Raw genomic sequence first — 72,089 nt, forward strand, 5'->3', positions numbered from 1 at the left:
TGATCATGATCATGCATAGGTGGGAGACCTTTTGGAGTCTCAAATACCTTGGAATGATTGTCCAGGACTTTTTGGAGATGGAGAAATAGATGATTCCAATGTGGAAACATCTAGCGAACATAATTGTGCAATTACACCTCTTTGCTCCTTTTTTAGAAGCTTTGTCATGCCATTAGAGCTGATTATCTTTCCTGGTTTCCCTGCAATACCCCTTAATTCAACTTCCTTTCCTTCCGTAGAAAATTTGATGAAAAGTTCTTGAAAATTAAAAGCTATTGTACCCAAGGATTGTAGCCATTGGACTCCTAGTACAACATCAGCACCTCCCATTGGAATGGAAAGCATTGGGCTAGTCAATACATATTCTCCCATGGATAGCTTGATATTATGGCACTTTCCAGAGCAATTTATTGTTCCTCCATTTGCAATCATCACTTGACACTCTGGTGCTGGATATAGGAAGCAATTCAATTCTTTTGCTACCCTACAATGAATAAAATTGTGGGTGCTTCCTGAATCAATCAACACTATTACCTTTTTCTTCTTGATTTGTCCTTCTATCTTGATGGTTTGAGGAGTGGTAATTCCCGCCAATGCATTACAAGATATGGTCGGATTTATTTGTTCTTCATCTAGGCTTTGTTCCTGGAGTATATCTTCTTCTTTTGACCTTTCTTGCTCCTTTTCTTCTTCCTCTTCACAATCTATGTAGAATAATTTCTTCTCAGCACACTTATGACCTTTAGTGTATTTGCTATCACAACTGTAACAAAGCCCTTTTGCTCTTTTTTCTTCCAATTGTTGTGGTGTCAACCTTATAGGTTGTGGAAGACTAGGGGCAACAACACTTCCATCTTTATAGTTGTGAGTGGTATGCTTCCTGGTTGCCATAATTTTGCTTTCCATTTTTCTTGCTAACCTGAATGCCTTCTCTAATGAATCAGGTTCCCAAAGGCGAACATCATGTTGGATATTATCCTTTAAAGACCCTATGAACACATCAATCCTATGCTCCTCTGGAATATCTTTTACCCTTATGTTCAATTTTTGGAACTCCTCAATGTGCTCCATTACTGAACCCTTTTGTTTGAGACTTATCAATTGGCTAAAAAAAGTGTTGCTTTTTGTATCTTCATAATGTGCTATCAATTCTTCCGTAAAAATTGCCCAAGTGATAATTGTTTACCAGAGCAAAGCCATTGATACCATACAAACTGATTTGGTTCCAAATACACAGTTGCCATACGTACCTTTTGTGTGTTTTGCACATTATTGAGATCGAAGAATTGCTCCATCTGTAATATCCATGTGGCGGGATCCTTGCCATCAAACTTCCTCATATCGATTTTTGGAATATGGTGATTCTTCGATCCAACATTAGCATCTATGGAATCATGATTAACATTTCTTTTGTTCTCATCATGAGTTTCCTTTACTACCTTTTCACCATTAGTGACCCTTTCTTGTAGCAACTTCTTCAATTCTTCCATGTCTGTCTTCAAATCTATCTTCAAATCTGCCATGTCTCTCTTCAAATCTGTCTTTGAATCATCCATCTTAGCTTCCATGCCCTTTATCTTAGATTCCACGCCACTTATCTTAGCTTCTGTTAGCTTTTGTGAGCGTGACATTTGTTGCACTTGTTCTTGTAATTTTGATATATCATGTAGCATTTCTTCCTCTTCTTCATGAGTCATGCTAGAGCTTTCAGGTTCCTTACTAGGTGTTTGCATTTTCTTTCCTCGGGGCATCAGTTACCAATAATAATGCTTTACTATGCCCTTTGAATTCCGTTAAACCAAGCTTACACAAAAATTTTAAAAAAAACTACACACCTTTTTTCACTTTATAGAAGCCTGATATTGAATCTGATGTATCTCTGTAATTTTGGATCATCCAGTTCTGAAATTGCTACCTGTAGTAGCCTTCTGCGTCCTCTTTCCAATGCCACAAGTCTGAGCCAAATTGGATTCTCCAAGGAAGAGTTATGTGAAATCTCCCACAGTGACTTGCTTTTAGACTGGTTCAGTAGAGTGAACTTGTACGACGTGCCACGAGTCACTGTTTCAACCTTTGAATCTGAAACACACATACAAGAAACTATAGTCTGTCCTCTTTCTGTACCTTCTTACAAAATTTCAATCCGATCCCCAGAGAGAAAGTTATGACGATTTTCCCTAGGTCACCTGTTTTGAATGTAATTCAGGAGTCTGCAAAAAGACCAACTTCCTCAGATCATATCTCCGCAAATATCACGCGAAAATCTCTGAAATTCGGACCCAAGGTTCAGCGTGATTTCTTCTCAAATGGGTTTTTTTTGCAACTTCTGAAACGTCACAGAAAAAAGTTATAGCGAAAATGCCACGATGACCTATTTGGAGCAGCGAAACCCTAGAATCCAAAGCTCTGATACCAAATGTTATGAAACCAGCTCAAGAAAAGATAGAAAAGATAGATCAACGCCTTAGAATTCAGCCTCTTCGAGGGGGAAACCTCCTTTACATTACATAAATGAACAATTCTTGGATGATACAAATGACAAAACCTCCTTTCTATATATAGGAGTCTAAGGAGTCACAATATAATCCAGCCGACCTAACAATAATGATATAAAGCCACAAAAATAACAATAGAGGGATTCTATGGGGCACAGAAATAACAATATGGGGGTAATAGGGGCACAACAATATAAATAAGGGGTATAACTACAATAGTAATCGGGTAGTCACTAGTATTATAGGGACCCAACACATGTAATCCCTTTATGTTAGGATTATAATGAATGAATTTATTAAAGTTACTAGGGGCATCACTAATCCATAAATGACTGCCCTAGTGAATATATGATTTCAATTGGCATACTTTAATTTCCACAAATGAAATTATGAGAAAATAGAGGGAATTAAAAATAAGGACATCCTTATCCTTAGTTATGGTCAACCTATATATCCAGGACCATGAAAGGAAATGCCATAAGCACTTTTCCTCTCAAATGCAAGTGTGCAAGAGACTTATCATATTATCAAGTATATAAAAGAAAAAACATATATAGATAGATATTTGCACATGGAATTACATCACCATCTTGGAAAAAAGTTTCATATGATTAGCATGCTTATTACTTGAATGGCTAGGGTATTTTATGAAGAACACCTTGATAGGAAATCAAACATATTTCTAGGGTATTCAAAAACAATGGGTGCTAGGAGAAACAAACCAACAAGGTTTTCAATAAAGCTCGTGGAAGACAACAATGTAAGGAAAGAGGTGAGGATAAGGAAATATCTAGGATTACATTACCTAGAAGCACAACAGATGAAAATGCAAATATCTTAGGTGAGAGAAGAATCATGGTCACCTTCACTCCCCTAACATAATGAAAGTTATGTTGGACACAATGAAGGACTCAATAGACCAAAAACATATGAAGAGTGATCCATATTGGATTAGGAACAAAATGAAAGAGAACAATAATGCAAAGTGAACACAAGGTATAATATTGAAAGCATAAAGTAACAATGAAACCAAATTTTAGTAATGAATTGAATGGTGAAAAAAATCGCAATAGATGTAACAATACAAAGTGGCTGGAATGATGGTAGTTTGTCTTTCAGGAGAGGTGTTATGTCTATGCTTATTCACATAAAAGTATATCATAAGATGCTAAAAATACATTTTATAATAATGTCAAAAACCTTAGTATGCAATAATCTCAACGTTAGCATGAAGTTAAAGCTAAGTGGGAATATACACTACAGAAATTTTAGTCATCCAAAAACAAAATCCTTACTAGAATCATAAAATTTTGCTTAGTGATTTGATTTGGGCCTTCTTTATCTTGGTGGAAATAAAAATAGTAGTTTGAGTTGTTTCCTTTGTTGATAGGCATAACAATCATGAAAATTGCATATAAAGGTCGCCAAAAAGGCATTAGAAAACCATGACCCAAAAACTACCACTAATGAAACTATTTCTAAGATGGCCCTAGATGGCCACTTGGATCAAAGGGTGTTGACTCTATACCTTTCTCATGTTGGAGGACATCTATGGCATGTGAAATTAGGTGCTTATTTTAGGAAAGGCTAAAACAACATACTCCATATATCATTCATGAGTATGTTGATAGGTCAGACCCAACAAAACAATCATCTAACTCACAACATCATAGATGTGTGGAAGAAGCAATGATATTAGCTAAAATTGATCATTTTTCAAAACTATGCATAAGAGAGGAATGGAAATTGAAAAGCTTAATAATGCCTTGAATAGAGATAATGGGTTGAGACCAAGCAAAACTTGGAAACCTATCATTTGGAGAATTAATCAGTTCTTTGGTAGTGAAGAAGGTAATTGAGTTGGAACATACTAGGTTTTCCTTCCTTATACCTATTCCTCTTTTATTACATGTTTGGAATTATTTTTTCATCCTTATATGAAGGCCAAGCTCAAAGACTAATTAGCGAGTCTAATTCATATTTACAAAAAGTGTATCCTATAATTTTACTCTTTTTCAAAGTGGTCCTTTGCCCATGGTGATTATTCTTCGGCCTTCTTATTTTCTCCATCAAAGGTCGGGGGTTTCACTTTCTTAAATTCCTCTAGTTATTGGCTCTCGTAACTCCTTCCATGTCGATAATGTCTTCGATTTGTCCTTCTTAATGATTGATCAAAGTTGTATACTCTTCTCTTTGGGGTGTTGCATGGAGTTTCTCCTCTCACAATATCCTTCTTAACTTAATTGTGTCGTTTTAACTTACTATCTTCAGCCCCATCAACTCTAAATCCATGCCTCTGTATTTTAATGGGGCTTCTCTTGGATTTTTGTTTCTCTAGGTAGTTGGCACCAGACTAATATTGTTCGTGTCTCTATAAATTTGATAGGCTCCGCAAAAATATTACGTTTACCTTTGTTTGTTTCTCCAGAGCCCTGGCAACCCTTTTGTTATCTTGCAACTTCTTAATTCAACCTTTAGCCTTCTAAGGGTGTCCATCCAATTAGGGGAATTTTCCTCCACCATCATCCCAATAGAATTCTCCTTGTGTTCATATAGGGCCTTGTCCATAATATATTGTGCCATCTTGTTATCCATATCTTACTTCTTGGCTAGATTGTATGTTCCTTGTCCTTTGTGTTATTGTACACATGTGACTATCAGTTAAATATGACATGACATATTAGCATACTGACAAAGTATTCACGATTAATCATGGTTGCATTTACTATAATATATTAAAATTTTATCTATCAATCCTTATTTTCAAAGCCCATTTAGTCCAAGTGTTGAACACAAACTCTTATACCACTTTGTAACATTACCCAATATACCAGTTGTATTTTTATGAGTTATGGGAGGCAATACGCTACTGTTTGGGGTGACTATTTGGCACATTTTAGGGGAGGTTGAAAGATACAACAAGTTGTTGTGCTAGGCTGCAGGCCATAACATGCAGTTGGAGGTGTTTTAAGGGTGTCAAGGGGTGCACAGAACCTTAAAAGGACAATGTAGCATGGGAGGAGCCTCTCCAAGGTAGGTCGCAGCCCTTGAGGGCTAGTTTTGTTGATAATTTGTTGGGTTAAGGGCTGCATATTGTGCCCTAACTAAAATTGCAGGAGCAACAGTGCAAATAGTGGTGACAACAATGTTTTGTGGAGGAGCTTTGGGTCAATAAATGACTAGTTTGGATCAGATTGACTTGTAGCCTGTTGGTGCCATGTGGAGGACTTTTTGTGGAGACGAAGAGTCTTCCTAGGAGCAGAATCAACAGTGAAGTATTGGGTGCCATTGATCTGATTGGAGGGCAGTGTGTTGGATACCCAAAGTAGCCCTAGAGTAGTAGACAAGAAGGACATTGTTGGTGTGTGATTGGGTGAAGTTTTTCAGCTTTATGAGTATCTCTTTGATGGATGAAAGAGGCTACTAGAAGGTAGATTGGAGCTTAGGTATTGGCCAGCCTAGAGAGAAGTTTGACCAACCTGTATACATGTAGTAGAAGTGACTTGAAACATTGTTAGGTGGCAGCCCTCTTAGAGTATCGATGTGTAGTGGCCTTGATGTACTAAGGCACTACTAGTGAGAAGTACAGGAGCAAAGGACTAGCAGGACAAGATACAACATCAAAGTTGTGCAATGAAGTTTGTCATTGTATCTTGTAAACCATAGATTGTTGTATTACTCAGTTTGTTTAATATAAGGAAGATTGGGATTGTACAATTTTGTTAAAAAACGTGTATATTTGTGTATATGTGATTTACTGCTTTATATTTCCCGTGTGCAAAGTAGTTTATGGTTGAGTTTCTTAGTTTGGTAGCATCAGTGATTTCAAGACTCTAAACCTAGACTCAAGGTCGTGGAAATTCAACATGGTATCAGAGTGTGTCTGAGCTACTTTGGAAGTAAGCAAATCAGAGTTGTGCACAGAAAAGTACACCATGAGAAGGAGTTGGTCACATTGTGAGTGAAGGGTTCACTACAATGTCGAAGTTGCAAGCAGGTCTCTAGTATGAGGACAAGTTGGAGGGGTTGTCCAACTATAGTCCTTGGAAAGAAAGGATCAAGTTGGTCTTGCAGGTCAACAGGCTTTGGGAGTTCATCAAGAAAGAGATCAAGAAGCCAACCAACACTAAGGAGCTAGAAATATATGAAGATTTGGATGTGAGGGAAAGATTGATCCTCCTAGAAGATGTGAAGGATGTCTTAATACCTCATTTGTCTTGGAAGAACAATGCACATGATATGTGGATGGCTCTTTAGAATTTGTTCTAGAATAAAAACGAGAGCCGGATACTGGTATTAAAGGATAATTTGAAGTCCACTAAGATGATAAAGGGTGAAAATGTGACCTCATATCTGATGAGATTGTCTCAGGTCAAAGATGAGCTTGTTTCCATCGGTGTGTCTACCTCAGATGGAGATATGGAAAGGATTTCCTTGAAAGGGTTCATCAAGGATTGGAAGCCATTCATCAAAGAAATTGTTCCCGGGGAGAAGCTGCCAGACTAAGATAAGTTGTGAGATGACTTCATTCAGGAAGAGTTGCGAGATGAGGATCTTCATCCGAAGAAGAAGGCTTCAAATGATGACATGGCATTTGCAGCATGAATGATGGGTTAACAATAGAAGGACTTGAGTAAAGTCAAGTGTTTTAACTATGACGATATGGGTCATTATTCATTGAGATGTTCGACGAAGAAGAAGGGAGATGATGAGAAAAGGAAAAGGAAGCAGGTCATTAGTGTTGCCACTTCAGCTGAGATAAATGATCTCTCTAGGAGATTGGAAGAGGACTTTGCTGTGATTTCTCATTTCTGGCAGGGTACTATCAATGAGGATGGATGGTACGTGGATAGTGGTGTGACGAAGTATATGACAGGGTCATAGGAGGTTTATGAGACTAGTTGAATTGGACTCAAAGTTGCACATGGTGTTGGGCGACAAGAGTCAATTGGAGATTTGAGGATCAGAAGTTGTGTCATTTACGATGGAGACAGGATGTGTGATGCGAGTCCAAGATGTGTTGTTTGTACCAGGACTCAGATATAGCATGATTTATGTCTCGATGATCGAGAGGAAGGGGTTTGAGGTCCTTTTCCAGGATGGGAAAGCAAGACTCATGCCCGAAGGCTCTAAGTCCAATGAGATTGTACTCATAGTTAAAGAGCATGGTCTCTACAGGTTGACGGGTAAGCCTATGGATCATGGAAAGAAGCAGGTGGAGCAGGAGCAAGTTCCAGAGAAGCAGGAGTAAGTGAAGATGCAGGTTTCAGAGGAGTAGGTATAGGCTCGTGAGAAGAAGGTCAAGGTTCCAGAGACTCAGAGGGAGTCGAGTTCAAGAGGGGGCTTGCATATTTACAGCGAGACTCTACAGTCCAAGAAGAGTGCGTGGTCAATGGGAAGTAAGGGTGCTCCTACAACTTCCAATAAGGAATCATGGAGAGTGTGGACGACGTTATGGGATAAGAAGAAGAAGCAAGGTGCTTCCAGTAGTGACATTGACATTTCCGAGAAGGGCATAGTTCACCGTACATGGATTACTGTGATTATGAGCGCTAGGATTTTGGCAAGTGTTGCAAGCAGTGATGATGATGACGACATACTTCCTAGTCTTAGAAGTTCCTCCCTCACTAAGAGGGAGTGTTGATTTGTGTATCTTGGGAGGTACTCTAAGCCCTAGAGTTTGGGGTTTAGACGACAAAGTGCCACAAGGGTCACTTTTAGGCTTGGAACCCATGGATGGGGTTTTCACCCAATCATGTTTGAGGCAAATCCTGATGCACATTTCTACATGTGATGGCATGAGATGATAAAGGGTAGAAAGGAGAATCCAATGCTTTGAGAATCATCAAATTCTTAGTTGTAGAAGTGGAGAAATGAATTTTTGAAGTTGACAAATTAATTATTGTTTTTCAAGTCATGTAGGCTTGATGTAAATTACTCCAATAGAAGGGTCTCTTCACTAATTCGTTGGAGCCCCTCTTTAGGCTATAAAAAGAGGGTGAGATGATTCATTTTGGAGCATCCATTTATGTAACATTACTCCAAGGAAAAGAGCTATGAATTCGGTGGAGAAAGAGAGCCCTAGACGCAACAAGAAAGGTTCAAGGACAACATGGGGATAAGTCTGAAGTAGATGCCAAGGAGCAGCATGGGAGAGGTTTGTTTGAAGGTTGAAGTTCTGGGCTTGATTGACAAATCTAAGGAGATGTTTGAGGACTCTGTTGAGGGCTGAGATGTTGGGCTACTAGTGATCCAAATTTAAACAGGAACGCAACAAATTACAGAGATAACCATAAACACAGAGATGCAGCGAAAATAATACTTCATTTCATTAATGTAAAATGCTGAAATATGCTTACAAACAGAAATGGAAATAGACTAGCTAGGGCGATGGTAGCTTATCTCTGAGAAGAGATGTGGTGGCTACATGCCTCTGAACTATGTTACAATGAGGCTCGAAGGCCTATTTATTGTTGAGAAACAATGGAAAACCCTTAACATCCCAAAACCTAACCCTAGAAGATGAAACGCCAAATTGTGGGCCCCGTTTTGGTAAGTTGGTACATCAACTTCTCAGGGTCGTAACTTTGGCACCCAATATTTGTTTAACGTGTACAATAGCTCATTAGAAAGATCTATCTGAGCACTACAACTTTGGGAAGAGAACCATTGGTCCATGGACTCGCAACATCGGTCCATTGACCCATGTTGCTCCCAGATTTCCCAAAAAACGTCGTTTAGGGCCTCAAAACGACTTTGGAAGTTCAGGACCCGAAAAACTGCTAAAAATAGTAAATTGTGCTACAATTACGAAAACTAGAAAACTGAAAGAGATAGTTGTGGGGGTCCAGGGGGATAGGTGGGTGGCCACCAACATCCACCTGGATCATTCCCCCCCCCCCCAAAGGAAACAATGGTCCCCTTTGTGTTGAGTTCCTCCATCTGCTGAGCTTGGTCCCTGGTGAGTTGTTCTACAATATTTGATGTGTCCAGTAATGGTGAGAAGCATGGTCGAGGGCGTTCCACATTGAACACTCAGTGCAAGCGAAGGAATAGACGAATGTTGTGCTCCAAAGCATTATTTCCCACAGCCTTGGTAATGCTATAAGGACCATGTCGGAGTGGACTGAGCTTCTAATGGGCTCTTGTCAGGCGTTCTTTCTACAGATGCAACCAGACTTTGTCACCCACCTGAAACTTGTGTGGTACCCCTGTGGGTGAGGAGAAGTTGTTCCTGTGTTTTTTCATGACCAATATCCCTTTGTTGTTGTTGTTGCATGGAGGAACCCTTCGCGGGGGTCATGGATGTGGCTACGATCTTCCCCTTACTTTGGGAGCGAACCAGACAGAAAATGAATTTCCTAGTCTGGGAGATGATCTCACTGCATTTCTTAGCAGATATCAAAGAGGTGGTAGTAGGTGGGGCTACCTCCAGTATCCTGTATAATGAATTACCCAAAGTAATAATAACAACATGAGACCTTGACTCATACACAGCATGTCGCCTCCACAAGTATGGTTGGCCAAATAGTACATCACAAACATCCAGAGGTGCAACATCACACAATACCTCGTATGTGAAGGGCTTGATGTTGTAGGGAAGGCGGCACTGCTAGCGAACTCGGAGATCTCGTCCTTGGTGAAGCCGCCTGATACTATACGGCTGCGGGTGTGGTGTAGTCGGTAGGCCCAACCGCTTCACGACCTCTACTGAAATGAGGTTCTTTTGGCTGCCACTGTTGACAATGAATTGCAGCGGTGAACCCTTCACCCACATATGTGAGTGGAAAAGACGCTCCCCCTCCTCTGGATATTCAGGCTCATTCTTCTAGATCTTGGTGGTGGCAACAGTGACGTTGGGCTTCACATCAATGATCTACTTCCCTTTTCCTTCCCTTTGCCATTCCCCTTATCGGGTTCTAACTCAGGGTTAGAACATGCATCTAATTCTGAAGCCTTCAACTCGGCCACCAGCGACTTCTTGGTTGGACACTCACTTGTGCTGTGAGTGGGGCTCTTATGGAACTCACACCACTTTCATGTGTCCTTCTTCAACTTCGTGGTGTTTTTCTTTTCTTGCGGCTTCAACCGGTTGTCTTGGGTCACCCGGCCTTGGCTTTGTACTTTGGCCTTTGAATTTGCAGATCCAAAGTCCCGCTTCTTCTCTTTGAACTTCTGCTCGATTTTGTCAGCGAATCGGTACGTCGTGCCAAGCGAGGAGATGTTCAGGAACTCCATCTCTTCCTGGATGTATCTGTGTAGGTAGCCACGGTATTTAAGTACCAAATGCAACTCAGAATCCTTGATACCCAACTGTATGCGAAGGGTATGAAAAATGTTTGTGAACTCCGGCACATCTTGGTCCCTTCCCTGCCGCAGCGTGGTCCACTTTATGTATTTGTCCTCATAGCTTTTGACAGGGTGGTACTGCTCCTTGATGGCATCCCGGAACGAATTCGAAGTGGGTGCGGCTGAAAATAGTGAGCCTGTGTTTTCATCCTTCTGCTCGCAATAGGTTTCCCACCAATCCTTGATGTGGGGGGTTGCTTTGAGAAGAGCGAAAACAATCTTTTCCCGACTCAAAAATTCATGAATAGAAAAATAGCCTTCTAGCATATTTGACCTTTTATCTATAGCATCTACGTCTATCTAAACCTCGAAGATCGAGATTTCAAAATTAACTTGTACCTTAAAGGGTGTGGCGTTTCTAGAGTAGTTGTTGGAAGCCGATGAGTCGCCTCTGGGTAGCCGCTGAAGGATTTGCGCAAAGTTGTCCATCATCGCATTCATTTGTTGCTCGAGGGCTTCTTCGAGCAAGATTTTGATAGGATCTCATGCCCCCTCATCTTTCTTTTCATCTTCCATGTGAGGCCATCAGGATTTTCGAGGCTGGTATTGTAAAGGTTCGACCAGTTCAAGCCCTAACTCCTTATATCCTGACCTCATTAGGAACATGCAAAGAAAAACAGGGAAAAAGAACACCGCTCTGATACCACTGATCCAAATTTAAACAGGAATGCAACAAATTATAGAGATAACCATAAACACAGAGATGCAGTGGAAATAATACTTCATTTCATTAATGTAAAATACTGAAATATTCTTACAAACAGAAATGGAAATACACCAGCTAGGGTGATGGTAGCTTATCTCTGAGAAGAGATGTGGCGGCTACATGCCTCTGAACTGTGTTACAATGAGGATCGAAGGCCTATTTATTGTTGAGAAACAATGGAAAACCCTTAACATCCCAAAACCTAACCCTAGAAGATGAAATGCCAAATTGTGGGCCCCGTTTTGGGTAAGTTGGTACATCAACTTCCCGGGGTCGTAACTTTGGCATCCGATCTTCGTTTGACGCATACAATAGTTTGTTAGAAATATCTATCCGAGCACTACAACATTTGGAAGAGAAACATCAGTCCATGGACCCATGTTGCTCCCAGCTTTCCCAAAAAACGTCGTTTAGGGCCTCAAAACGTCTCCGGAATTTTAGGACCTGAAAAACTGCAAAAGTAGTAAATTGTACTACAATTACGAAAACTGAAAAACTGAAAGAGACAGTTGTGGGGATCCAAGGGGGATAGGTGGGTGGCCACCAACATCCACCTGGATCAACTAGGCTGAGGATCTAGGAGGAAATGCATTGTTGTTTGGGGTGAGTGTTTGGCACATTTAGGAGGACGTCACAAGCTACATCAAGCTGCTGTGTTAGGCTACAGGTCATAGCAAGCAATTGGAGATGTTTTGAGGGTTTCAAAGGGTGGACAAAACCTTAAAAGGACAACGTGGAATGGGAGGAGCCTCTCCAAGGCAGGTGCAACCCTTGAGGGCTAGTTTTGTTGATTTTGTGTTGGGTTAAGGGCTGCATTTTATACCCTAACCAGAATTGCGGGAGCAACAATGCAAACAGTGGTGACAACAGTTTTTTGTGGAGGAGCGTTGGGTCAAGAAGTGACCAATTTCTATTAGATTGACTTGTAGCCTGTTGGTTCCATGTGGAGGACTTTCAGAGGAGGTGAAGAGTCTTGGTAGGAGCAGAATTGACATTAAATTATTGGGTTCCATTGATATGACTAGAGGGTAGTGTATTGGCTACCCAAAGTAGCCCGAGATCAACGACAAGAAGGATATTGTTGGTGCGTGACTGGGTGAAGTTTTGAATCCTTATAAGTATATCTTTGATGGACGAAAGAGGCCACTAAAAGGAAAATTGCAGCTCAGGTATTGGCCAACCTAGAGAGAAGTTTGATGAGCCCATGTACATGCAACAGAAGTGACTTACAACATTATTAGGTAGCAGCCCACTTGGAGCCTCGATGTGTAGTGGCCTTGATGGACTGAGGCACTACTAATGAGCACTACAGGAGTGAAGGACCAACAGGACAAGATATGACATCGAAGTTGTGCAATGAAGTTTATTATTGTACCTTGTAAACCATAGACTATTGTATTACTTAGTTTGTTTAATATAACGAAGATTGGGATTTTACAATTTTGTTAAAAACCATGTATATTTGTGCATATGTGATTTACTGCTTTATATTTCTGCTGTGCAAAGTAGTTTATGGTTGAGATTCTTGGTTTAGTAGTGTCGGTGGTTTACTTTCCTAAAACCTTCATCCATACGGCTCTAAGCACACAAAACTCAAGTTGTACACCTAAGCTCAATAAACCCTATAATTATGTGCTTGGTGTTCTTAAAAAATGTCACGCAAGTCCACCAATTGAATGCCTAAGTGCCTCATGGATTCCAATTTAAATATGAATAGTATGCCACTATTTCCCCTCATTGGGGTGTCTAACCATCATCATCTCTTATGTAGAGTGGATCTATGGTCTTTTTGCTACCCACTTTCTATTACATAGTTCCAATCATTCCTAGAAAGTTGTTAACGCACTCCAACTACTTACAAAACAATGTGTTGCAAGTCAAGTTCCCTAAACCAAGGCACTCACCACTTAAACACCTAAGATGCCTCATTCCATTGAAACATCAACTCAAACATGTCCAACACATTCATTGTGCATGGTTCACCTTAAGGTGTGCACACACGTCTCTAGGTGCATAGGATATTGTTCATTGTGCAACACTCAAGTGCCTTGCTGACTTTCCATCAATTAGTCATGTGGACCTAAGTCATCTCTGCAACCACAACCAAGTCACTCATCATGCCAACTCTAAGTTTCATTGATGCTTGGGCAATGCCTATATACATAACTATTTTATGGGAGGGAAACATATAACCACTTCATCAACTTGGTTATATATAGAAACCCCAAATCTTCTACGACTTTAGTCTCCCATATAACTCTATCACCTCCATCAAATGTGTACATGCCTCTTGTTAAGGTGTAGCATCATGCTCCATAAACTACAACCACCAAATGTGTTCATGCCACCAAAAGAATAATGCTACATCAACTCAACCAGGTCCAACACGTTCATTGTGCATGGCTCACCTTAAAGTGTGGCCACATGTCTCTAGGTGCCTAGGATATTTCTCATTGTACAACACCCAAGTACCTTTCCAACTTTCCATCAATTAGTCATGTGGATCTAAGTCATATTTGGGACCACATCCAAGTCACTCATCGTAGTCAGTGGTTTTAAGACTCTAACCTAGACCCAAGGTCATGGAAATTCAACAACGCGGGGTAAACATGAGTTGAGGTTCATTATAATAAGACTCAAGCTCCTATATTACCTTTAGGAAATGGAGTCGGAAACTTAAGACCTTACTGACTTCTCTCAGGTGCTACAAGACCTCCAAGAGAAACACAACCCCTCCAAGTGTCCATCCTTTGAGATAACTATCTTTTTCACTAACCTTGAGCCTCATCCTCTCCCTTGCTAATGCATGCAAGCGACTGTAACCCTTCAGTCGCATCGATAAGCATGCCTCCATGCGACTGTGGAATTTTCCAGTCAGTTTTATGCCAGCAACCTTGAATTCTAAGCCACTTTTTGAGGGCCAAGACTTAGGCCTCTACCTAGAACTCAATGAAACTTGTAGAGATGATAAATGACATAGAAATAAAACTTATAAACCAAAACTTGAACTAGGACTTGTTAGCTCTGCTACAATTTCAATGTTTAAGGGCCAAATTCAGGTCTGGTGGTGGGTTCATGCCGAAATAGGAGCTCGCAGCAGTCTCTTTTTCCTCCCTGCTTCAGTTTCCTCACACCCTCTTAAACTCCTCTGTCTTTGTTTCTCTCATAAACCTCTTCATCCCTCGCCTTTCCCCCCGCTTAATTCCTTTATCCCGCTGCCTTTAGTTTATCTTTATAAACTCTGCATAGCCTTTTCTTTTAGCCCCGAGCGCTAAACTTATGAGCCCGCACCCACGTGACCCATCCCTCCATAACCCTTTGCCGCCTGTTTCTCGCGCGTTAAGCCTCCTTCACTTCCCCACCGTTGATCGCGTCCATCGCGAAATCTAACGGTAGTCGCAAGCCCCGATCGCACGACTTGCCCGCGCGTTAACCCGCTGGGGTGGTGGTTTTGGTATGCCACGCGTCGTAATCTTACTAGATCATGCAGTCATATATGGATATCGTCGTTGCTCCATAGGCGGTGCGAAGAATACCACCCGCCTATGAAACCGCCTTTCCTCACCCGATATCGTTCGCGTGTCTTTCTCGTGCGATGATCGTCGGATCCACCGCGCCCTGATCCGACGGCCCACATCTCTCTCTCTCACCCATCCTCCCGATACTCCTCATCTAGCGATCTCCACCATTAATCTGCGCGATCCGACGGCTGAGATTGGTTCTTCTGTTTGGTCTGCTCCCGCCATACTGTCTGTATCACTCCTGACTGCTCTCTGCTGCCAAAGAATGAAGACAATCACCTACCTATACCCGGCACATTCAATCTGCAACCACCGCATTCAAGGAACATCCCAGCCAAGAAGGAAACAAGACAGCCTCGAGCAGTTAACGTAGTTATTAGTTATGGAGCCTTGTATCGATCAGCACTTCATCTGCCCGAGAAGGGCCACAGAATGTCAGAGAATGTCTAAATCATCCATTAAAGCAGGCAGAGTGTAGCAGAGCTCCATATCTAAGAACTAATGTGTTAGGTCCATTATGACCCCTTCTCGTGTAACACAGTAGAGTGTTTTTGTAATCAACCTCTATATATATCCAGAAGACAGAAGGTTGAAGGTGGATGAATGTTATTTTGTTGTAAGCTTCAACTTTTGGAGACTGTAACTACTGTGATACCTGCAGCGTCTGGTCTTCATTTTCAGCTAATGCAAGCTTGTTTTGTTGTTAATTGCTCACTTTCCACTTCTTCTTCTTTGTTCCAGGATGTTCCTGTTATGCATTTATTCATGTGTTGTAGATGTTTAGCATTAGAGGGGTTGTCATCCCACCTCTGTGTTTGAATCTAGCATGTATCATTGAATTTGTATGCAGGTTTCTGTTATTTTAATGCCAGAGAGCTGTCATCCTGTTTGTGTATTAGGAAACAGATTTACAGACCTCTTTACTGGTTGCAGCTCGCCATCACAGGTTCCTGTGCATCTGCTGGTGTGATCAATATTCTCCATCATTACATTTTCCTTAAAACTGTGAGTAATTGGTGGTCTAAAGCCTTGTAGTCTGGGGGTGTTCACCCATGTCTGGGGTTAAGCATAGTAGAAGTGGTTATCTGGCTTGAATATGCAGCATTTCTTTCATTCATCCACCATTTTCCAACATTTTTGTTGAGTTTGTAATTTTCTCGAGCATCTCTGATATACAACCTAGGAGATTTTCTTGGGGTGATAACAGGACTTGACCTGACTTCTCCCAACTGGGACTGGCATTTCGTCAAACACATGGTAAGCATGCAACCTACAGGTCATGAATGCATATTTGAATATAAGGATCTAAAAACTTATCTGAAGTTAAACAATAAGGGCCAATGCATTCTCACAATAGTTGTCATAACACCAATTAGGTCATGCATTCATTAACCAAACATTCATTAATAGAAATGTGTTAAGATCCATACTTAGATCTATCAATTAACCATGATTATAACCAACATATAACTAGATAAATAATAATGAGAGAACAATAATTAAATCCACATAATAACAAGTACATTTACTCATCAAAAGCAAGAGGAACTTAGCTCTTATTAACCATATGCAAAATCCAACCAAGTCAAGGACTTCCACGTACCACCCTATCATAGATTGGGTTGAACCAAACCTTTCTTTTAGCCAATCACCCCCATTCCATATTCCAAGCATGAATGTGGGATCTCATGGGACAAACCAATCTATAAACAACCAAGGTAATCCATAGGTTAAACCACCTCCACCTTCATCATACCATGATCTCACCTAAACCGGTCCCAAGATCACAAAACCAAACTGAGCTTGGATGTCGCGGCATTCCTTTACCATTCATTGATGAACTTTCCTGTCTCCACTCACCTTTTGAGGGCTTCCTGGAGAAAACCATCTCCACCCCCAACCCTTGGGATTTTCTTGAGGCTACCTTACCCAGATCCAAAACCTTTTAGCAATCAAAATCTAAACCAATAAAGAATCCCATCATACCATGGCTATCCGAAAATGGAAATGCAAGGCTAAAAACCACTATCAAAACCTGGAAAAATCCATGCCACTGACAACAATGAAACCAAATACTCACATGTATATGCCATCGATGTCGAAACCAGCTAGGAAATCATACATGCAATCTATTACCTGCAAGTATTCCCGCTAAAGCTGCGTTATCAAACCTTTCCTTGCTTGATCCTTGCTTCCTCTTTGAGTCTAACTCCAAAACTGAACTAAAAAAAGCTACCAATTTATGCTCTTATGTCTTTTTATTATTAATGCCTCTAATTTCTTCATTTCCCTCTATTTTCCTTCAATTTCCTCCTCACATGCAACCTATGACCTTTCACCTCCCTTTTCTCCTAATTTCCTTTATTTTCATAAAAAAAATATGCCAATTAATGCCTCTTTTCCTTTTGAAAGCCTTTTGCCATTGCCTTTTGCAATTTACCCTTAGCCTTAAACACAATAAGTGATGCCCATTGGGATATTTTGGCCAACATTTAGCTTGGAATTAGTGTCCCATGACTTTGGCCTTATTTTGCCTTTATTAACTTTATTACATGAACTTTTAACCCAGGGTTGTTACAGACCTCTCCCCTTTAGGGGAACACCGTCCTCGATGTTCTATGACACCTGCAACAAGCAAAACCGCTAAAAACCAAAACATATTTCCCATGGAGCTTTATAACCCAACTCGTTGTAGTATTTACAATGAACAACCTACTTAAAAGGGAAACCATCATGACAAACATGACAACCATACCGCTTATTGGAGCTTTATAACATAGCTCATTATGATATTTAAAATAACAACCATACATGAATATGTACATATATCAAAACTGCCTTGCCTCAACTCGAAAACAATGAAGGTAACATAGCCCACATCTAATCAACCATATCCCATGTAGATTCATCTGGCCCAAAGTGCTTCCACTGCACTTTAACTTACTTGATTGCTCTATTCTGGAGCATGAGTTATTTCCATTGCAATATGCATTGAGCTTATGGCTGGAATTCTCCTTCTAGATCCACCTGTAATACATACCAATCAATAACATGATCAACATCATTTACATGTCTTTTAAGAAATGAAATATGGAAAACATCATGGAATTTTATTGTCAGAGGCAGTGAAAGTTTTTAGGCCACTGGTCCAATCCTCTCAAGGATCTCAAAGGCTCGCAATACTGTGGTGCCAACTTGGCATATGATCCAATCCTCAAAGATCTCTTCTTGGGATTGATGCACAAATACACATGCTCCCAACCTAAAACTCCTTAAATGCCCTATGTTGGTCTCCATAACTCTTCTTCTTGTCATGTGTTGCGTTTAGATTCTTCTTTATAACCTGCATTTCCTGTTTCATGTCTACCAACATGTCCAGTCCAACAAGTACCATGTTCACTGGATCACTCCAGCTGATGGGAGCATTACAACTTCGCCCATACAGTGCCTCAAACGGACTCATCCTTAGTGACTCATGATAACCATTGGTGTAATAAAACTCAACCAATGGAAGGTACTCCTCCCGTCTCCTTTGTTGTTGGATGAGATACATCCTCAACATATCCACCAGTATCCTGTTGACCCTCTCCGTCTGTCCATCTGTATGTGGATGATAAGTTGTATTGAATGCCAACTCTATCTCCAAACCTGCAAACAACTCCTTCCAAAACTTGGAAGTGAACTTAGCATCCTTGTCTGACACTATCTTTTTTGGAACACCATGCAATCTCACGATCTCCCTGATGAAAACCTGTGCCACCTCACTAGCTGAAAATGTAGTCTTCACTGTAATGAAGTGAGCTACCTTGCTCAACATGTCTACCACAACCATGATAGAATCATGTTGCGTCGATGTACTCGGAATACCTGTAATGAAATCCATGGAAATGACCTCCCAATTCCATTCTGGGATTGGAATTGGCTAAAGCAATCTACTTGGAAGCTTACACTCTACTTTCACCTGCTGACATTCCAAACATCTAGACATGAACTCTACCACTTCCTTCTTCAGATTCGGCCAATAGTATAATTTATTTATTGTTTTCAACTTCTTCTAGTATCCTAGGTGACCTAAATATGGCTTGACATGAAACTCCCTCAAGATAAGCTTCTTAAGCCCACTGTCATCCGACACATAGATCTTGTCCCTGAATCTCACCAAATCATCTACTGTGAGATGATAGTCTACATCTTGATCACCTGTACCTTGTTGTAACATGTGCCTAAGCTCCTTGTACTTGTCATCCTGTTTTCCTTCCTGTAATATTTGATCCTGTAAATCTGTCTCAAATGAGCTCATTGTTTCAACATGGTTCTCTTGCTAAGAGCATTTGCAACCCTATTCTCCTTACCCTTGATGTATCTAATCTCAAATTCAAACTCACTAATTGTGGCCAACCATTTAGCTTGCCTGCAATTCAGATTCAGTTGGTCATATAGATATCTCAATCGACTGTGGTCGCTCATCAATACAAACCTCCTGCCAAGAAGATATTGTCTCCACGTCTTGAATGCATGGATAATAGCTGCCAACTCAAGATCATGAGTAACATAATTGTGTCGATGCTCATTCAATTTCCTAGACTCAAAGCATACCACATGTCCCTCCTGTATCAAGACTCCACTGAGTCCTCCCTTACAAGCATCTGTACACACCAAGAACTCTTTATCTGGATCTACAATCTTAAGAACTGGAGCATTTGTCAAGAAATGCTTCAGCTGCTCAAAACTTGCTACACATTCCTCTTTCCATTCAAATTTATTCCCTTTCCTCTGCAAGGAAGTAATGGGATATGCAATGCATGAGAATTTTAAGATGGACCTCCTGTAGTAACCTACTAACCCCTTGAATGATCTGACTTCATCCACATTCTTAGGACCTACCCACATGATGATAACCCTTAGGACCTACCCACATGATGATAACCCTTAGGACCTACCTACACGATGATAACCTCTATTTGAAAGAAACTACACTTATTAAGCTTGGAATACAATTGGTTATGTCTTAGCAATCTCAACACTTTTGCTAAATGCTCAACATGCTCTTCCTTGTTCTTAGAATATATCAAGATGTCATCAATGAATACAATAACAAACTTGTCTAGATAAGGACACAACACACTATTCATCAAGCACATAAAAGTAGTTGAAGCATTAGTCAAACTGAATGGAACTACAACAAACTCATAATGCCCATACTTGGTTCTGAAAGTAGTCTTGTAGATGTCCTCTTCCTTGATGTGTACTTGATGATATCCTGATTTGATATCAATCTTTGAGAACATTGATGCTCCCTCCAATTGATAAAACAAGTCATCAATCCTCAGCAATGGGTACCTATTCTTGATGTATCCCTCATCAAGCATTTTCTTCAGGTGCAACTTCAACTCTACTAACTCTGTTGTGCTCATCCTATAAAGTGCCTTTGATGTTGGCGTTGCTTTTGTTACCAACTAAATAGAAAAGCCCACTTCCCTGTGGGGAGGAAACTCTGGAATCTCTACTGGAAACACATCATGAAACTATTGTAATACAAGGTACCTCTCGAATATTTTTGCATCCTCAACATCCTTACCCTTGTCACTAGATATATGGACTGCAAGCATCACACAAGCTTTCCTACAAATGTGCTTAGCCTACATAGCGGTGACCATCCTCACTGATGTAGGCTTCTTCTTTTCTTGTAGAATTTTATTTTCCCCATTATCATCTAGGCACTTAATAACCTTGTCATAACAATCTACTTTGGTCATGTGAAGGTACATCCAATCCATACCCAAAAGAATACCATATGATCCCAGTGGTAGTACATTCAGATGTGTTGATATAGGCATACCATTCAGCTCAAATGCATAAGCTCTTACCCAGTGATGAACTCTCTTCTTAGTACCTGTAGCCAATCGCACCAACCAAGACTCTGCATGCACTTACTTTCTCAAGCCACACTTATCCACCGAGTCAGATTAACATAACTATAATTAGATCCAGGGTCAATCAAAATAGAAACAACTTGACCACAGAGCTTACCTTCCATCTTAATAATGGACACCTGATGATATGCTTGCTTGTTTTCCACAACTACATAAATCCTAGGAATGTTATGACTGACAACCATAACTATTTTCTCCTCCTGAGCACTATAGATATGAGGCCTACCACCCCGGTACAATGGACAATCTTTCTTGTGATAATATTGACCACATATCCAAAACTGCAATGATCCCCTACCATCACCTATGTTTTGATGCTCTCCAGACTACGACCCATGTCCATTCTCAACTGCATTGAACTTGTTGTAAGGAACCACATTTTCTTTATCACTTGCATCTTGAGGTATTCCCCACTTCAGTGGCCACTTCCCTTTAATTTTCTCATTCCCTTTCAAGTCACACTTAGGCTCAACTTTGCGCTTTGATTGCTCATAACAATGCTTTAGCTTCCTGATGGCTTCCTCCAATGATATAGGATCGTCAAACTCAATCCAGTCTTTATAAGTTGCTGGCAACCCACTAATGAATCTTTGGATCTTAGCCTTCTCATCCTTGAGTTAAGGAACATACCTCAACAACTCCAGGAACTTGCTAGTGTACTCATCATTTGTCATAGAACCCATCTGCAGCTCATAAAACTCCTTAGCTATGTCTTCACAGTACCTCTCAGACAAGTACTTATTCTTGAAGAGTCTCTTAAACTCATCCCCAATCAACTCATCTTCGTGAATGCCCTTGACATTCTTCACATCTTCCCACCAAATATTTTCTTTCCCTTTGAGATTGAAGGTGGTTATATTGGCTTTCATGTTCTCTGAATAACTTTGTAATCTAAATAATGTCTTCATCCCAAGCAACCATGCCTATGCATCTTCTAACTTCTTCATCTCTCCATCAAATGTAGGCAGCTTGACTTTCTTGAACTCTTCTTGAACTCCTCAGGTAAGTACTCACCCCTCCTATAATGATGCCCATACATACCAGTCCTCTTGTCAGGTGTATCCATTGATCTGCCACCTATATTTGTATCCTCTCTATCCAACCTGAGACTTGCTACCATAGGCTCCATTAGTTTTCTCTTCCTTCTCTTGACTTATCCTAAACTATTCTTGTCTCTGTAATTCTGAAAAGCTCTGAAGAAATGTTGCATTGACCTTTATCTACTTCTCCTGAGCCCTTGAAAGTCTTTCTTGAGCCTTAACCAACCTAGCATTGTCTGCTTTGAAACTTTTGATCAATGTCCTCAAACTCCTCAATGTATTTGCTATACCAAGAGAATTATATCCTCCTTGCTACCCAATGTATATGTAGGGAGAGTCATGGGACCTGCAGTCTACCATTTTGATCATCACATTTGCTTTTCTTCTTCTTGCAAGTAGGGCATGTCAGATAAAACAAATAGATACCAAAGTCAAAACCATACCTTATTGATGTTCAGGGGAAGCTTATCTCATCTGCAAGATCATACCACATTAGTGTGATACATATATAATCATAATCACATCAATATAACAACATCATGCATGACCATACCAATTGTACACCATGACCCCGTGCATGATAACCATAACCATCACAACATCATACTTTACCCAAAGAGAGCATAACCCACTCTGATACCACCCTATAACCACCTCCTCCCACATTTCCCCACTTTCACTGGATTTTCCAAGGTAAACATGAGCTGAGGGTCACTATGATAAGACTCAACTTCCTATATGAACTTAAGGAATAGATTCGACAACATAAGACCTTGCAGACTTCCCTCAAGTGCTATAAGACCTCCAGGAGCAACCCAACCCCTCCAAGTGTCCATCCCTTGATATAACTCTCTTTTTCACTGACCTAGAGCCTCAACAGCTCCCTTACCAAGGCATGCAAATGACTATAGCCCTCCAGTTGCACCGATAAGCTTGCCTCCATGCGACTCTAGACTTTTCCAGTCAGTTCTATGCCAACAACCCTGAATTCTAAGCCACTTTTCCATGGCCAAGACTTAGGCCTCTTCCAGAACTTAGTGAAACTTCCAGAGATGATAAATGACATAGAAACAAAGATTATAAACCAAAACATGAACTGGGACTTGACCTGACTCCTCCCAACCGAGACTAACATTCCATCAAACGCATGGTAAACATGCAACCTACAGGTCATGAATGCATATTTGAACATAAGGATCTGAAAACTTATCTACAGTTAAAGAAGAAGGGCCAATGCCTTCTCATAATAGTTGTCATAACACCAATTAGGTCATGCATTCATTAACCAGACATTCATTAATGGAAGTGTGTTAAGAGTCATACTTGGATCTGTCAATTAACCATGCTTATAACCAACATATAACCAAATAAATAACCATGAGATAACAACCATTAAAGCCACATAATAATAAGTATATTTACTCATCAAAACCAAGAGGAACTTAGCTCTTATTAACTATATGCAAAATCCAACCAAGTCAGGGACTTCCACATACCACCAGACCATAGATTGGGCTGAACCAAGCCTTTCTTTCATCCAATCATCCCTGTGCCATATTCCAAGCATGAATTTGGGATCTCATGGTATAAACCAATCCATAAACAATCAAGGGGATCCAGAGGTTAAACAACCTCCACCCTCACCATGTTGTGATCTCACCTAAACCGGTCCCAAGATCATAAAACCAAACCGAGCTTGGATACCTCAGAATTCCTTCACCATCGCTTAAGGAATTTTCCCGTCTCCACCCACATGTTAAGGGCTTCCCGGAGAAAACCATCTCAACCCCCAACCCTTTGGATTTTCCTGAGACCACCTCACCCGTATCCAAAACCTTCCGGCAATCCAAAGCTCAACTGAGAAAAAATCCCATCATACCATGGTTATCCAGAAATGGCAAGGCAAGGCTAAAAACCACTATCAAAACCCAACAAAATCCATGCCACCTACAACAATGAAACCCAATACACACATTCATATTCCATGCATGTTGAAACTAGCTAGGAAATCACACATGCAATCTTTTACCTGCAAGTATTCTTGCTGAAGCTTCTCAATCCAACCTTTCCTTGCTTGATCCTATGCCCTCATTGTCCTTCCTTGTCCTTCTTTTTCTTTCCTTGCTTTCCTTCTCCTCTTTGTGCTCTTCTCCTCTTTGAGACTAACTCCAAAAATGAACTGACAAAATCTACCAATTGATGCTCTTATGTCTTTTTATTATTGACGCCTATAATTTATTCATTTTTCCTATATTTTCCTTCAATTTCCTCCTCACATGGAACCTATGATCCTTCACCTCCCTTTTCTCCTAATTTCCTTTATTTTCATAAAAAAAAAATAAAAAATAAAAAAATAAAAAAAATAAAAAAAAAATAAAAAAAATAAAAAAAAATAAAAAAATAAAAATAAAAATTAATATATATATATATATATATATATGCCAATTAATGCCTCTTTGCCTTGTCAAAGCCTTTGCCATTACCTTTGCCAATTTCCTTTTAGCCATAAACACAACAAGTGATACCCACTAGGATATTTTACCCAGCATTCAACTTGGAAGAAGTGTCCCCATGACCTTGGTCTTATTTTTTCCTTTATTAACTTTATTACATGAACTTTTATCCTGAGGTTGTTACAGTGTACACACACACACATTACAGTTAATATCATTCGACAATGAGTTATGAGATATAGAGTCAATTCATTACATGTTTTCAATATAAAATTAGCAGTTTGGCTAGATTAATGGTTTGGATCAAACATCATGTTAGATTTACCTGTAATTGCATTATAGTCTAGTTCGTAGTGCAATAGTAAAACATTCACCTATTCATCCCAAGTCCCATTAGCCATCGTCACATAATTTATTATTGTAGCATAAGGAGATAATCAAAGATAAACACTGGCTATTCACACCGTGTAAGATGATTTGGTGTTTAAAGTGTTTTTCGCGTGCGCAATAGCCCAGCCTAAGCCTGCGCTGACCTAGATGTCATTACCCCTGCAAATCCCTCTCTTTCCAGCCTCCTGTTGTTGAGGCCAACCCGGCCATGCAACCCCATCAAGAGGGAGATCCTCACTCCTCCACACAACCACGGAATGAAGAAAATGTAGAAGCCTTCGCATCTCTGATCGCAAAGAATGGAGCTCCAAGGAACAGCCCATCAGTCAATAAATTTGTAAAGAAACTTGAAAGTATCCCAGATATTTCTCTCCCTCCATCACTTCCAAGAAGAGTAGCCATCTCTCTGGCAGAACGCAGACTTGTTGGACAATTCACAGGCTTATGGCCTTTACCCAAATCAATGCAAAAATGGGTGGAAAGAAACTGGAATGCAACCACACAGGGGAAGATAGCAATACGCTTCTGTGGAAGGGGATACTACACCTTTCTCTTTGAAACAAAGGAGGACAGAGATCTAATTTTAGAAACAGACATTACTTCATGGAATCCAGAGGTTTATACCTGAACAGGTGGACGCCAAACTTTGATCCAGAGATGGATGTCCCAAATGCAGTGCCTGTGTGGGTCAAGCTCCTGCATCTTCCTCTTCATTGCTGGGGAGACGAATCTGTAAAGGCTATAGGAAATGCAGTGGGAAAATATATTGACAGATGTGAGCCAAAAGACAACATGCACACGTGCACAAGAATATTTGTGGAAGTAGATCTCGGAAAAGGCCTGATCAAGGTCGATCAGTGGACACACATTCAGCAGTTGGACTATGAGCAAATACCATTTAAATGCAAGGTATGTCACGAGTATGGTCATTTTGCAAATAGGTCTCTCAAAAAAATAGAGCATGAAAATGTAGAAGAACAAGAACCTATATGGGAACAAATGAAAATGAGAAAACCTACCAATAAGCAGACCACATCAAATATCTATCAGTCCCAAGAAGCAAACGAAACAACCTCTCAGCCTCCAGCGAAGGTTACTCCTCCTGATCACACAACTCTGAATCCTTTTGAGCCATTAGAAGACTCTTTTGATCCACCCTCTCCCAGATCCCCACCTTCAAACCCCATCTCTTTAGCTCTCATATCCTCCCCCAACCCTATATCCTCTCCACCTTCTCCCTTAGTGGATCGCATTCTAACTAGAAATAAAGCCAAAGAAATCCCCCAAGCCTGGGATCAACAAAAAAAAGTGGGAAGGAAATCCAATAAAGAAATCAGAGATGAAGCATCACTTAAATAAATGGCACTAAGAACGCAACAACCAATGGATTCATTCTTTAGGAAACAAATAGGAAGTCACGGAAAAACTCAGCAAAGAGGAAAGGGAGGACCACACCAACACAATAGTAAATAATGATAATGGTCTCTTGGAATTGTCGCGACCTTGGCAACTCCTCTAAAGTCAATGCAGCTCGAGACATTTTAGCCAAGGAACAACCAGACATATATCTGATCCAAGAGACCAAACTAAACAAGCAAGAAAATCAAAAAATGATTCAAAAACTAAAAAATTATGAAGGAGTAGAGTTAGAAGCTACAGGAGCATCAGGAGGAATTAGCACCATTTGGGATAAAAGAAAATGGGAATTAATGACCCAAAAAATTAGTAAACACTGGATTCGAACAGAGTTGAGAAATCTCAATACAGAAGAATAGTATAGCATTATAAATGTGTACTCCCCAACACTATAGAGAGAAAGAACAATGATGGAAATCAGTTAAAGATGAAATAGCAGAGAGACAAAGTGGGAACTTAATCCTCGGAGGAGACTTAAATCCGGAATCTTCCACAACGATCCTTCAAGAGAAGCTCTTGAAGGAATAATAGCAAAAATTAATAGGCATTCCTTGGTAAGCTGGAAAATCAAGGACCCCTTCCCTTTAGATATAATTCAATTTGGGACAGCAATGAAGATTTTGGCAAACAAATAAAGGGCAGCTGGAAAAAAAGTGTCACAGGATCTCCCCAGTATGTTTGGGAAACTAAGCTAAAGAACCTAAGGATGCACTTAAAAAATTGGGCAAGAGAAAATGATCACCGGGACAAGGCTAGGAAAATCGAATTGCAAAAAAATGGATAATCTTTGCAAGGAAAAAGAGAACAAGGAAGAAAGTAAGCAAGATCATATACAAGAAAAGGAAATATATCTAGAAATATATAAGTAAAATAGGTAAGAAGGAGAGGAAAGCAGACTGAAATCAAGATGCCTCTGGCTAAAATCCGGAGACAAAAATACAACCTTCTTTCATAATACAATGAAACTAAGGAGGTCAAAAAATCATATTGAACATATTCAAGTAAATGGTCAAGAAATAAAAGGAGTTGAAGAAATAAAAAATGCAGCCCATAAACACTTTAAAGAACTCCTCTCAACAAGTGACCAGTAGGCAGCTAATGAAGAAATTTTGCAGCATATAAAAAAAAAATAAGAGACCAGCAAAACATGGAATTAGACAAAGAAATTACGGAGGAAGAAGTCAAAGAAGCTGTGTGGAATCTCCACCCTGATAAGGCACTAGGTCCAGATGGGTTTACAATGGCCTTTTACAGACAACATTGGGAAATTATCAAAAAAGATCTAATGAGAATGCTCAAAAATGCTTTCCAAAAAAAAAGATTGGAGGAAATACAAAATCCTCCTTCCTAGCCCTCATTCCCAAAGAACCCAATCCTACAACCTTTAACAGATATAGGCCAATCTCCCTTTGCAACTCGTCTTATAAGATACTCACCAAAATTCTAGCAAATAGAATGAAAAAATTACTTCTGGAAATAATTTCAGAAAACCAAGGAGGATTTGTCCCCAAGAGGCAAATCACAGACAATGTGATAATTGTTCAGGAGGCTATTCACAGCAGTATCCAAAGAAAGGAGAGAGGAATGATTGTTAAGTTAGATATGGCTAATGATTTTGATAGAGTTAACCATAACTTTCTTGCAGCAACTCTCAAAAAGTTTGGCTTTTCAATAAACTTCATAGAGATTATCCAGGCATGTATATCAAATCCATGGATAGCCCCATTAATCAATGGATGGCCCAGTAAATTTTTCCAAAGCACATGAGGGCTGAGGCAAGGTTGTCCGCTTTCTCCATTCTTGTACATCATCATGGCTGAATCGCTGAGTGCTTTGCTAGAAAATCAGAGAAAAGAGAAAAAAATAACAGGGATCCAAATATCGAGAGGAGTCAAAGATATATACCACTCTCTCTTTGCAAATGATACCCTTCTCATAGGCGGGGCATGTTGCATTATAGCAAGACGATTCAAAAAAGTCTTGGATGAATTTATCCTAGCTTCAAGAAGAATTTTAAACAACACCAAATGCAGAATTTATTGCTGGAATACCCCAACAAAAACAATGCAGCATATCTCACAAATACTGGAAATACCTTTACAAATAAATTGGAGCCACTTCCCTTATCTTGGGCTGTCCTTAGCAAAGGAAGTGGTAAAATCATAAGTCTGGAACAAGCAAGTGGAGAGAATGAGGGAAAAAATTCAGAACTCGGGAGTGATGTGGCTCAATCTGGTAGGAAGAGTGACACTGATTAAAGCACTTCTCTTGGCATTGCCTATATATCAGTATGCAATCATTATGGCTCCGGCAAGTGCCCACAAGCAAATGGAACTAATAATTAGAAGCTTTCTCTAGCAAGGAGGAAAACAAGATAATAAAAAATTCAGCCTTGTTAGATGGGAGCAAGTTACTCTTCCCTATGAAAAAGGAGTTATAACAATACACCTGCTAAGACTAATGAACATTGCTTTAGGGATAAAAATTATCTGGAGAATGATAAATGGTAACGGTCACTGGTGGGAAAAAGTTCTAACAATGAAATACTTAAATTGTCATAGAACAAATTTGCTTATTGATATTATTCCAGACAGGCCATGCACCCAAATCTGGAAATTGCTTAAAAGGATAATACCTCTTATTAGAGATCAAACATCCAAAAATGTAGGGAATGGCAAAACAATTTCTATCTGGGAGAATAGAATAATGGGGAAAAATCCCTTAAATCAGCAGCAAAATTTAAGAGGACTTCAGAGATGGATAGAAGAGCAAAGTCTTGACACTCTTTATTCTATTTCGGATTGGGATCGGAATAATTGGGTAGGATGGAAAAAGCTGGCTACACCACCAAGACTAAAAAGTAAGTGGGAAATTTTAAAAGTTCATCTGGCAGGGGTAGCGCACATCAACAAAGAAGAACAATATGACTTTGTTGGGGATTACACAGTGAAATCGGGGTACAACCTCCTCCAAAAACTTCACAATCAAAATGATTGGAGTCTTTGGAATACAAGGCCCCTCAAAATGTGTCATGTGTCAAAAGGAGGAAGAAACAATCCAACACCTCTTCTGAAATTGTATGGTGGCGAGAGAGTGCTGGAAACAGGCAACAAGTCCTTTGGAAATAAACATAAATCCAACAACTTAGTTGACAACTCTTCATAAAAACTGGGATAAAAGCTACCCATATACAAAGAAAAAAAAAGGCAACAATAAATAGGATATAAAAATGTCTCCCTTCAATCCTGTGCTGGAAAATTTGGTTAGCCCGAAAAAAAAAATGCATTTTCAAAGAACAAAAGCCAAATTTAGGCAAGATCCTAGAAAAAAGTTGGAGCCAAGTTGCAGAGATAATAAGTACAAAAGGAATCTCAAAAATGGACCAGAACAATTTACAACAAGAAGAGAAAGATTGGTACAACAAAGCAATGTTAGAAAACAAAGCAAAAGTAGAAGCTACAGCAAAAAGTAAAGAATTTCACAGAAACAAGAAATGGAAATTAAGATTGGAGGATAAATAATTTGCAGAATGGATGAAAGAACAGAAGAGACACATTCTTTTTTTTACGGAGCTGCAAAAAATAACCCAAGTAAAGCAGGGGCATACGGAGTTATACTAGATCCAAATGGAAAAATAAAAATAAAAAATAAAATAAAATAAAATAATAATAATAATAATAATAACCTATGAATGGAGCCTTGGAGAAATGACAAACAACAGGGTTGAAGCATACAGCCTTCTCCTAGGCACAAGGATTTTAAATAAAAATTCAATCAAGGATCCTATAATAATAGGGGACTCGACTATCATAATAGTCACATTGGATGCCAAAAGGGACTTCAAAAGCATAGCCATCGACAAAATCTATCAAAGGATCATAACAACTTTTGAAAGTCTGAGAAAAATAACCATTAAGCATGTCCTGAGAAACCAAAATAAGGATGTTGATAGCCATGCCAACAAAGCAATTAACAGACCAGTTGGGATTGTCAAAGAGAATAATGAAGTGTATGAAGAAAGTATACCATGACCCCCTCACCCAGTATGAGGATCGAGAAAGAAGATATAGATCCGAAGAATATCACAAGAAATATTATGGGGGGGGGGAATAAAAAAGAAGAATCAAAACATCAATTCAAGAAGGAGATTGCATGAGGAAAACAGAGATTATATGTCAGCAGAGGTTCTCAATTGTAATCAGCCTTGCTCAGAGCACATGATTCTCACAATCCCAAAAAAGCTACACTATATGATGAATCAAGATTTCAATTGTCCTCCTCTCCTGGGCGAAGACGACATTAGTCATGTCAATCATGAATGCCTGGACCGTAATGGTATTGCAAGTAACAGTCAGGTCTCCACGGACACCTGTGCAGGCTCCCAGGCAACCCGAGACAGTATGGAAACCTACAGCAGCAGGTCTCTCCTCCTCCCTGAGACCAATAAATTAGGAACAGCTCGCACTCCTCAACAGAAACCACAAAACACTGAAGAAATGACGCAAAGTCAGAGTGAGGAGACAGATGAAGAATCAACGCACAGGAACCATTGGATCTTGGAGATCAACGGACGAGGTTGAAGGAAATGAGTGGCCAAGATTAAATCGCGTAGACTAGTGTCAAGAAATGAACGACGGTGATTGAATTAAGTAGTAGCGGAAGAGGAACCTAGAGAAGTCGTCACAGCCATCGATGGTAGAAGATCTACGGTCATCGGGCGCTAACAAGCTCGAGCATTAGTCAAAGGGAAAGGCAGGTTTATAAGCAGGAATGGTATTTTGGGATGAGAATAAGTGGTAAGCGGTAACAGGAGGGAGTCACCCGATTCCACTCACCGATGGACACGTAGCAAGAGGGTGGAGTGAGAAAACTACTTTATCGGGCGGGTATTCTCCGTGCGATTTTCCCACCCGAAATCTCTGATAGCCGTTGGATCTATCACGAGATGATTGACAGTGGAGGAGTGACGTGCAAGTTGTTTGATCAGCGATCGGAGGTGTCTATCAGATCTGATGGAGGAAAATCTACGATGGAGATTGAGCCTGATAAAGGTAAGCATTGATAAACATGCCAAGGCTATGGAAAAAATGGAAAATTTGTGTTTATTCCCACTATTCGAGGATAAAGGTTTATGGGTTAAGTCTGCATTAACCAAAGTTAAGTGCGGGTATGGTTTTCACGCTAGGCTTAAGGAGATCAAGTCAATATTTGGAAAGTTATCCCATAGCTCAGAACCACGACAACAACAATAGATGGAAAAGAAGAGAACATCTAAGTCTTAGGGCCCACATCGGGATCAAGGGAATTAAAGTCATCATCTAAAAGCAGAGTATTTAAATGGCTTGCAATCCTCTAGAAAAAGCAAAAAAAAATAGCAGCTGCCCAACTTGCAAGGACAACCGTTTCATGATTGGACGCTTCAAACGTATACCACTATAGTTTTTGAAGTTTATAGAAACATGGCTGTAAAAGTAGTTGTGGGGACTGTGCTCCCATTTTGTGCACTACTTTTGAACCAGCCATCCTCTAAATGTATAAGGAACTAGCTTCCTTTCCCCCTTTTTTTTCTTTTTTTTTGCAATATATAAAAAGTAACCCACTATGTTAAAAAATAAATAAATCTGACTTGGTGTTTAATCATAAATCAATTCACTATTCAATTTAAAACAAAAAAAGTACGTCATGAATAGTGGTGGAAAAACTCCATCGAGGTAAGAAATGAGAGTGTAAGTGTGTGTGTGTAATTACAGGTTTCATGCAATCTTTGAGGTATGCAACATGTATCTAACCAAAAATAGCATCACTTAAATCAGAATAATTCACAAGCATTGTTCCACTTAACATCTCATAATATAATATTATACATTTTAGTAGATTCGTAATAAATACATACTTATAACTCAGAATCTATGAATTAGACTTGAACTAGAGATTACTTATCTCTAAGTATCAAACTTTGTTGGAAACTAGAGAAGACTTCACATTGACCTCCCAACCATAGGAAATCATGAAACTTTGTTCCATCCTTGCCACCCCTGTCAAGGGTCCAAAGTTTGTGCGCTTGAATTTCTGAGAAAATTCGCCAAATGAGTTGAGGGAGTGAAAATACTTGCAAGTGGTTTTCAGACAGGGACAAGCATGGGTGGTTTTTTAACCACAACAAATTATCGTGGTTTATCAATCCCGACAAGTATCAGTGGCTCAATATGTAGGTGGAAACAATCACGGTGGTTCACTATCCCTAATAAGCACCCATGGTTTTTCAACCCCCGACATGTGGGTTCAACATCCCTCTAGTTCACGTCTTGGGAATACCTAATGAAAACTAGGAAATAAATGGACAAAGATACTCCATAGCAATAGATACTCTCGTGGTTGTTCATTGTGCTCCCTTTATTTCAGGAATGCTCCTTCCAATACCAAATTTGAACCCCTCGATCTAATAAGCTCAGGTTTTTAAACAGTTTGGGCCTACCTCCTTGAGTGACTTATTGACAAATCTATAGGGAAATAGTTAGGATGATTTCTCTTTTCTTAATAACTACTTGTGATGCATTTTTACCTTTTCCTACTTATTAGCTTCTTCACTTATTATTATGTTTGTATATCATCAAACGACTACCAAAACAAGAAGAAAATAGCACACAAGAACACAGAGTGTAGGTTGTAAGTTAGGGCCAAAACCTCTCCACTTGAGAGGAAAACCTAAAAATATTTTCCCTCCTTATAGATTCTTCAATTGACGAATTCCAAGACCTCTAGACCAAGACTAATACCATCCAAGACTAATTCCAACCCTTCTGGATGATGTGCTTCCTTTTTCCAAGTCAAACACAGACAAATCTCTTCCAGTAGCACAACTTCGACCCCCTAGCTTCAGAATTTTCACCTCTACTATAGGTCTGAATATTTTGGCCCCCAACAAATTTTGTTGGCAACTAGAGAAGGATTTGCATTAACCTCCCAACCACAATGAATCACGAAACTTTGTTCCATGCTTTCCACCCTCGTGCTAAGTGCAAAGTTTGAGCACTTGAATTTATGAGCAAATTTTCCAAATGAGTTGAGGGAGTGAAAAATACCTGCAAGTGGTTTATCAACCAGAGAAAAGCATGGGTCATTTTTCAACCACAACAAATCCTCGTGGTTTATCAATCCCAACAAGCACCAGTGACTCGCTATGCACGTGGTTTATTAGCTGGAAACAAGCACAATGGTTTATTAGCGAAATTAGCCTTTCAAGGCCTCCCAACAACTTCGCTTGCCTTGCTTCCTTGTCTAGGGCTAGAATATGACCTATTGAGTCCTTCTTCCAACAAATTTGATCCTCTTCTAACAGATAGATAATTTCGACCTTGAAGTAGGAAACCCTAGCTTCCTTCTTCGCACGTGTGAGAGAGAATTAGCCTAGAAACAAATCTTCTCTGTCCTCTTCCTTTCTTCACTGCCTTCGTCATCTTCCTTCTTCTCTTGAATGAATAAGCAATGAATTTTTTCCAAGGAGGTCGAGTTTCCTCCTTTATATGGGCTCCTTAAGGTGGATGTGGCTCCTTAAAATAGGTCGACTTACCAGCCGCCAAGTCGACTTGGAGGGTATTTTGACACTTGTAATGACAAAAATAATTTTCTTTAGTAGTTATAATGTGTCCGATGGGGTCTTCAACTTATGACAAATACTCTTTTGAATTCTTGACCTAGGACAAACCCTATAAGCACTCAATGTGTGCTTGACCTCTAAAACAAAATACCTCGAGCATGAAACCTGGTTTCACTCACTGCAAAATCTTTTTTCAGCTGCCTAAAGTACAAAAGAGCATAAAACTTTGCAGTGATCTTCCAAGCGAAAGAAGGAATCAAAGCCTAAATCAGACCACCTCCATTGAATAGTGCTCGGAATAAGTTTTACAACAGTATGTGGAAGTCCAAAAATGGAGTTCTTGATCAAAAGATATACCCTGTTGAAGTTGAGGGTTTTGTCACCTTTGAAAGGAAGGACCAGAGCATATCATAGGTCCAGGAGATATCACAAATCACATATCGCAGGTCTCAGCACATCAGCGATCACAAATCGGAGGATCAGGCAGCATGGAAATCAATGCTTTAGGTAACAGAGGTCTGATATCACAAATCTCATATTGGAGGATCAAGTGGCATCGCACATCGACGATCGGAGGTCCATGGCACCTAGTATATCGGTGATCGGAGGTTCGGGGTGAATCGGCGATTGCAACAGTCCAAGACATATCACAAATTGGCAATCAACGATCTTACAGTGACCACTATAAAGGAATTGCAGGAAAAAATGTTGATAATGTAAACTACCAGGAGATGCCTAAAAGCATTTAACAAAAGAATTTAGTCGCAAAACCAGAAGAGGGGGGGGAGGCATTTTCTCTCTACTCTAGAGGGTTGCATGGCGGAATACCATGTTCTTGATAGAACCATGAGGCATCTGACATCATCATGATGTGGTGGTACAAAGGACACGTGGCATGAAGATATGGAATTTTCAAGGGTCCAAAGAGGGAAAAACAGGGTGACATGTTTCACCATTCACAAGGTGGGACATGGCATTGATTATGTCATAGTCAGAGGTCACTAATCGACATTTTGTAACACTAGCAAAATAAAAACCTACAATTGAAGACTTGCGATAGAGGGGCTCCAATAGTGGGGTTCTCCCCCAGTCACAAAGGGCACAAGGGACCAAGGTCGGAGCTGGAGTCCGAGTACCAAAGGCTTATCGCAATCTGAGATTGCATGCATGTCGCGGCACCAATGTAAAAGCCCCAATTGGAAACCTCCGATGTATAGGAGCTTCGATATATTGGGCTAGCACATGATTGCTAGAGAAACTCAAAGGAATTGGGCACTAATCTATTTACAAAGGAAAAGGCCCCCCAAACAAGAACAAAAGGCCCTAGCACCTTAAGGCCAAGCCTTCGGTCACAGCCTTTGGTCCTATGGAGAAAATTGTTGAAAAGGGGCTAAAGCAAAGGGAGCCAAAGACCCAAGAACTCGCCTATTTTGTAATGTTTTTAAGTGCAAAGGGCCAATAACGAGAACCCCCGATTTAGCATTACAACAGTATTACTAGGCATATCATGGCTCTGATAGTGTTATATAGGAAGTCTAGAGTGATAGATGAGTCGACAACTGTGATTTCATAATTCCACTAAGGCCATCACCATTGATCACTCCTATTTCCAGAAAATGGGAAATGCATTAAGTTCAAGTGGTTAAAGGTGAAAGTAACGGGAACCAGCCGAGTTGCAAGGGAGGGACATCAGCGTAGAAATGTTGATCCAGGTGGATATTGGTGACCACCTGCCAATTCCACTTGGACCCCCACCATTACTTCTTTCAGTTTTTCAGTTTCCTTAATTGTAGCACAATTTACTATTTTTAGCAGTTTTTCGGGTCCTAAACTTCCAGAGCCATTTTGAGGCCCTAAGCGACGTTTTTTTGGAAATCTACCGCCAGCGATTTTCTGCCTAAAATTATCTTTTCCATCGTAGCCCTCAGAGAGATCTTTCCAACAGGTTATCATGTGCGTCAAACGAAGATAACATGACCAAGTCACGACCCCGGGAAGTTGGTTGTCCAACTCACCCCAATGAGGCCGATAAACTCTTGGTGTTACATCTCCTAATGTTAGGGTTTTGGTTGTTTAGGGTTTGCTCTTATTGTTCAATAATAAAAATGCCCTTGAGCCTCATTGTAGTTCAGTTCAAAGGCATGTACCCGCCACATCTCTTCTCAGAGATAAGCTACCATCGCCCTAGCTGGTGTATTTCTATTTCTGTTTGTAAGCATATTTTAGTAGTTTACATTAATGAAATGAAGTATTATTTCTGCTGCATCTCTGTGTTTATGGTTATCTCTATAATTTGTTATGTTCCTGTTTAAATCAGGATCAGTGGTATCAGAGCGGACTACTTTTTTTCTCTGTTTTTCTTTGCATGTCCGCAACGAGGTCGGGATATAAGGAGTTAGGCTTGAACTGGTCGAACCTTTGCAATACCAGCCTCACAAATCCTGACGGCCTCCCATGGTGGATGAAAAGAAAGACGAGGGGGTAGGAGATCCTATCAAAATCTTGCTCAAAGAAGCCCTCGAGCAACAAAGGAACGCGATGATGGACAACTTTTCCCAGATCCTTCAGCAGCTACCTAGGGGCGACGCATCAACTTCCAACAGCTACTCTGGAAATGCCACACCGTTTAAGGTACAAGTTAATTTTGAAATCCCCATATTCGAGGGTCAGATAGATGCAGATGTCATCGATAAATGGTTAAATCTGCTAGAGGGTTATTTTTCTGTTCATGATTTTTCCAGTCAGGAAAAGATTATTTTCACTCTTCTGAAAGCAGCCCCCCACGTCAAGGACTGGTGGGAAACCTACTACGAGCAGAAGGATGAAAGTACAGGCTCACTATTTTCAGCCGCACCCACTTGGAATTCATTCCAGGATGCCATCAAGGAGCAGTACTACCCTTTCGGAAGCTATGAGGATCAATACATAAAGTGGACCACATTGCGGCAGGGAAGGGACCAAGATGTACCGGAGTTTACCAATATTTTCCATACCCTTCGCATAAAGTTGGGTATCAAGGATTCGAAGCAGCATTTGGTACTCAAATACTGCGGCTTGTTAAATTATGGTATGTTCTATGCATATAACAGTTTACTTATTTTTCTTATTATATTCCACTTATTAGCAATCACATGTACATAAAGTAAAGTGCAGATAGAACATTAAACGATCGACAAAAAACAAGCCAAGACAAGAGACACAAGATGTGGCGGCTAGCCAGGGACAAACCCCACAATGTGTGGGGAAACCCTTTGATCAAATCTTCTTTTATCTTCAATAATTCAACAGAGAGAAATAGTACATTAAATCTGATTTATATCAGCAGTAGAAAACCCTAAATCAGTAGCATCAGCATTAGTGGCTTCATCATCAAAACTAAGGCAGTCGATATCTCACAAACCAACTGTCGGATCGACTTGATTCGACCAACAAAAGTTTAAGCCTTCAAAGGAGGTTCAGATGAAACTACAGCGCAGATTAGAAGAGGAGGTTTGATGGTCCATGCTAATCAATCTTTGGATCTGTAGTTGCAGCTTCAGTTTCAACAGATTCCTTCAAACTAGGGCAGTCGATATCTCGCAAACCATCCATCGGATCGACTTGATTCCACCACCAAAAGTTGCAGCCTTCAGAGGAGGTTCAAATGAACCTACAACGCAGTTCAGAAGAGGATGTTTGATGGTCCACGCTAGTCAAACTTTGGATCTGCAGTTGCAGCTTCAGTTTCAGCAACTTCCGGCTTCACGTGTGAGAGAGAGACCCTTTTCTGTGCAGTAGAGAAGAGACTCTTTTCTGCGCAGTAGAGAGAGAGAGATGAGTGAGTCCAAATGAGGAAAATTCCTCCTGTATTTATACACAACGTTGGTGTTTGAATAGATGGGACTGTTGGGCTTCTGAGCCTACATGAGTTGTAGGTCGGCTTGATAATAATTCCGTAATCAAAATAAATTCATATCTCCATAAATACTTATCAGAATCAGATGATCTTTAGATCAATTCTACAACTCTCGACAAGAGGAAACTAATAAAAATTTTATCAGCCATGAATAAGATGACCCACATGAAGTTTGGCCCTAGTTGCCAATTTTAACGTGGCTACCTACACAAGTACATCCAGGAAGAAATAGAATTCCTTAACATCTCCTCGCTCGGCACGGCATACCGTTATGCCATCAAGGTCGAGCAAAAGTTTAAATAGAAGAAGCGAGACTTTGGATTTGTGAATCCGAAGCAAGGGAAAGGTGCCCCCAAACCGAAGAACAAAGGACAAAGCGAAGGCGGGGTGGCCCAGGACAACCCACCAAAGCTACAAGCAAAGAATAGTGTCGCGAAGCTGAAAAAAGACACAGGAAAGTGGTGTGAGTTCTATAAGAGATCCACTCACAACACAAGTGAGTGTCGGGCCAAGCAGTCACTGGTGGCCGAGCTAAAGGTTTCTGAATTAGATGCATGTTCCAACTTTGAGTTAGAACCCAACAAGGGGAATGACAAAGGGAAGCAGATTATCGATGCAGAGCCCAACACCATCGTTGCCACCACAAAGATACAGAAGGAGGAACCCAAAGATCCAGAGGAGGAGGAGCGTCTCTTCCACTCCCAGATGTGGGTAAAGGGCTCCCCACTATAGGTCATTGTCGATAGCAGGAGCCAAAAGAATCTCATTTCGGCAGAGGTCGTGAAGTAGCTGGGCTTACTGACCACAACACATCTGCAACCATACACCATTGGGTGGCTTCACCAAGGACGGGATCTTCGCGTGAGCCAGCAGTGTCGCCTTCCATACAACATCAAGCCCTTCACGGATGAGGTATTGTGTGACATTTCTCCCCTTGAAGTTTGTGATGTATTATTAAGACAACCATACCTGTGGAAGTTGTTGAGATTGCAACAAGATGATGGAGCTTAGTGAAAAGAGTCGCCTTCACTAAGTGGGCCCGCAGGCTATTTTTGGCGCAAGTCTATTTTTAGACTATGTCTATTTTTAGACATATGGATCATGTCTATGTTTATGGATGATTGATCAAGTTGGGAAAATAGATGGACTTCTATTTTTGATGAAAGTGTGAGTGATCACAGTGTGAGTGATCAAGTCTATTTTTAGACTGGCTGTCAAAAATAGAAAAGTCAAATATTATTATCTCACAATAATATTTGGACTATAAACTTAATCTTATTCTCTTGGAGCACTTCAGTTTGAGCTACGGAAGTGGCACATGCAGCTGTCAGAAGGAAATTCGTTTTTCTTATGAGTCAGTTGAGTTGTTGCATGCATGACTTCAGTTAGAACTCAAGTGAGTTGAGTTTAGTGGACTGGAGGTACAGTTGATGGAGTTGTGTTCAGTTTAACTTAGTTAAACTGGTTGTAGTTAGTCTAACTGCAGATAGACTAATGATGAGTTGTTAAACTAATTATTAACTCATAATACAACTAAAGAATACATCAGTTAACTCAGTTGCATGTCAGTGCATGTTCAGTTCAACAGGGACAGGTGGTAGAGAATCAGATTGCTATCAGTTGTGACTATAGTTGTGCACCAGATCTTGCACAATCAAAGGATTGAGTATGCCAATGAGTTTGCTCACGTATTTGGCCCGCATTTTAGCCTTTGCTCACGTCCACAAAGAGTGAGTGACTATTTTGCAGGTGAAAATCGAGTTTGGGAAGCAATTCTCATCAGTTCTTGAGCAGGTATTGAGCAGTGGAGGCAGGCAAGCAGTGGAAGAGATTTGGAGATCAGATCTGAGCTGTATTGTGTGTAACAGAGGTGGAGATACTTGTGAGAAGTATTATGCTGTGTAATGTTACATGACTCAATCATTAATATACAGATAGTGTGGGGTTTTTAGCGAGATGCTTTCCCCGTGATACATACTGTGTTAATGTGTGAATGCTCTTGATGTTTTATTGTTATTGATGCTGCTATATTCTTGATCAACGTAGAGGAGCTTATGTATTGTGTATGGTTTCCGCAATAGTACATGATCAGGATAATCTCTGTTGAATATGTGTTAAATTATTCAAAATTTCTACAGAAGTGACATGCTGTGTATGAATCAAGGCCCTGTGCTGTTATTGTTATTTTTGGAAATAAGTTGTACAGGATATCGGAGGTAGCACCGCCTACCGCCATCTCTTTGGTTACTGCAAAAAAATGCAGTAAGCTCATTTCCAAAATCGGGAAATTTGTTTTCCTAATGATACACCCTCAAGGAAAGAAGAAGACGATGGCCATGACCTCTAGACAAGGCCCCTCCGCACGACAACTACAGATGGATAAGGTCGTGGAGGAGTACGAGGAAATCTTCACCTCCCCCGCAGGGGTTCCTCTACACTGTCAGGTCAAGCACTCCATCGATCTGACCCCAGGTGCACCACTGCCCAATGGACCAATCTATTGATGCTCCGTTCTGGAGGATGATGAAATCAAGAGACAAATTCAGGATCTGCTGTAGAAAGGTCACATCTATCCAAGTTCATCGCCCTATGGGAGCCTGATCGTGCTGGTACAGAAGAAGGATGGGACTTGGAGACTATGTATTGACTATCGGGCGCTAAACAAGATCACTATCCGTAATAGGTACCCGATCCCATGTATTGATGACCTCCTGGACCAACTGAAGGGGGAAAAATATTTCAGCAAGAACGATTTGAAGTCAAGATATCACTAGATACCAATCGAACCCTCCGATGTGTGGAATAATGCCTTCAAAGCCAAGGAGGGCCTTTTCGAATGGTTGGTTATGCCTTTCGGATTGACGAATGCTCCTACAACCTTCATGAGCCTATTCGATGACATCTGTGACCATTCACCAACTCATTTGTAGTGGTATACTTGGATGACATCCTAATCTTCAGTTAGAGTTGGGAAGAGCACCTCCACCACATCTAACAGGTTCTCCAAACACTGCGGCAACACAAGTTATGTGCCAATTTGGAGAAATGCACTTTTGGCATGACCCAGGTTTAGTATCTGGGATACATTATTGATGAACAGGGGGTGCATGTTGATCTAGCCAAGATCCAAGTCATTCGGGATTGGCCATCTCCAACCACTCTGACAGAGCTCTGCAGCTTTTTAGGTCTTGCCAACTTCTACTGCAAGTTTGTGTTGGGATTTTCTCATATCACTTGGCCCTTGAGTCAAGTCACCAAGGGAGAAGCGAAAGAAAAATTCTTTTGGTCTAAATCTCAACAGAAGGGATTCATAGAGTTGAAAGATCGCCTCTGCTCGGCACCAGTGCTCGCATTACTAGACTTGCAAAAACCATTTGAGGTCGAGACATATGCCTCTGACTATGTTATTAAGGCACTCCTTACTCAACACGGGCATCCAGTGGCATATCACAGTGAGACACAGTCCGAAAGTATCCCACTTATGACAAAGAGATGTATTCCATTGTGCAGGCATGCCGACAATGGAAGCATTACATTTTGGGGAAGGAAATGGTCATACACACAGACCACCAACCCTTGCAGTTCATACAGACCCAAGGGAAATTGCAAAATGATCGCCATCAGAAGTGGTCGACATACCTGCAACAGTTTCATTTGAATACCAAGTATAAGAAGTGTAGCACCAATAATGTTGCAAATTTCCTCAGTCAACCACCAATCATAGCGTTAACCACTGTGCTCAACTCTTGTGGGCACGAGACTTCTGGTTGGCCACTTCTCTACAAAAGCGACCCAGAATTTGACCACACATACCAGACACTTTTGTAGGGTCAGCATGTTCCATATTTTCACCTCCAGGATGCCCTGTTATGCCACGTGGGTCACCTTTGTGTTCCTTCAAGTGAGCGTGCCAAGATGATTTGGGAAGCACACTACAGTCAGGCTGCTAGGCATTTCGGGGTCAAGAAAATGGTGGCAGTGCTGCAGAAGTATTTCTATTGGCCGAATCTTCGACAGTATGTTGGGAAGTACATCAGATCATGCACTGCCTGCGCCATTGCCAAACCAACCATCAAGAAGCAACGCCTCTATACCCCTCTACCTACCCCTAGTCGACCTTGGGAATCCATCTCCATGGATTGCATGTTAGGCCTTCCTTCCACTAAGCATGGAAACAATTGTGTTTTTTTGGTTGTCGACACGTTCTTGAAGATGGCCATTATGGCAGCCTGAAAGAAGAATATCACAGCCAAAGCCACTGCTAAACTCTTCTTTGAACGAGTGTGGGTACACTTTGGCATGCCACAGTCTATCATCTCAGATCAGGACAGCAGGTTCCTCAGCACATTTTGGTCTAGTCTCTGGTCGATGTTGGACACCAAACTCACTAAGTCACAGCCTTCCATCCTCAAACTGATAGCCAGAAAGAGGTTGTCAACAGGATGATTGTACACATTCTGCACATGTTCAACTCAAAGTATCCACGCACATGGTGTTGGGTAGCGGATCCCCCCACAGCATGTTTTTGGGACTTAAAACACGAGTTTTGGTCAATATAATGTAAAGACTCTACGAAGTACAGGCGCGGAGTGGGAAAGTCTAGGATGATTCATAGGGTTTTCCACCCTAAGAATTGTAAAATAATGTAAATTTGAGTCGGCCTACCCATGGTCCGCAGACCATAGGATTGTATAAATAGATTGAGGCTCTAAGTGTAAAGATAGTTTTGGGGAAAAAGAAAGTAATAGATAGATGCAAAGGCATGTTTAGAAGATAGAAGTGGATCTAAATTGTATTGGGTCGTAGTCGGAGGTAGAGGCTCTGCAGCTAAGTGCGCAGAGGCCTAGTAGAGTCTGCAGCTGAATGCGCGGACCCTTGCAGCTGAGTGCGCAGGGCAGAGTCAAGTTTGTATTGAACTGAACTTGAAAAGGATTGTTAATAAAGCTAAGTTGATTCAACATATTGTGCATCTATTTAGTAGATCTATATTTTGATGTTATGCGTGCACTTGTATGAATGCTTATGTATGAAAAACTTGTAAGTAATTAGCGAACAGAACCTAATTAAGGGAGACTTGGGTAATTAACACTGGTCACACTGTGGCTAGAGCTGCGCAAAGGTAGTACCACAGGACGCAAGGAGCTCGCTGGTGCGCGTAACCTAGTAAGCGCAAAGGTTGAATCGTGTACCTATCGCCCCATATCAGACATCCCCAGGGTGTGGAAACCTAGTTACAGCACCTACCCATACTACTTTGGGTGAGACCTCAATCTGCGCTTCGTGGACTGTTTCCGAAAGGGCCAGTAGTACATGGATTTGCTTGGCTAAATCACTTCTGAACCTGGGTCAGGCCCCACGTAGCCAACAAATGGTTTCATTGCCAGGACTAGGATCTACCTAAGGGATGTCTGATGTCGTGCCACTGGAACCCAACAAAGAAGGAAATTAAAGAGTGGTTGGACAAGAAGATTCACGAGTTCGCGACATAGGAAAACAGAACTCCACAAGTATATGAGAAAAAGTGGCTGGATTGCTATGTGTATATGGAAATCCGCGAGGTTTTCTTTGCATCCTTTCCTTCTGAACTATATGACTGGGTCGCGAGGTTAGCCGACGGCCAGGGAAGGTGTAAGCTTGATAAACCAATAGTGTGGACTCTGGAATTAGTGCGCAGACTAGAGGCATTAAAAGATAAGATCGCGTGAGTTGTGGACCATTGGCTCGACCAGATAATAGGGGGATTTATCACTGAATTCGCAGTAGACACGACCATGAGCTACAGCGAAGCAGAACGACGCTTCCTCAAAGGGCCGCGAGGTAAGTATATCAAGTCTTTAAATACTTGGATTAAGATGCTATTGTGTGAATAGAGGGTCATGAGAATACATTAATGTTTGGGACAACACGGAGCGGAAAGATCTACAAAAGCAGTGAAGAATTAGGAAACAGTCCCTTAATTTCACCTTCGTGAGAGAGCGAGGAAGAGCTTGTTAATGTCTCTCTAAGAAGCGCGGTCAGTTTGATAAGGCAGCGTATTCCGCAGTTACCACCTCCACCCATGCCACCACCCGCTTCACGTCCCTCACCTCCATCTCCACCCACTCCACCTCCACCATCTCCATAGTTCAGTATGGCAAACATGATCAAACTGCCAGTATTCAGAGGGGTAGGGAATGAAGATCCGGACCAATTCTGGTTCGTCGCAAGGGCAGTATAGGAAGCACAAGATGTCACGGACGACAATATTAAGAAGGCTACATTAGTAAGCGCGCTGCAGGATCACGCGTTGACATGGTATATCAAGCACTCTAACGACCACCCGAACGCAAGAATAACGGAAATCCAGATCACGCTAAACAGGGAATTTAGTAGGCCAAAGTCAGAAACACAATCAATCATCGAGTTTAAAGAGATCGCAATGCTTCCAGGCGAGACCCCATGGGATCTGGATCAACGACTGAAGAGTATGATCCGCGAGGCCAATATGGCGCTAACAGATGCCAATCATCACGCATGGTTTATGGCATCCGTGACACCGAAGCGTTGGAAATGGCAATGAGGTTGCATGAGACCATGATACAAGACCTTGGGTTGGGAGTTCAACAAATCCATGTGCAACTACAGAATCTATGCTTGGAAATGCAAAGTTTTAAGCAGGATAGGGCACCGCGGCCAAAGGCACGCGAGGAGGTATGGTGCATAAAATGCAAAGGCCCGAGCCATGACAAGGATCATTGTCCAGTATTCACAAACTACTCAGTAGGAGGCGGGCCAATGCCGTTGAGACCAGAGGCACAGGCAGGGCCAAGTGCGACACCCGCATTATGGTGCACGATCTGTCAGATAGGAGGAAAACACATGACAGATAATTGTCATTTGTTACAGAAGTATACACAGACTCCCCAGCAGTTGTTTTATAATTTTTGCAAGTCAGTAGGCCACGACGATCGCACTTGTCACAGCTACGAGCTAATGATGGATCAGACCCAAGCCTATAGGATGCAGACAGAAACGCAAGCCCTCGACCCAGCTGTAGGGATGGCACGCTCTGGATTTCAGGGGCAAGGTCAAGGAAGAGGAGGAATGGGACGAGGAAGGGGCTGCGAATAGCTATTTTGTTACAATTGTGGACGACCAAGGCACTATGCCCTCGATTACACCAACCTCACGAGGATATCTTGTTCGTATTATGCTCATTTTGATCATGAAATAGTAGATTGTCCTATGTTGATCACACAGATGCGCGAAAAAGGGGTATTTCAAGCCTCCTCCGACCCAGACTATCCAAATGATGAGGTCTAAACCACGCAAGGATGACTCGAATGTGAACATGATGCTCAGAAGCGGTGCGACCACAGGGGAGGATAAGGGGAAGCAACCCGAGGAAGATACATGGGTTCGCAAGGCTCCTACAAAGGAACCTGAGTTTGACTTAGAACGCGTAAAGGAGATGTTTATGGAAGCTAAGAAGAGCTTCACGGAGGCCTCCACTTTAGGTAGTAAGGATCAGCCAGAGCCAGGAATGGATACTTGCTTACTACCTTTCTGGAGACATGCACAAAACTGTTGCGTGACAACAAGGCAGTTAAGGGGCTACATGAGCTAATCACCAGGTGCGCGGGCTCAGGAGAACCGCGTGTAGTCTAGAAACTCGGAAATCATGCATCGCGCATCAGGAGGGAAATGAGATTGATGGCGCATATTGGTGAGTATGAAATGGATCAGGTAATCCTAGACCTAAGGTAGGACGCGAATGTGTTACCGAAGAAAACATGGGAACACATGGGCATGCCCATGTTGCAATGGTCCCCTATTCAATTACGAATGGCAAATCAACAGAAGATTTTTCCCATGGGGAGGTTGCAAGGGGTAACAGTTGATATTGAAGGCGCGAGCACACAGAGGGACTTTGAAGTGATAGAGATTGTCGATGACAGCAATCCATGCGTTGTTAGGAATATACTGGATCACTGATATGAACAGAGTCATCAACCTGAAGAAGCGGAATATGATATTCGAGAAAAAGTCACTACGCGTAGTAGTCCCACTAGACCCAGCCGAAGGAGTGCACTACACTGAACTAGTGCGCGACGATGAGCCGGATTTTATTTACAAGATAACTGCACGAGACCAGGATTGGGTGAATCCGACTGCAAATGGGAGAATCTCGTGGGAGCGCGAAAGCTCCTGCACTTCAGATTCAGACGAGGAAATAGAACGATGGCAGAATCAGTTGCACGAAGTGACAACGCTAAATTGCAACATGATGATTAGATCACTACATTGCGTGACAACAGAGGCAAGGGAACTACCAACATATGATGGAGTGACAACGATGGATGAATTCCTGGACAAATTTGAAAGAACAGTACCAGAACAGCAACGGTTCGATGTGCTGAAATGGGCACTACGCGTAACACCCGCACGATGGTGGAGTATATGTCAAAGCAAGTTTGAGGACTGACGCAGATGTAGAAGGATGATGTGTCTACAGTTTAGAAGATCCCATCTTCGACCAAGATTCGGGCATCCAGGACAGAGCAGCTTGCACGCTCACCTGTGTCGATGGGTACAGACGTGTGCTGTGCAGTTCACACAAACATACCCCAAACTAGGGATCGAAAATCAGAACAGAACACAACAGCAGGAAAAGTGATGCACACCACAACCATTCCACGTAGAAGCATTTAAGAAGGTATGCGTAATCCTGAACAGGGTTCACCGAGCGCAACGATATGATTGGGACCTGAACAGGGTTCACCAAGCGCAACGATATGATTGGGACTTGAGCGTACCAGTGGTCCGATGGGCCTTTGGGGCCTTGTACAAAAACCTAAACGCGGAGACGATTCTGAAGTTGAAGAGCAGAGTCGAGATCGTAGTTATGGAAGGAAGGAACCCTCCCGTAGTAGATCCCACAGATGAGACAGTACGCGAGGCCCGGGACGAGGGAATTATGTAGCTGCACGAGGATGAACATCTATAGAGTCAGAAAGCCATCTGGCGAGGGGACCTTTACCTTCGCAAACTCAAAGAAGAACGGGTACGATTGAGGAGGAAAACCATGTTAATGGATGACGAAATCAACAAACTAGAAACCAAATTCGTGCCAGTAGGTTGAGCCGCGAAACTAAGAATGACATGACAAGATATGGTCAGCCATACTACTGCATTAGAAAATCTCCGCCGAGAATTTGTGGCTCTGCTACCATGGCTGCGACTGCACCTTACCACACAAAGTAACCAAGGGAGCGTACCGCATAAGGAAGAACACGCGGCGCTGATTGTCACGAGGGTAATTGGGGAGTGCCAGAAAACTAGGCTGGAATGTGAATTGAAGCCTCGCATAGGTGGTGTGACCACCTAACTATCTGTAGGGATCACAGTCTCAGCACTCCAAGCAGTTGAAAGAGAGCACGAGACTGTAAAAGAGTCTGTCGAGGAGCTGCACGACGAGGAGGTTGCGAGTCGAATCAGTATGTCATGAGGTTCGTGGCTGCGCAAAGGGGGATGCGCTGCCCCGTAGAGAGGTTGGGAAGTGACCATTGGTGTCACTGTTCATGACAAGACGTCCAATTTAAGGCAACAAGGAGTGGGTGGTGAGCAATTAAGACACGAAGTCAAAACTAGATTTAGGACGATCTGTGCCAATCTCGCATTAATAAGCCAAATAAGGGGGGAACGGTCGAATTTGAATGCAAAATGGCCTATAAATCACCGGTGGTTATCCAACAAACAACCCTTGGTGTTTTGAGAATTCAGTTGTTGCGTTATCAATTTAGTATGAACCCTACGAATTTAGAGGCTGTGAGAGCAAGTTCAGTGTTTGAGACATTGCCAAAGGAGACACAAAACTTCATGAATAGAATAATGTCAACAACCAAAGGAGTCGCGCAGAGCCCTACGCCACCAGTGGGGGATGCACCGGAAATTCCAAAATCGACCCGGACACCAAGGCCCAAACAGGATCCACAGGCAGCAGGACCGGTCCGTATGTCTCCGCGGAATCCGCAGTTTGGTAAACTGTCTATGGAAGACAAGGGCAAGGCTATTAATCTTGAGACAGATGACGAGGAGGAGGATCTCCAAGCGTTCAAAGAAGAGATCAAGATGGGTGAAGAAATGGAGGAAGACATTCTGCCAATGCGCGCTACGGTAAAACTGCCCAAGTATATCCCTCCGCGGAAAGGAAGAGTAAAATTACCCAAAGATTTGGATGTCGTTAAGAGCGCACTCCAGACACTACTCCTCCCAAAGGGAATTCTATTTGAAGGTTCGATTCTGGGCCGCGTGCCCATAATGAAATTTGAAGATTGGGACCTCGCGGACAGCGAAAAGTTCCCTCATTTGGAGACTAGCCAACTCATGAAACAGAGCAAGGAAGGGTCGGTTACAGCGCTAGAGCCGCAAAAATGGTTGCGCGGTGTGGAAGAGGCCAGGCTACTCCACCTTCTATGGATTCCACACTTTCATCGAGCACCAATCACGATCTTTGTCATCAGGCAACTGCTTTGCTTGGTGCATGATGGGTACTTGTGGCTGGAGGAGCCTATCCCCATCACGGCGGAGCTTATTCATAGGATTTCTCGACTTCCCTGTACGGGAAGGGACCCTGCGAAAATAGCTGGCAAAAGCAGAGATTTGGCGCTAGCAGAGGCCAGGAAGAAGAAATACAAGTTGGAGAAAAAGAAGAGGGGCTACGTGATTACTAGAAATCAAGACAAAGGGGTGCGCGTAGCCACCTAGCTGCTGGCAGCAAAGTGATGCGAAAATGTCACGGCAATGAGGTACCAGTGATGGTCGTCACGCTGGCCGAACAGTGCGTAGAAGGGGCACAGTTCAACTGGGCGTAGTTCCTCTGCGAGGAGTTTCTGACGAACTTCAAGGAGGCCCAGGAGCAGGGTAAGACTTTCCACTACGCGTGGTTGCTCTTATCCATCTTGTTGGTTGCAAGGGAATTGCCTAAGGACAATCAGTTTCCTCCTCTTGAATAGGACTTGCCAGAAGCGGAAAAATATGCGTCGCTCTGGGCAAGAAAGGACACCATGCAAATCTGCAAGACCAAGATCTTTTGGATACTCATGGAGGCAAGCGTTCGAATGTGGATCAACAGCAGGCCCCACCTATCCCCCACAGTGTACGACAGCCTGTGGAGCTTTGCAGACTTTAAGGCGGATATGCACAATGTGTATATCAATGCGCGGAAGGATCTAGAGCAGAACTGGACCAAATTCCCTTTCATCGCAATTGATGACGTTGTTTTCGCGGTGCTCGACGCTACCCAAATGGCGCATCCTAGATCTAGCAGCGTGTGATGAGACAATGATATAAAGACAGAAGGATGCCGCCAAGCTGTTGGCACAACAGAAGTGGAACGAGCAGTTCGCCAAGGAGGTAAGGGCTTCCCGTGAGGCAGCGAAGGCCACCATCGAAAAAGCAGCAGCAGCTGGGGCCACCATGACGCAGGATGAAAGAGGCCCAGACCTAACCACAGGACAGGGGACAGATGACACGACGGAAGGAGCAGACCCAAGCACGACATCTACACAACTAAAACGACCACGCGGTACGGGTGAACAAGGCCACGGGAGAAGACCAATGCTTCCAAGTTGGATGGGGAACCTATTACACTAATAGAGGGTGACCTATATGACATCTGGGACATAGTTCATGAGGTCACCAGGGAAGCGCTCCAGGAAGCAATGACGAAGCAACAGAATGTGTTGGGGGCCCTCAGGGTGCAACTATAGGGACTTCAAGTGCGACCCCCACAAGAAGGAATGGTAGTCACCTATGGTGCCGTGGGTACATCAGCAATAGAGCAGCTGTTGCGGGCCAAAATGGCTAACACCGTCGTGCTGCTGGAAGGAGCACTGACAGCAGACAACACGGAGGACAGAGTTGCGGTGGGCTAGATCAAGGGACTTGGCCTAAACTTGGTTACCCTTCCACGAGATATATTATACCAGCTGCAGGATGGAGCGATAGCAGAACTCCGCGCTAGGGAAGGACGCGCAGTGCAAATGCTCAGTGAACAGCGAATCAACATCGAGCAGCTTAGCCTACAATGCGATGAAGCGTTGGTGCAGAATCAGCAGCTGGAGCAGATCATAGAGGAAGCATGTCGTCGTGCCCCAGAGCTAGAAATTGCAACAAACCTACCAATAGGAGTGTGGATCCACAAATTGGCCAATGGATTTCGCAAGGCAAAGGAGGAAGCAACGAGGATCTAGCTGGACCTAAACCTGCAGATTGTTGAACTGTGATTAAAGGCACAGTCGTCCACACCCCCGAAATTTCGGGACAGTGCGCTGACATTATCTAAAAGGGGTTGGAGGAAATAGGATAGGCAGTGTAGACTTGTAAAACTCTATTGGAAGAATCCTTCAGGGTCCTCACTGCCTTATAGGAGGACCCCACCACACACCACTTGGAAACAGAGGCGCGAGAGCTTAAAATGCAATATGATAGTGTGTGCGGGACGGCGTAGACAGTAGTCCTGACCCAGCGGCTCGCGAAGCTACAACAAGCGAAGGCATTGAAGGAGAAAGTGGATGCAACGCGCCAAAAAGAGGCAGTAATTAAAGCATGCGTCCAGCCTTGGATTGATGAGACCTTCCTCATCACCATTGACATTGAAAGAAAGCTCGCACAGATGAAAATAATGCATGCTTTAAGATAGGGATTTGCCCCTGACAGCGAGTATTCAATCGAGTGAGTAGAGCAGATCCAGCAGACAGCAAAATAGTGCGTTGTGGACCTTCGCACAACCCAGACACAGTTGGAAGGGCTCCACGCTAGGATTACCGCACAGTGAGTCGGGAAGAATCATTATGATTGTGTTGGGGGCCCTTTGAGCAGCGAATCCCCCCACAGCATGTTTTTGGGACTTAAAGCTTGAGTTTTGGTCAATATAATGTAAAGACTCTGCAAAGTATGAGCGCGAAGCGCGAAAGTCTAGGATGAGTCATAGGGTTGTCTACCCTAAGAATTGTAAAATAATATAAAGTTGAGTCGGCCTACCCATGGTCAGTGGAGCATGGGATTGTATAAATAGAGCGAGGCTCTAAGTGCAAAGATAGTTTTTAGGAAAAGAAAGTAATTGATAGATGCAAAGGCATGGTTAGAAGATAGAAGTGGATCTGAAGTGTATTGGGTCGTAGTAGGAGGTAGAGGCTCTGCAGCTGAGTGCGTAGAGGCCTAGTAGAGTCCGCAGCTGAGTGCGCAGACCCCTGCAGCTGAGTGTGCAAGGTGGAGTCGGGTCTGTATTGAACTGAACTTGAAAAGGATTATTAATAAAGCTAAGTTGATTCGGCATATTGTGCATCTATTTCGTAGATCTATATTTTGATGTTATGCATTAATGGTATCTGTTTATTTATATGTGTGCACTTGTATGAATGCTTATGTATGAAAACCTTCTAAGTTATTAGCGAACAAAACCTAATTAAGGGAGACTTGAGTAATTAACATTAGTCGCACTGTTGCTAGAGCTGTGCGAAGGCAATACCACAGGACGCAAGGAGCTCTCTAGTGCATGTAACCTAGTAAGCGCGAAGGTTGAATCGCGTACCTATCGCCCCATATCAGACATCCCCACGGTGCGGAAACCTAGTTCCAGCACCCTCCCATACTACTTCAGGTGAGACCTCAGTCCACACTCCGCGGACTGTTGCCGAAAGGGCCAGTAGTGCCAGGATTTGCTTGGCTAAATCTCTTCGGGTCAGGCCCCACGTAGCCAACACATGGGATGAGAGCCTCCCCTATGTTTAGCATAGCTACAACCAGGCTCTCCACATCTCGACTAGCCACAACCCTTTTTAGGTGGGCTTGGGATTCCAGCCACTATGTCCCATTGATGTGGCCATGCCATTTCCAGCTACTCACGTAGATTCGGCTCATGTCCAATCTAAAACAGATAAGGAAAATAGCTTCATTGAGCACATCCAACATATTCGCCAGTAGGTCCATGACATTCTGGAGAAATCAAATGCCAAGTACAAGCAGCGACATGATCAACATCGGGTACCATGCAAGTTTTAGGTGAGTGACAAAGTCTGGTTGCATTTGCAAAAGGAATGCCTTACCGGAGCCTTTCGGAAACTCTGACCACTTTGATATGGTCCTTATACCATTACCAAGGCTATGGGAGACAATGCATTTTAACGCAGCATTCCCCCATTCCTTGGCCTGCACCCAGTGTTCAATGTGGACCGCATTCGGCCATACTTTCCACCATTACTAGACACATCCAACATTGCAGAACAACTCACACCCACAGACTTAAATCTAGATTGCATGGAACAAGCCACAACTAATCGGATCATGGACACATAGATCAAGCACACTCGCTAGCAGAATATCCAACTGTATCGAGTTGTCAAAGCAAGCCAACTCCTTCACCAGGGCAAGTGGCTCACCAGGGACCAAGTTCAGCAGAAGTTTCCTCATCTCATGGAGGAACTCAACGCAATGGGGACCATTGCTTCCTAAAGAGGGAGGAATGATCCAGGTGGATATTGGTGGCCACCCGCCAATTCCACTTGGACCCCCACCATTGCTTCTTTTAGTTTTTCAGTTTCCTTAATTGTAGAACAGTTTACTATTTTTAGCAGTTTTTCAGGTCCTAAACATCCGGAGCCATTTTGAGGCCCTAACGACTTTTTTTGGAAATATACCGCCAGTGATTTTTTGCCTAAAATCATTTTTTCCGTCGTAGTCCTCGGAGAGATCTTTCCAACGAGTTATCATGCACGTCAAACAGAGATAATATGACCAAGTCACGACCCCAGGAAGTTGGTTGTCCAACTCACCCCAACAGGGCCCATAAACTCTTGGTGTTACATCTCCTCGGGTTAGGGTTTTTGTTGTTTAGGGTTTGCTCTTATTGTTCAATAATAAAAAGGCCATTGAGCCTCATTGTAGTTCAGTTCAGAGGCATGTAGCTACCACATCTCTTCTCAGAGATAAGCTACCATCGCCCTAGCTGGTGTATTTCCATTTCTGTTTGTAAGCATATTTCAATATTTTACATTAATGAAATGAAGTATTATTTCCATTGCATCTTTGTGTTTATGATTATCTCTGTAATTTGTTGTGTTCCTGCTTAAATCCGGATCAGATGTAGCCTTATCAAGGGCAATCTCAGAAATGGCATGGGGATACTTTCCTCTATTCATCGTTCATTTTTCCTTTCTATCTATTTTCTTGTAATTTTCATATTTTAAAGAACATAATCAAATTTGATCGCAATAATTTGGGCAGTAGGCCTTCGCACACCAAGACAGCTAGTAAGTGAGACAGTTGGAGCTCAAGCGGACATATTTTTGTAAACTATTGATTCAAAGCTTCCCCTCTCCTTATAAATAGAGGGAAGAAAGACTTAATAGAGGTTCCAAAATTCTGCACCCGAGGGGTCCAAATTTTGTGATTCCACTATTGGTTCTAATTGCCTATTCACAAGGGACTTGAGCAATACATTGCTAAATGTAATGGACTGGTGAATTTGACTCGTTTTGAGGATTAATGAAACTCTTTGGTGATTCCAATCAGAGCAATGCACAATATGTTTTTCTCCTTTGTATATCACTTCATGTATGTTCTTTCTCCCTCTGAAATAGTGTAATGAAGTTGTCAGTTTCACTCTTATTCATGGTTGTACGTTTGCTGCTAAGTAGAGAGAAGTACCTATGTAGTTACATATTTACTTGTGTTATTTGATAGCGTGCAGTACCTGTAATGTGCACAAATTTATTAATTTTTGTTTGGTGATAAATATATCCATGATGCATATAGTTTGGGACCTTAATTAGCACTCCACTATTTCTGCCATTCCATCTCTTCAGTATTCCATCCTTTTGCCGGAATATTGTTGCATAGGATTTTGTATTGTCCCCAACCCTATGCATCGAATTCCTTCCTTCCTTTCTCTCCTCCTTTTCATTTTACTACAAATCCAATATTAAGTTGCTTATTGTTGTGTTTCAGCCACCAAAACAAGACATTCCTCTTTGAGATTAGCCCTCTCTACCCTCTATATATTTAGATCCATGTACTTTCTTGAGTGTACTTTAATGAAAGGCTATTGAACAAAGCCCCTTTCATTATATTTTCCAACTATGTGACAATTGGAGTGCAACAGAAATCCCTACTCATAATATCCAAATGCACTCCTCTCTTTAAGATTTCCTAAGCACTGGTCTACAATCAACCCATAGGTTGTTTATAGGAAGCTTCTATATCACCTGAAGCACTTGTGCTACAGGTGCTAGAAAAAGCGACAACGCCTTTCTGGCATCGTTGACAGGGAACAAATCATAATATTTTTCCCTTGGTACAACAAATCTTTACACTCCCTCTGTCAGGTGAGCAAGGGAAGTGTGGGTTGAAGATCTCTCACCTTGGCAACTCCATTGTCTGAATTTCATTATAAACATCCTGGCGACTCCACTGTCTATATATTTATTTGATCATCCTGGCTTTCAAGAGGCCTCATACTCGCTTTGATGCTAAACAACTAAAAATTTCCCCTACCTTTGAACTTGAGATCACTCACCTAAAGGGGTTTTCAAAATGGCCATTCCTGCATTCCTGGCCAACAAATTTTCCCCACTGGATTTTTCTTCTATTGTTGGTTATCCCAATCATGTCCCTTCATTTCATGAATGGAATACCTATTTGCCTAGATTCAGTGGAAACACAGATAGAAGGTCGGACCAACACCTTAAGAATTTTCATGAATGCATAAAACAACAGGGCATTGTTTTTTAAGATGCCCAAATGAAATTGTTCATGTACTCTTTAGAAGAATATGTTAGATTTTGGTACAGAACAATACCTCGTGGCATAATATCTCCCTTAAAAAGTTTTCATATAGCATTCAATCATTATTGCAAAAGATTATATCCACTGAATGCTCTGTTTGAAGATTGTTGCGTACATTTTAATGTTGAAAATATTCCTGAGGTTAATGACCCTAATGAAGATGTTTGTGAGACTACATTCCAAGAAGATATCTACTCACATCAAGAAGCATTTCCCAGTGATCAAGAAAGCAAAGAAGGAAACATCATCGAGCTGCAAATAAACCCTCAGAGATCTTATTCAGCCGAATTTGATGATTCTCCTTCTTATGATGAGTATGACTCTGATGGGAAGTCGAGCGATGCAGAACTACAACAGTCCCAGTCATGGGAAGATGCACAGAAAGAAGAGGCTCCAGTTTATGATTCACATCCTTCACTTAGAGAACAAGTTCAAGAACCTCCTCTGATTTATGATTCATATGATTCATAGGAGGATGAGATGGTTGCGGATTGTCAAAGGGATCTACTTACAAGCAAGTGGGGAGAGGGCTTCCAGCAACATTTTTTTCAAGAAGAGCCAAAAGTTGAAGAGCCAAGAAAATTCTGTGGCTGCCTGTTGCAAAAAGATTCCTCCCTGGAAACTGTTCAAGAAAGGGAGACAACTACCAATTTTCCTCATCAGTTCCATGATCCAGTAGCTGACTACATGGTATCTTTCTTTGGCCTGCAACAATATACATCTATTCCAAGGTATGTGTCAAACCTTTGGTCTGAAGCTCTTATGGGGTGCATGCACATGTTAGCCACTGATTTTCAAGAACACAGCCCCATTAGAAGGTTCATGGAGGAGATTAAAAGAGTTGAGCATCAACTATCAAGTTGGGGGCACATATCAAAAGTTTTGTCCAAATAATTTTTATGGTGCATGTTGGTTGTGGTTTTTAAATTTCAGCAGCATGGAGGCATTAGGCCCAACAACCAAACGTTGACCTGGTACCATTGGAGGGTTGACCTCACTTAGGTGATTGATGCCCTATACATAATTAGGAGTTGTAAATAAATAAGTTCACTGGTTGAGCATTTAATTTCCAGCTATTACAATTTATATTTTTGTATTTCAGTTTGATGAGGAAAGGACTCTGTGCAAATAAAGTTCCATGGAGATTTTCTGGTTTTATAGATTCATTATATTTTTGAATCCATGCCCAATGGTGAAGGCTACTGGTCTGCAAGTTCTCAGCACCTTGCTAGCAAGGCACTGTCCCTAGTTGGAGCCAATGTTGTCACTCACTACAAAATGTATTTTCAACTACCAAAAGTAAAAAAGAGTAGAAACGTTTGCAGTCATTTTCTAAGCCACAAATGGACTCAAAGCCTAAATCATAGCACCTCCATTATATAATGCTCGGAATAATGTTTCTAACGGTATGTGGAAGTCCAAAAATGGACTTCTAGATCAAAAGATATAGCATGTTGAAGTTGAGGGTTTTGTCACCTTTGAAAGGAAGGAGAAGAGCATATTGGAGGTCCAGGGGATATCACAAATCACATATCGAAGGTCCCAGCACATCGACAATCACGAATCGGAGGATCGGGCAGCATGGCATTCGGTGCTTTAGGTAGCAGAGGTCTGATATCACAAATCTCATATTGGAGGATCAAGCGGCATCGCAGATTGGCAATTGAAGATCCATGGCACATAGTATATCGATGATCAGAGGTCAGGGATGAATCAGCAATTGACAATCTCAACAATGCAAGACATGTCACAAATTGACAATTGACGATCTTGAAGTGACCATTATAAAGGAATTGTGGGAAAAAAACGTCGATAATGTATACTACCCGTGGATGCCTAGAAGCATTTAACAAAGGAATCCAATCACAAAACCAGAAGAGGGCAGGCCTTTTCTCTCTCCTCTAGAGGGCCACGTGGTGGAATACCATTAGCCCCGATAAAGCCACAATGCATCTGACATCATCATGACGTGGCAGTACAGAGGACATGTGGCATGCATATCTGGCATTTTTAAGGGTCCAAAGAGGGAAAAACAGGGTGACATGTGTCACCATTCACAAGGTACCACGTGGCATTGATGACATCACGTTCGGAGGTTGTTAATCAACATTTTGTAACACTAGAAAAAGTAAAACCTTTGATTGAAGACTTGCGATAGAGGGGCTCCGATAGTGGGGCTAGCCCCATGGTCAATAAGGGCACGAGGGACCAAGGGCAAAGCTGGAGGCCGAGTATGAAAAGTCTATTGCAATCAGAGATTCCAAGCATGTCACGACTCCAATGTAAAATCCCCAACCGGAAACCTCCGATGTAGATGAGCTCTAGTATATTATGTTATCACATGGTCGCTAGAGAAACTCAAAGGAATTGGGAGCTAATCTATTTACAAAGGAAAAAGGCCCCCCAGACAAGAACAAAAGTCCTTAGCGCCTTAAGGCCAAGTCTTCAATCACGACCCTCGATCCTCTGGAGAAAAATGATGAAAAGGGGCTAAAGCAAAGGGATCCAAATATCCCATAACTCGTTTGTTTTGTAATGTTTTTAATTGCAAAGGGCTAATGATGAGAACCCCTGATTTAGTATTACAATAGTATTATTGGGCATATCATGGCTCCGATAGTGTTATACAAGAAATCTAGAGTGATAGATGAGTCGACAGCTATGATTCCATAATACCACTAAGGCCATCACCATTGATCACTCTCAGTTACAGAAAATGGGAAATGCATTTAGTTCAAGTGGTTAAAGGTGAAAGTGGCGGGAACCAACCGAGCTGTAAGGGAGGAACATCAACGCAGAGACGTGGCCTGATTAGGGGCAATCTCAGAAATGGCATGGGGATACTTTCATCTAATCATCATTCAATTTTCCTTTTTGTCTATTTTCTTGTCATTTTTGTATTTTAAATAACAGAATCAAATTTGATTGCAATAATTTGGGCAACAACCCTTCACACGCTGAGACAACTAGTCTGTGACACAGTTGGAGCTCAGGTGGAGATATTTTTGTAAACTATTGATTCAAAGTTCCCTCTCTCCTTATAAATAGAGGGAAGAAATACTTAATAGAGGTTTCAGAATTCTGCACCTGAGGGGTCCAAATTTTGTGATTCCACTTTTGGTTCTAATTGCATGTTCATGAGGGACTTGAGCTATGTATTTCTAAATGTAATGGACTGTTGAATTGAACTCATTTTGAGGATTAATGAAACTCTTTGGTGATTCCAATCAGATCAATGCACAATATGTTTTTCTCCTCTGTATATCACTTCATGTATGTTCTTTCTCCCTCTGAAATAGTGTAATGAAGTTGTCGGTTTCACTCTTATTCATGGTTGTATGTTTGTTGCTAAGTAGTGAGAAGTACCTTTGTAGTTACAGATTTACTTGTGTTATTTGATAGCCTACAGTACCTGTAATGTGCACTGATTTACTAATTATTATTTGGTGATAAATGTATCCATGATGCATATAGTTTGGGACCTTAATTAGCGCTCCATTGTTTCTGCCATTCCACCTCTTCAGTCTTCCATACTTCTGCCAGAATATTACTGCTTAGGATTATGTATTGTTCCAAGCCCTATGCATTGAATTCCTTCCTTCCTTTCTCTCCTCCTCTTAAGTTTACTACAACTCCAATATTAAGTTGCTTATTGTTGTGTGTCGACCACCATAACAAGACATTCCTCTTTGAGATTAGCCCGATCTACCCCATGTATTTTCAGGTCCATGTACTTGCTTGAGTCTACTTTAATGAAAGGCTATTGAACCAAGCCCCTTTCGTTATATTTTCCAACTAAGTGACAATTGGAGTGTAGTAGAAAGCCCTACTCATAATATCCAAATGCACTTCTCTCTTTAAGATGTCCTAGGCACTGGTCTACAATCAACCCAAAGGTTGTCTCTAGGAAGCTTCTATATGACCTAAAGCACTTGTGCTACAGGTGCTAGAACAAGAGACAATAAAACCCATGCTCTAAAAATAATAACAATAATTTTTCTTTCATTTTACAATATACAAGAATCAAAAGTATGTTTCATATTTATGAAGATCGAACCTAGTTACACATTTTTCAACACTCCCTCTTAACTAGGGAGGTATTCAAAAATGGTACATGGACATTCTCAATATGAAGAGATCTCATAATAAGAGTCGGATTGGTAACCCATTTGTTTAGCATTGTAACAACCAACATTGTCATATATCAAGGCCTTGACTAACAACTCTATCTCTCCACAATATTAGAGCATAATGCTAGTGAGTCCAATGATTTATATACACCATCATCATTGTCTCTCAAGGTACATACCCCACTGAGGTGTTCACAAAGTATGTCCTTCCTTAAACTATTCTTATCTTGGATAGTTAGTCCTCAAAAATATCGGTCCTTGAATACTCTTATCTTAGATTCCCTATCTCATCCTCAAAGAGTATCGTATGCCAAATGCTTACCCAATCCTCCATTATGTCTTCCCAAGTGAAAATAATAATGATGTGCCTATCTCTCCCTCTCAACCAGGGAGGATATATCAACCAAACCAAGCTTGTCTCTCAAATACACAAGCTTCTTATTAGGAAGATATTTTGTCAATGTGTCAGCTACCTTCTCACTAGTGGAGATATATTGTAGTTATAGCACACCATCTTGTACTAGCTTTCAAATGTAGTGGTACATGTTGTTTATATGCTTTGTCTTTCCATGAAAAATAGGGTCTTCAAACAATCTTATACAACTTGCATTATCACCATGTATCACTGTAGGGTCCATTGGTCCTTCAAATAAGTCAGACAACAACTTCCTCAAACAAACAACTTCTCTACTCACTTCATAGGATGCAATATATTTAGCGTCAATACTACTAAAAGTAATTGTATCTTACTTTATTCTCATCTATGATATCACGGAGGATCCCAGACTAAAGCATCCTCCTATAGTGCTCCTTCCATCCTGCTCACTGCCTCAAGTGGACATCATTCCTCCTACCATATTTTAGGCAATAGCGAATTGTTCCTTGCAGATATCTCAGTATGTTCTTAGATACTATCCAATGATCATGCTTCTGCTCCACTTGGAACTCATTAAGAACATTCAATGTAAAACATATATCTATTCAATTATTCACCAAGTACATTAGTGAGCCAATCAATTGTCTATACCTGGTTGGATCGACTGGCCTATATTCAAAACTCTTTAGTATTCCCATGTTTGTGACCATCAAGGTTGTCATTGGTTTGAAATCCATCATATCAAACCTCTTCAATATCTCGGTCACATACTTCCCTTTACCTAGATAGATCTCATCAGGTCCCTACAAACTTTCAATCCTAAACAATAGTGCATCAACCTAATATCCTTCATATCGAATTATGCTACTAGCTACTTTTTACATTCTTCGATTTGACCTTCCACACTAGTCAAGAGAAGATCATCCACATACATAAGAATGATTATAGGCTCACCCTTTACAAGCTTGAAATAAAGGTTCAGATCAACATAACTTTTTGTGAAGCCCAATATTTGAAGGTATGCATCCATCCTTGCATACCTTGCCCTTGGTGCCTGCTTAAGGCCATATAATGCCTTCTTAAACCTACAAACATATGCCTGTCTATCTTTGACTTCAAGTCCCAAGGGTTGCTCTATATAGAATTCTTCATCAATTGTGTCACTCAGGAATGCAGTCTTAACATCCATTTGATGTATATTCCATCCCATCGATGCTACCAAAGAGACCAATGATTGAATAGTTGTATACATTGTTGTTGGAGCAAATGTCTCTTCATAATCAATGCCTTCTTATTGAGATAAGCCCCTAGCCACAAATATTGCCTTGTATTTGTCAATACTTCCATCTGCCACATGTTTAATCATGTACAACCAATTGGAAGTTACCACAAACTTGTCTTTAGGCCTAAGTATGATCTCCCATACCCCATTCTTCATTATTGATTGTTATTCTTCATTCATAACATATTTCCATTCTTGATGATTGAAAACTTCCTCAAAAATGGATGGCTCCGCTTCTATTAACTTTGTCATATATGTTGCATACCCTGAATATCTCTTGGGCTTCTTTCTTTCTCTAAATGTGCCTTTAGTTGCTCCACGACCCTCGACATATAATAGGGAGGATTTCAACCAATTAGGTCTCTTTCTAGTCTCAAGGATTACCACAAGTTGTATAAGTTCATTGGGACCTTCATCTTCATGATTTGATGTTGCTTCTTCCCTAATAACTTCCTCTTCAAATATCGGAAGTTCTTCATCATTAGAGTCCATAGGGAGATCTTTTTATTTCTTGAATGTAATACTTTTGTAAAATATCACATCTCAATTGAATTCTATTTGGTGTCCTTATTTTATGTAGATCCTATAGGCCTTCGAAGAATTACTATAGCCAACAAATGTTCCCTTCATGCCTGATGGATCTAACTTCTTTCTCTTGTCCTTTGGTATATGAATATAAACAGGACAACCAAAAATTCAGCGCTGATCTACGCTTGGTTTCTTCCAAGTGAATACTTCTTCAGGAATCAAGTTAACTAGTGACCTATGGGGACTCTGATTTTGTATGTATACAACTCTCTTTGTTGCTTCACCCCATAGGAATTTCGGTAAATCTTGATTATGTAGCATTTCTTTTACACTTTCTTCAATGTAACGATTATTTCATTCTGCAACTCCATTTTTCTCGGGATTATATAGGACTATCAACTCCCTCTTTATCCTGTACTCCTTATAGAAGGCTACAAGTTCTTTTGAAGTATATTCTCCTCCGTTATCTGATCTTAATATCGTGATTCTCCTTTTTCTAAGGTTTTCTACTTCAAATTTGAATTCTTGAAATTTGATATATACTTCATCCTTGGATTTCATTAAGTAAACCCAAGTTTTCTTGGAGTGGTCATCTATAAATGTGACATAATATAGATGACCTCCAAGTGACTTTGGAGTCATAGGATCACAAACATCAAAATGAATAAAACCCAAGATTTCTTTTGACCTTGAAGCACTGCTTCCAAATGGTCTCTTGGTGTTATTACCCAATGCACATCTCTTGAAAACTCCTTCGTGATCTTCTCTCAGTTCAGGGATGCCATTTAATATGGAATTTAGGGTTGGTCAGATTGTTTAGTGGAGATGACCAAATCTTCTATTCCAAAGTTCACATGGGCTAACTTCAATGTGAACCAAGGCTTGAGCGAGGGCGATTATTAATCTATAGATTCTTGCTTCACGAATTCCAGTCATTATTGCATCTTCTATGCTTGAGTTTTTACCCCATACTACAACCTTTCTATCAATGAAATCAACTCAAGTACCCTTGTCTTCTAAGAATGAAATGGAAAGTAAATTATTATACAAACCTGGAACAAATAAGATACTGTTGAGATGGATGTTACCTCCATTCTCTAGCTCAAGCGAAGTTGATCCAATTCCTCTTACATGGTGGATTTTATTGTCACCAAGTTCTACGGAGTAAGAGGACTTCCCTTTTGATAATGTCTTCAATTGTTTGTGTTGACTTGTCATATGTCTTGATGCTCTACTGTCAATCACCCAAATATTCTCATCTTGAAAAGTTTCGGTGAGTGCTAAGAATAATCCTTCATTCTTTGTAGATGTCTTGGTCACTTCCTCTTTAGAAGAAAATAAGAGATCCCATACTTCTTTGATACACTTCTTGATATGACTTGCCACCTTTGTACACTTCTTTAGTAACTTCTTTAATGTAGAGGAGATCTTCATTATACCATTATCCAACCTTAGCTTTGAAACCATGTTGAGAAATCTATAGGGCAATAATTAGGATGATTTATCTTTTCTTGATAACTACTAGTAATGTCTTTTTTACTTTTTTCTTACTTATTAGCTTCTTCACTTATTATTATGTTTGTATATCATCAAACAACTACCAAAACAAAAAGAACAATAGTACACAAGAACACAGAGTGTAGGCTGCAAGTCAGGGCCAAAACCTCTCCACTTGAGAGGAAAACCCGCAAATATCATTCTCTTCTTATAGATTCTTCAATTGATGAATTCCAATACCTCTAGACCAAGACCAATACCCTCCAATACCAATTCCAACCCTTTCGGATGATGTGCCTCCTTTTTCGAAGTCAAACCCAGACAACTCTCTTCTAGTAGCACAACTTCGACCCCCCAGCTTTAGAATTTTAGCCTCTACTACAGGTTTGAAATTTTTTTCCCCCAACAACTGCTACTGCTTCCACACATGTGAGTGAAATTAGCCTTCCAAGGCCTCCCAACAACTTCGCTTGCCTTACTTCCTTGTTTAGGGCTACAATATGACCTATTGAGTCCTTCTTCCAACAACTTTGATCCTCTTCCAACAGATAGAGAATTTCGACCTTGGAGCATCAAACCCTAGATTCCTTTTCACATGTGTGAGAAAGAATTAGCCCATAAACAAATATTCTTTGTCCTCTTCCTTTCTTCATTGCTTTCATCGTCTTTTTTCTTTGCTTGAATGAACGAGTGATGTGTATTCCAAGGAGGTTGAGTTTCCTCCTTTATATAGGCTTCTTAAGGTGGGCGTGGCTCCTCAAAATAGGTCGGCTTCCCAACTACTAGGCCGACTTGGACTTGAAGGATATTTTCACTTTTAATGACAAAAATAATTATCTTTACAAGTTACAATGTGCTTGATGGGGTCTTCACCTTATGACAATGACTCTTTTGACTTGTTGACCTAGGACAAACCCTAAAAGCACAAAATTGGTGCTTGACCTCTAAAATAAAAGACCTTGAGAATGAAACCCATGCTCCAATAATAATAACAATATTTTTTCTTTCATTTTACAATATATAAAAATCAAAAGTACATTTGATATTTATGAAGACTGAACCTTGTTACACATTTTTCAATGTGACTGAGAGGACACTCTTGCCCCTTCTTTATGTTTTCTTTCAGATTAAGTTACCTCTTTGATTTATGAAAAGGAAAACCAATCCCGGTTGGCACCGTAGTTACATTAGAGGCCACTTAATCATGACGATCCTTTACCTACCATGGGGCTTGGTATAAATTCATGAATGCAATGGGCATGGCAGTTCGTGCCACAATCTGCCCCCTCTCACACTTTGACCCATCCCTTCTCCTTAGGTTATTATTAATCAACTATATTACCATTGATGATGATTACAACAAAATTACAATTAATTATTAATTGCAACATTAAAGTTTAATTAATTGTTTTTACTTAAATCACTAACCCATCATTGATTTATTGCAAGTATTAATATATATCTATTTTAATTTTGACAATAATTTGAGTGTTGAAAGTGTGATTAATAGTTAAACATGGGATTCACACAACTTGGCACCATGATCAAAATAATAACATATTTCACCAGTAATGATCTTTATTATATTAAAATGGAGGTTTTTCCAGCAATCATATATTGCATGGAGGTGCTCAATTACATGAAAATGTTTATAAAAAGTCATAATTAATGTAGGGGTGTTACATACTTAGCAAATAATTTTTTCCCTATATAATTGGTGAAATAATTTTCTTACAGGTATAAATGTTCCAAAACAAATAGGCTGATCATAAAGCCAATGCAAGGGAATATATGGAAGAGGGAGAACTAAGGGTTGAAGAAGAGACATTGTAACACCCTCCTCCCACATCTGCCCAAGCAACTGGCCAGCCAGGATAAACATGCAATGAGAGACCACTATGATATGATTCAACCTCCTAAGTTACGTTAAGGAAGTAGAACCGACAGAAACACACCATACAGACATTCAACATCAGCATTAGGATCCTCACGAACCAACCCAACCTTTCTGCCAACCAGTCCTTGGGCCCCATTGAGATTTTGGATCACTCGACCCCCGGACGCTCCCATTGTATAGGCCTTCCAACATCAAAGAGGCTCTAGAAACTCCCATGTTATAGGAATGCCAGTGTCCAAGGACTATTTTACTCAGTGTTGCGCCAACGTCCCTGGGATTTGAGCCACTTTTTCAGGCGCAGAGCCCATAATTGAATGACACCTTCATAATAGTAAGATGGCAGGGAAATGACAGTACAAATGCACTTACTTGAATAAGACCTCTAGTCATCACATGCATTTAGTCAAACATATCACGAATATGTAATCTACATGTGTAAATAACAGATATGAGTATAATGGTCTCGTACTTAGTTGAGAATCACTAAGAGACATTGATGCCTCAACACATTAGTTTCCATTTCATCCATTAGGTCATAGATACATTATTGATTCATTTACCAGTGAAAACATGATAAGAGCCATACATAGCTATTGTCATAAAACATATACATAACTAGCATAATAACAACAAAAATACCAATGAAATCACAACCATATGATCCACATATAAACCAGTATAATACTCATAGTAATACAAGGAGAAATAGCCTCATATTAATGATGCAAAATCCAAACCCGAGATGGGACTTCCACATTCCACCCGACCGTAGAATGGCTGAGCCAAATTTCTCTTTAGCCATTCATCCCTGTGCCATATTCCAAGCATGAATGTGGTATCTCATAGAAAACATCAATCCAAAACCATCTAGGGCTTCTAGAGGCCATCCACCTCAACCCATCAAATAGTGATTTCACCTCACGGTTGGACATCACAAAACCATCACCAGATTGGTCTCTATCCAAGCCTTCTAAGGCTCCAAAGTGATTGTTCCAACCGAGGCTCTAGGACTAGGAACTGAACCCACAACTGTTGTCGAGCTCTAGAGAATTTTTCCAACCAAGGCTCCAAGACAAATGACTCAACCCAAGTTGTTACAGGACTCTAGAGCATTTTTCCAACCAAGGCTATGGGACTAGTAATTAAACGCGAGCTATTACAGGGCTCTAGAGTGTTTGTCCAACCAAGGTTCCAGGAACTGGTAACTCAATCCAAGCTAAGGAAACATGAGAACCAACCAAAACAAAACAAGGAAATAAACCCAAAATTCCCATGGCTATCTAGGAAATGGCAAGGCTAGGCAATCCATTATCAATCCAGGCAATCCTCATGTCAGTGACAGATCATGACCAATAAACCACATGCATATGCCATGCATACCAAAACTAGTGAGGAAAACATACATGCAACTCAGTACCTGCAAGCAAAATATGATGTAGTTGTTGATCCTAATGTCCTCTTGTGCTTTCCTGCTCTTCCTTTGCCTTCTTGCTCCAAAAATCCAAGTATGCCACACCCTCCAAGTGTAATCCAAGAAAACTCTAAGTATACAAGAGTATGAGAGAGAGAGAATAATGAGAGAGCTCCAAAACTGATCTGACAAAAGGTTACCAACTCATCCTCAGAAGCCTTTTTATGAATGAGGCCTCTATTTTCTTCATTTTCCATTGTTTTCTTTCAATTTCCTCCTCACATGAAACTTGTGATCTTTCACCTCCTATTTCTCCTAATTTCCATTATTTTCATAAATAAATGTGCCAAAAATGCCATTTTTCCTTTCCAAAGCCTTAGCCATTGCCTTTGTCAATTTCCTTAGCCATTAATAACCAAATGAGAACCCACACTAGGATGTGTTGCCCAACATTCAACTTGGAATAAGCATCCCATCAATCGTGGTTATTATTTTTCCTAACTTTTATTACATGGAATTTTCACGAGGGCTGTTACAGAACCCTCCCCCTTGGGGGAACACTGTCCTAAATGTTCAACAACACCTATAACCACAAGACTGTTATAAGAAAAACATATTGTTGATGGAGATTTATAACTTATCTCGTTGCAATATTTACAATGATCACCCTGCTAAGAAGAAAATGAACATGACAACATAAAAAATATAACATCATAATGACATGGCACCCATACTGCTTATTGGAGATTTATAACATAGCTTATGGTGGTATTTATATCCATATACATATGTACATATACTAAAATCACCAAAGCATGTCTTAATACATGTACCAAAACATATACCAAGACATATACCAAAACACCATACCAAAACTACTTTGCCTCAACCGGCAAACAAGGAAGGATACATAGCCCGCATCTGATTCACCATCTCCCATGTAGCTTCATCACGCCCAAAGTGCTTCCACTGCACCTTAACTTGCTCGATTGCTTAGTTACTGAGCATGGGTGCCTTTTTCTGCAATATACACTGAGGCTCCGACTGGAATTCTCCATCTGGTTCCACCTGCAATACAGACCAGTCAATCACATGATCAACATCTTTAACATACTTCTTAAGTAATGAAACATGGAAAACATCGTGGACTTTCACTGTCATAGGCAGTGCAATTCGATAGGATACTGGCCCAATCCTCTCAATAATACTGAAGGGTCCACAAAACTGTGGTGCCATCTTGGCACATGATCAAATCCGTAAGGAGCTCTTCTTTGGTTTGATGCGCAAGTACACATGTTCCCCAACTTGGAACTCCTTGAACAACATGTTCTGATCTGCATAGCTCTTCTGCCTACCCTAAGTTGCCTTTAGATTCTTCTTTATCACCTACATTTCATGTTCCATGTCTACTAACATGTCTGATCCAGTCAACACCCTATTAACTATATCACTCCAACTGATGGAAGTATTGCAACTCCGCCCATACAATGCCTCAAACAGACTCATCTTCAAGGATTCCTGATACCCATTGTTGTAAGCGAACTCTACCAGTGGAAGATAATCTTCCCACTTTTGCTGCTAATGCATCACATACATCCTCAACATGTCCTCCAATATCTTGTTGACCCTCTCTGTCTATCCATCTGTCTGTGGATGATAAGTTGTACTGAAGGCAATCTTTGTGCCCAAACTTGAAAACAACTCCTTCCAAAATTTGGAAGTGAACTTTGCATCCCCGTCTGACACAATCTTCTTCGAAACACCACGCAGTCTGACCACATCTTTGATGAACACCTGTGCTACATCGCTAGATGAGAATGTAGACTTCACTGTAATGAAGTGCACAACCTTTGTCAACATATCCACAATAACCATGATGGAATCATGTTGTTTCAATGTCCTCAACAAACATGTGATGAAGTCCATGGAAATGACCTCCCATTTCCATTTTGGAATCGCAATCGGTTGTAGCAGTCCACCTGGATGCTTACACTCTGCCTTCACACGCTGAGAATCAAAACACCTAGCCACAAAATCTACTACATCCCTCTTTAGGTTCAACCAATAGTAAAATTTCTTTGTTGCGATCAATGTCTTCTGGTAGCCTGGGTGACCCGAATATTGTTTCGCATGAAATTCTCCCAATATCACCTTATTTAGCTCATTGTTGTCTGACACATATATCCTATCTCTAAATCTAACCAATCCATCTATAATAAGGCAATAGTCCACATCCTGTGCACTTGTACCACTACCTATACCTATACTAACACTGGTACCTGTACATATACTACCACCTGTACCTGTACCTGTACTACCACCTGTACCTATACCAGTACTCTGCTGTAATTTGTGCATAATCTCCTTATACCTGATATCCTGCAAGATCCTATCCTGTAAGTTTGTCCCATAGGAGCTTATAGCTGCTAAGTGATTTACTTGTATTCGCCTGCTAAGAGCATCTGCCACCTTGTTCTCTTTACCTTTGATATACCTGATCTCAAAATCAAACTCACTGATCGTGGCCAACCACCAAGCCTGCCTACCATTCAAATTCGGTTGGTTAAAAATATACCGCAAACCACTGCGATCACTCATCAATGTAAACCTCCTGCCTAGAAGATAGTGTCTCCACATCTTCAATGCATGTATGATCACTGCCAACTCAAGATCATGTGTGGGGGTAGTTCTGCTCGTGTTTATTAAATTTTCAGGACTCATAGCATACCACCTATCTATCTTGCATAAGGACTCCACCAAGTCCCTTCTTGCAAGCATATGTGCACACTACAAACTCTTTGTCTGGATCTGCAGTCTTTAACATTGGTGCATGTGCCAACAATTGCTTAAGCTGCTAAAAACTAGCCTCGCACTCCTTTGTCCATTCAAACTTCTTACCCTTTCTCTGCAATGATGTGATAGGATAAGAAATCTACAAGAAGTTGCTGATGAACCTCCTGTAATAACCTACCAATCCCATGAAATATCTCACCTCATCTACATTCCTAGGAGCTACCCACTCCATGATGGCCCTTATCTTTTCTAGAACTACTGCAATGCCCTCCTTGGAGACAACATGCCCCAAGTAATGTACCTCAGTCTGAAATAAACTGTACTTGTTGAGCATAGCATACAACTGATGCTCTCTCAACAACCTCAACACTATTGCTAAATGCTTGACATGCTCTTACTCATTTTTAGAATATACCAATATGTCATCAATGAACATAATAACAAACTTATCCAAATACGAACACAACACACTGTTCATCAAGCACATAAAGGTAGTTGGATCATTAGTCAAACCAAATGGAACTACAAGAAACTTATAATGACCATACCTGGTCTGGAAAGTTGTCTTGTAAATGTCCTCCTCTTTGATGCATACCTGGTGATATCCAGATCCCAAATCAATCTTCGAGAACACTACTGCTCCCATCAACTGATCGAACAAGTCATCAATCCTCGGTAATGGATACATGTTCTTGATGGTCACTTTGTTCAACTATCTATAGTTAATGCATAATCTGAGAGTACCATCTTTCTTCTTCATAAACAATACCAGTGCACCCCAAGGTGATACACTTGGCCTAATGTATCCCTTGTCCAATGTTTCCTTCAACTCTACCAACTCAGGTGTACTCATCTTGTAAGGTGCCTTTGATGCAGAGCTACCCCTGGCACCAACTTAATGGAAAAGTCTACCTCCTTGTGAGGTGGAAACTTTGTAATGTCCTCATGAAATACATCCTGGAACTATTATAAAACTGGGTACTTGATCTAAACATTTGCATCCTCAATTTCCTTACCTTTGTCACTAGAAATGTGCACTGCGAATAACACACACCCTTTCCTACAACTACACTTGGCCTACATAGTTGTTACCATCCTAACTGATGTGGCTTTCTTCTTTCCCTGTAATACTCTTGGTTCCCCATTGTCATCCACACAATTAATGAATTTTTCATAATAATCCACCTTAGTTCTATGAAGATACAACCAATCCATGCCCAACAATATACTATATGATGCCAACTATAATACATTCAAATGTGTTGCGGTAGGCATACGTTCAACTCAAATGCACAAGCTCTTACCCAATGGTGAACTCGCTTCTTTGTACCTGTAGCCAACTGCACTAACCAAAATTCTACATGCAATTCCTTACTCAAACCACACTTTTCCACCAAGTTAGGACTAACATAGCTATAATTAGATCCAGGGTTAATCAAAATAGAAATAACTTGATCACAAAGCTTACTGTCCATCTCAATGATAAATGCCTGATGGTTTGCCTGTTTGTTATCCAATGCTGCATAAATACAATGAATACTCTGAGCAACATCCCCAACAGTCTGTGTGTCTTGTGTACTATATATCTAAGGCCCACCATCCTGATACTATGGACAATCTCTCCTCCTATGATCCCCTCCACAAGTCCAACACGGCACAAGCTCCTTATTTTTATCCTCAGATCAATGTCCCTATCCTCTATCTGATGCCTTGAACTTCTTAGATGGCGCTACGTTATCTTTATTTCTAGTACCCTGAGGTCTTGCTCGCTTCTTGTCCCTTTTTCCTTTATTCCTTGCATTACCTTTCTAGTCTGGCTTAGTCTTAGATCTGTGCTTCGATTGCTCATAGCAATGCCTTAGCTTTTGGATGGTCTCCTCTAATGATTTAGGCTCATCGAACTCAATCATGTCTTTGAATGCAACCGGTAATCCACTAATGAACCTTTGAATCTTGGCCTTCTCCTTCGTGAGATAAGGAACATACCTCAATAGCTCCAAGAACCTGCTAGTGTACTCCTCATCTATCATCGATCCCATCTTTAGCTCATAGAATTCTTTTTCCCTGTCATCAAAGTATCTCTCCGACAAATACTTCTTCTTGAATAGCCGCTCAAACTCACTCCAAGTCAAGTCTTCCTCATGAATACATCTAACATTCTTCACATCTTCCCACCAAATGTCTGCTTTACCTTTGAGACTGAATGTAGCTACTCTGGCTTTCATGTTCTCTGAATAGTCATGTAACCTGAAGAACTTCCTCATGCTAAGCAACCATGCCTCTGCATCCTATGGTTTCTTCATCTCTCCATCAAAAGTAGGTAGCTTTTCTTTCTTAAACTCATCCGACAAGTATCCCCTATCACTCCTCTTGTAAGGATGATAACGATGATGATCATAGTGCCTATCTGAATTAGAACTAGAATAATACTCGTGTCTATCCCCTCTTGTATCTGGAGTGTTAAACAATCTTCCATCTCTAACTGTGTCATCTCTATCTGACCTGTGACCACAATGCGACCTACTACCATATGCCCCATTAGTTTTGTCCTCTTGCTCATAACTGATCCGACGTGGTCCCTGTCACCGTAAATCTGATAGACTCTGAAGTATCACTGCATTTACCTCGGCTTGTTTCTCCTATGCATGCATGATTTTGTCATCATCTTCCTTACAACTCCTTATTTCTTCCTTTAAGCTTATTAAGCTTCTCAATGTATATGCCAAATCGGAAGAATTTCCAACACCATACTACTCATTTGATTCATAGGGAGAGTCTTTGTAGTCTACCATCTTGCTAGCCATTTGATATTTCTTCCTACAAGGTATATCATGTCAGCTAAACCAAATCATAATAAACCAACATACCTTAGTATAGCTCGGGGAGGATACCTTGTTTGCAAGATCAACAAATCAATGTGATACATGTATAACATAATCATGACAACATATAGAAACATAACACATAAGCATATAACCATGCAACCATAATTCTAGCTAGGGTCCAGTCATCAATGCATGACCTTATCAACAACGCATACCATGACCTCATGCATGACAACAACCATTACATCATTGTACACTTGACCACATGCAAACCTTAACATGCATAAGCAATGCGTAATCAACCACACTCACGCATAAACACATATAATCAAGCATAAACGAACAATACTTGAAACCAAGCTTACAAGAATGATACATGTAACCAAGCATACAAGAATGATACATGTAAGTGACATATAACGACATGTAACCAATCATACACTCATGATGATGCACTCCACAATAACAACATCAACTTCCACATGGTGGCATCACTACAACCATGATCAACACCATGCAAATGCAACAAGCACATGAAATGCAAGCGTAAGAGACACACATGCAACTGACATGATGCATGAACAACACACACAGGCCATTTAGTCTGAGGGGTGAACCATGCTTTGTTACCACTCTGTAACACCCTCCTCCCACATCTACCCAAGCAACTGGCCAGCCGAGGTAAACATGCGACGAGAGGCCACTATGATATGATTCGACCTCCTAAGTTA

The sequence above is a fragment of the Pinus tabuliformis genome, chromosome 8, assembly GCF_031772625.1.
Source record: "Pinus tabuliformis cultivar Carrire ecotype Pingquan chromosome 8, CPIR1, whole genome shotgun sequence".
In the NCBI taxonomy this organism is placed as follows: Eukaryota; Viridiplantae; Streptophyta; class Pinopsida; order Pinales; family Pinaceae; genus Pinus; species Pinus tabuliformis.